Source organism: Cibotium barometz, chromosome 19 (assembly GCF_041138505.1).
Source record: "Cibotium barometz isolate CiBa-2024 chromosome 19, ASM4113850v1, whole genome shotgun sequence".
NCBI lineage: Eukaryota > Viridiplantae > Streptophyta > Polypodiopsida > Cyatheales > Cibotiaceae > Cibotium > Cibotium barometz.
The window spans coordinates 11,645,470-11,717,558 of NC_141064.1; positions in this window are offsets into that span (position 1 = coordinate 11,645,470).

The window sequence follows — 72,089 nt, forward strand, 5'->3', positions numbered from 1 at the left end:
CCAAGGCATGAGATACATTAAAAAATAATGCAAAAGAAAATACTTCAAAATATCCTAAGAATTATGGTTGGATTATAGCTTTCCAGTAAACTCACCCCACAATTCAAGCACAACTTTATCCACAAAGAGAACACAATCTCATGACCCTCGAGTTATGGGATTCGTTAGGTCAACCAACACTCACGGCTCATCCTGAAAGAATTCCATTCACACAAGACTTGAACATGCCATGTTTGGGGTAGTACTTTGAACATACAATGTATATTGAAACTAACCCCCTTACTTGTAAGTTTCTTGTGGTTGAGTATGGGTTGGAAAAGTAGATTTGACCTTAGGGAATAAATGGAGTATTCGTACCCAAGCACCACTGTGCTTTGCTAGCAATAGGGTCATCATGATGGTCAGTGACACAAAGTTGACAATACCATACTGTGAGGAAGAGGATCACACCCTAATGGATTTCTATGATGTTGAACGCAAAAAGCTATAAGCCTCTTCCACGGAAGACCCTCTACACAAAGACCTACCATCTGCATCAATGATTGACTTCACAAATAAAGCACATGCTTCTCCGATTCCATCTTCACCAACAAGAGAAAGAGATTCTATTTCCAATGTCAAAACCACAGAAAAAATAGCTATTCCTGAAAATGTTTCCCAAGTGTAACCATCTATCTCTAATAAGAAACTCACATGAAAAGCCCCGGATCCCATGCCTCTTCAACCACCACCCTCACCACAGGAGAAGGCTGCATGCTCAAAGGCATCAACATCATGAGCTAGCACCACTCCACAAGAGACTCTAGCTTCATCATCAACAACGCCCATGAGTCTCAAAACCGTAACCTCAACACCCATGAGTCTCAAAACCGTAACCTCAACGCCAACAAACGTTAAGGAGGGCCCAAAACCTTCCACTTCATCCACAAAGACAAGTCCACCAACAGAGCCAAGGTCAATATATCTTAATGGTATCAAAATGTGGGTGGAAAATTAGTTACTTGTAGCTCAAGGCTACTACAAAGGCACCAATCCAATTTGGGCACATCGATCATCAAAGTCTCTTCCTCAACATAGCACTCAAAGGCCACCAAGGAAGAAGAAGAGTACTCCACAACACCATCCACAAAAGCCTATGCGAGTTCATCAAAGAACTCCGATAACTCAACAAGTGTGGGTAACAAAAAGATTACTGCAAGAACAAGGGTACTACCAAGGAAATATCAAAGCTTCGATTCCCAAGTGCATCAAAATGTCCCCTAAGCCTACACAAGGAAAGAAACCTCAGCACCAAAAGCATTAGCCACAAATTTATAATGTTCATCAACAATGGGTGTCTGTGCATGTGCTTCAATAACAAGGATACTATGATGGTAATCCCATTATATGGTTTGCCAAAATTGAACAAAGTGAATACAGCCTCACCACCAACTTCAACTCCAACAACTTCACCTAAGATTTAACAAGAATGGAGGCCCAAGCAAGACCAGCAAACCACTCAACCCCTCTCGTGCATTCAACACCTACACAAGAGCTCGTGTGTTCAATCAACCCCAATCAATCAACCCCAATGGCAACAAGAATGGAGGCCCAAGCAAGACCAGCAAACCACTCAATCCCTCTCGTGCACTCAACACCTACACAAGAGCTCGTGTGTTCAATCAACCCCAGTGGCAACCAACCAGAAGCCTTACCTACTGCCTCGACAATAATTAAGCCACAAATTCAAGAATCAATACCCACGTTTGCAAAACAGAGACTTATGATTGCATCAAAGACAAAATCATAATGCTCTTTTCACCCCTCTAAATGAGGAGCATGAGTGCAAAAGCTATGCGGCAAACATAAGAACCTATTCTCTCAAAAAGGAGAGTAGACACAAGAACCTATTGCTCGCAAGGTGGTAACCAAGAGAAAAGAAAAAAGAAAAAAAGGAAAAAAAGAAACACAAATTCAAGAGATTCATAGTATTGCCTACCTCAAAATAATAAAATATCACAAGAAACTCTCTTCACTAGCTAATACATTTTTATTAAGCATTGGCTTACTATTCTTTGGCTAAGTTAATGTAGCAATTGCTCCATGAGGACATTTGCACCAAGGCCTTATCATCGAAAACCTTCTAGGTACATCTCTAGATGGGGGGGGGCATTGTGGGTGACAACTTGGTCCATAGTACAACCCAACAACCCATCACCAGGAATTTTCCTTCAAATCGCAAACCTCTCCAAACATAAGTCTTCACAACACATGGATCTATAATCTATAGTGAAGTTATCTATATTAGCCTTGCAAATCGACATAATTCTTTCATACCTCACTAACAAGTGGCTACTTCAACAACAGCAGGTCAATAAGAGTCCATTTTATTCATTTATTGTACTTCATGTATCTCTTCTTTATAGAGAACTTAAATATACATAAAAGAATAAAAAGCACATGGAAAAAAGCAATATACATAAAAGAATAAAAAGCACATGGAAAAAAGCATGCAAGAATAGGTCCTCCTCAAGAACATTTGCCAAGAATCCTGCCACAAAAAAGGGACTTCATCGAAGGCCAATTTATTCAAATATTTAATATCACTTCAATGAATCAAATGAGGAACTAAGAATCACAATATCGTTCTCATGATTTTATCTACACTCCTCGGACCCTTCCTTCTCTTCTTCCCCATTATTAACATCTCTTAGTTTCCCAACTAATACAAAATCCCATGTAACTCTGTTATGATTGCCAAAAACAACGTGAGCAATATATATATAAAGAAGCTCACACAACTAAAAATGCAATCACTTGCAAAAACCCCCCACCCTATTAGGAATTTTTGCTAGTTTCTAACCTTTTAATTTACTAACTAGCCTTTTATATTCCTTCTAGAGGAACGAAGACCATTAAACATGCACACCCAAGTGGTGTATAGGTGACATGGCATTCTAGGCATTCAAGCATTAATCCAACATTTACCAAGCAGTTAAATCAATGTTAACAAGCTTAGATCACAATAGTAATAGCGTGTAGCATTTTATGGGGCTATTGCAACACCTAGAGTAGTACACAAGGCATAAACATCATTTAGAACATGCATCACATAAGGTCGAGGCATGGAGAACAAGCCGGCGAGACAACAATTGTGTCACGTGCACACCTGTACCATGGCTTAATCTTTAGCATGAACTAACTAATCCCTGATTAGTGTAGTGTTGTCTATAGTAAAAGAATCAGCATCAGAAGCATATTCATCATCGGTATGGTCATCAACTTGATCATCATTAGTAATGTCACATCAGCATTGCACAATCATGATAAGCAGCACAATATCTTAATCATCATCATCATCATAGGGATAGTATGGGGCCTGTCGCTTGGCAGCCCATGCTCCATCGGCACAGTTGGCAACAATGCTCTATACAGTAGGTGGCTAGAGCTTTAATAGTGTCCGACTTCTATTCGGTATCAAAATTCCAGTAATTAAATGAAGAATAAAAGTTTTTGTCTAGTATTGTGGCCGACCGCATAAAAGATGGCCGATTGCAGCATTCCTTATATATATATATATATATAGCAAAGAAGTCTAATCAATTTAGTTAGCTAGTTCATAAATCATTTCATTCATATCTAGCATCAATAGACTCATGCAGAAGGGGCCAGGTCACCCCTATGGGAATGACCATAGGCTTGAATCATGTACAAGTATCAATCACCTTTTTGTACCATAGTAATACAGAAAACCTGACGCCTAATCTCTCTCTTCTTCTGTCTCCTCTATGTCTTCATCATATGATAATTAGCATCAATGTTCTTGAGTATGCTTAGGGTGCAACAACAGTCGAGGCATGGGAAACCAGTCGACAACGTGGGGCATATATGAAGTCGTGAAGATCCATGCATATAGGATGACAATGTAAACCTGGTCGACCAGCAGCATCATTCCATATATTTATAGAAAAGTGCATCATTCATTTCAATTATCTCCTTCTTCTCAATGTTTCCAAGCTAAGGAGTGAGGGAATCAGTAGCATACAGTCAACATTCAACATTCACCATTCAATTCATCTCCTGCCTCCTACATAGAGGAAAACCAATATACAAGGTGGACCTTAGCATTGGAGAAAGGAACGGTCAATCATAATCATCATTTAGCATATCTCTCTCTTCTTGAGAAGGATACTCATTTAGGACAAGCATAGATCTATTCATAGATCTCATTATAACCATCGCATTTAATATAGTTGCATTCAGGGATTTCATTCACGTGATCACGTTAACCGCGAAGTGGTAATAACACTAGTTAATAACACTCTCACACACTTGTTAATATCATAGATATTCACACAACCGGGAGAAACTTGCTATCCCGGTTTTCCCGGCGGGCTACTAGCTTGGCCCGGCGGGCCACTGTTTAGCCCGGCGGGTTACTTACCTAGCCCGGCGGGCCCCGGGGCCTTTTTTTTTTGCGCCAAAAACTTGGCTGTTTTGGAGGGACCTATATAAAGGGTTTCCCCTCACTTCCAAATGTGCTTTACCAAAGCACTTGGGTGGCTCACCTCAAGCTAAAAGACACAAGAGGTGAGTATAAATATTCTGGATTTTTGTTTGAAGCTTGTTAATAATATTTTGTATTTTATAAGATTTTGATTGTAAATAGTTTATCGTATTTGTTACGTGGACTAGCAATGTCTCCTCTTGGGTGGTCTACTCGAGTGCCAATTGGTCTGGGTAGGAGCTTCCCTAGAGGAGGGTATATGTGGTGAGATGTTCGGGACATCATCTCTATCTAGGGATGGATTGCCTCAAATGCATCTCACCAAACGTTTGGTTTCTTTAGGTCGACTAGCAATACCTCCTCTTGGGTGGTCTACTCGAGTGCCATTTGGTCTGGGTAGAAGCTTCTCTAGAGGAGGATATAGGTGGTGAGATGTTCGGGACATCATCTCTATTTAGGGATGGATTGTCTCAAATGCATCTCACCAAACGTTTGGTTTCTTTAGGTCGACTAGCAATACCTCCTCTTGGGTGGTCTACTCGAGTGCCATTTGGTCTGGGTAGGAGCTTCTCTAGAGGAGGATATAGGTGGTGAGATGTTCGGGACATCATCTCTATTTAGGGATGGATTGCCTCAAATGCATCTCACCAAACGTTCGGTTGCATTGGCAAGAAGTGGGTTTTAGACTTTATAATTGCATATTTTAGTTTTACTCAGGCTGTTTTGGATCTCAAATCTTGCATGATTGTTGTTTAGGTGTTACAATGGTTGCTTCTAATTGCGGCACATCAACCCAACGAAGCAACAGACCATTAGAAACTAGTGGAGTTTCCTTGCAACGAGATATGACAGCACAAACTTTGAATGTTGCGTCTCAAAGTGGCAAGAGGAGGAGCGGAGGAAAATCACCGGGACCTGAATGGCAATTTGCTTCCAATCTTTCTAGATTTGTCGAATGGAAGTGTAATTTTTGTGGCTTGGTAAAATCTGGGGGTGCTCCCAGAATAAGGGAGCATTTGCTTGGCACTAGCACAAAAAATCCCGGAGGTAAATGCAAGGGTGCAGGAGCTGATGATGCTGCAAAGCGCCTTAGAGCTTTGATAAGTAAACAAGCATCACAAAACAAGAGGCCCAATCTCTGTGCAAGAAATCACCAATCGCCGAATTTGGCAGCATCAAGTGGAGGGATCTCCAACCAAGGAGTGACTCCAACACATACTACTTGCCAAAATGACACCCAAGGTCCAGATGTCTCAATACCGATGGATGCATCTCCTGAGTTTCAGGTGGGTATGTCTCGTACCAGACAAACTAATCTAGTTGACAGCTTTCGTGCCACTGCTTTAGAGGATGCTCAACTTGCTTTAGCGAAAGCGATCTTCTTTACTGGTTCTTCATTGTCTATGGTCACGAAAGATTCATGGAAGATGGCTTGGAGGAAGATTGGAGAATATGGACCTGGGTTTTGTCCACCAACTTATCACCACATGCGAAATCAATTACTTGACAAGTGCTATGACAACACACGGGAAAGCGTTCAAAGACTCATAATTGACACCACAAATCAGTCTGGATGCACAATTGTCAGTGATGGTTGGTCGAATGCCCAAAGACGTCCATTGATAAATGTAATGTTGGTATGTCCTCGTGGGGAATGCTTTATCAAAGCTGTTGATAGCTCCGGGGAAATTAAATCTGGTCAATTTATCGCCGATATCATTGGTGATGCTATCGACCAAGTTGGGTCTGAAAATGTGCTTCAAGTGATTATGGATAATGCAGCTAATTGTCAAGCAGCAGGTCGTATGTTGGAATCTCGATTTTCCAATATCTATACATTTGGTTGTAACACTCATAGCCTTAACTTGGTGTTACAAGATTGGTACAAAAATGCTGATACAGAGTGGTTCAAGGAGATTATCGATAGTGCAAGTAAGATTGTCAAATTTGTGCTCAAACGGCAACGTGTTTTAGATATGTATCGTCAACGCATGGAAACTATGCTAAAGTTGCCTTGTGAAACCAGATTTTGCACTAATTTTTATATGCTTCAATCTCTCCTAAGAAATAGGAATGCAGTCATGGAAACCTTTGTGTGTGCTGGCTTCTCTGAGTGGGAGGCTGACCAGTCCGAAAAGGTTAAAGAAAAGGTGAGGTACATGCGATCTTTGATATCGGATCGTAGTTTATGGGAGGAAGCAGCAGATTGTTATCATGTTATGATGCCAGTTATGCTTGCTTTGCGCCAGTTGGATTCTAGATTGCCAAATATCGGGAAGGTTTGGATGGCGTGGTGGTCCATTCAAGAAAGCCTCGCAAACCCAGAGGAGCCCACTAAAACTGTTGTCAAGCATTGGAGTCCTCCATTCACCAGAGCAAGGAGAAATATCTTGGCCAAGTATGTAAGCGCTCGGTGGGTAGGAGCACATAGTCCATTGCATAGTGTTGCATATTGTCTTGACCCAGAATACTGGCATATGGACGTGAATGCCCTAGATGAGAAGGTAATCGATGATTTCTATGATGTTGTGGAGCGATTTTATGAAGATCCAGATGAGCAAGCAACAGCGGTAATTGAGCTAACCAAGTATAAATTGAAAGAAGGTAGATTTGCCTTGGAGTTTGTGCAAAAGCTTGCTAAGGAACAGCCTGCTTGGAAATGGTGGATGTTGAATGGGGGAAGTGTTCCAACTTTGCGACGCTTAGCTGTGAGAGTGCTTGCGCAATGTGCTTCAAATTCTAGTTCTGAACGTAATTGGAGCAGTTACAAGTATGTGCATTCTATTAGCAGAAATCGTTTATTGAGTGATAGAGCTGAGAAGTTGGTGTATATGTATTGTAATGATAAATTGGTGAAGTCAATTGAGTCAGATGATTACAACGAAGAGATGCCTAAGTGGACATATGAAATTACTCAGGATGAGTATGATGCAGAAGAGAATGGAGATGTAGAGCCTAATGTCCCACATACGAGCGATAACTTGTGCTTTATTGAAGAGATAGAAGAAAACTTGCAACCCGATTTTGGTGTTAGTAAAGCCACCCGCAGACGCTCCTCACGTTTGATGTAATCATGTTAGTTTTGACACACTCCAATGTAATCCGTCTTGCAACAACTGGATATCAAACATGTTGGTGAACATTTTAGAGAGAATGGTTTTTAGTCATGTCATGTTAAACTTAGAATACGAAATCATGTTAGTTTTGACACACTCCAATGTAATCCGTCTTGCAACAACTGGATATCAAACATGTTGGTGAACATTTTAGAGAGAATGGTTTTTAGTCATGTCATGTTAAACTTAGAATACGAAATCATGTTAGTTTTGACACACTCCAATGTAATCCGTCTTGCAACAACTGGATATCAAACATGTTGGTGATCAATTTAGAGAGTATGGTTTTTAGTCATGTCATGTTAAACTTAGAATACGAAATCATGTTAGTTTTGAGACACTCCAAAGTAATCCGTCTTGCAACAACTGGATATCAAACATGTTAGTGTCAATTTAGAGAGAATGGTTTTTAGTCATGTCATGTTAAACTTAGAATACGAAATCATGTTAGTTTTGACACACTCCAATGTAATCCGTCTTGCAACAACTGGATATCAAACATGTTGGTGATCAATTTAGAGAGTATGGTTTTTAGTCATGTCATGTTAAACTTAGAATACGAAATCATGTTAGTTTTGAGACACTCCAAAGTAATCCGTCTTGCAACAACTGGATATCAAACATGTTAGTGTCAATTTAGAGAGTATGGTTTTTAGTCATGTCATGTTAAACTTAGAATACGAAATCATGTTAGTTTTGACACACTCCAAAGTAATCTGTGTGCATGTGTTTGTGTGTGTGCGAGAGAGAGAGAGAGAGAGAGAGAGAGATAGAGAGAGAGCATTGGAAATCTTTTGAACAAAGTTGCCGAATCTTGTTAAATTCCAGGGTTGCATTTAAGAGAGATAAGTTTAAATGCGGCTCTAACTCGTCCATGTGTCGTGCATTGGTCAACCGATCATAGTCGGCACCCAATTTAAAACATATATACAAATTTTTGTGAAATTCTTTGCCGCACAAAGCACACGTAGTACTGTTGACCATGTGTTGCAAAAGACAGGTCAAGTGGTACATGTGCCCACATGGGACAGTGTAGTGGCCAGACCATGAGTGAAAGAAACTATAACAAATAGGGCATGGTCCGCCACTTTCGTGCCCATGTAGAGGTGGTTGCTCCAAACTATTCGGGTGTTCAAATGCCGTCATAGGAGAGTTTGCATGGCCTTGCTCCTCCATTTGCGTTATGCGTCTCTTCAAGAGCTTGTTCTCTCTTAGTATATCTCTAGCACTTGAACTTTCAGGTGCTTGCCCGCGCTCTGGTGCTGCTTCCGTCTGTTGAGGGCCTTGGGTGCCTCTAATTTGGTTGATTTGAGTTTGAAGCTCATCAACCGTGTGATGAACTTCCATTGAGGCTCCAAGAATGGCCAGTTTGCAACTCATCTCGAGGCATAGTGATTGACTCACTCCGAATGTCTTCCACATGTAGATGAGGAGGTCGAGAGCTAAAGTCTACAACTGAATTCTGCACAAATTGTGCATATAGCATTTTAGTAAACCAGAGGGGTTAGTCACCGTGATGCATGGGTTGGGCCATGACATCCACAAAAATGCGCTCCGCATGCTCGATAATTAAAGGAACACTACATTGTGTTAGCTTCAAGCGCCCTTTTTTTATGGCATCATTGGAGACGTCAGGCCAGATGCTCTTGACCATCTCTTTGGACACATTCTTATTTACTTGGGCATACTGTAATCCATGGGCCGGTGCCCATTTGTTGGAGGTGCGTCCGGCAATACGTGCCGCATCATTCACAGTGCCAGTGCCCGAGATTTGCTTTAAGCATTCAAATGCCTTCTTTGCGGCTTCATTATTATCAGCCATCTGAGAAAAAGTATGTATACACTTTAAGTTTATAGAATCAATGTTAATTTAGGAATAGCTTTAAAGTTATTTTCAGATGTTAGGTATAAGTTTATAAAATCAATGTTTATTTACTGCAAACTTGTTATTTTCAAATACTCAGAGAGAGAGAGAGAGAGAGAGAGAGAGAGAGAGAGAGAGAGAGAGAGAGAGAGAGAGAGAGAGAATTGGGATCAAAATAATATTTAACAATTGGGACCAAAATAGTGTCAGTCGATTAAAGGCAGGTCATGGAATAGATAGCCAACCAAAACATATCATTTACAAGAGGCTTTAAAATAAGTGTGGTGTCATCTCAGATAGTGGACGTAAGCATGCAGCAGGTGACACTTCCAAATTCTTCAATTGCTCCTCAAAATCTGCCATGGTCTTCCTATCTTCCTTTGATGGCGTCATATAGGCAGCCGTCCATTCCTTAATCAAATTTGTGTGGATGGCAGTTTTACCCACCCACGGCACTTTGGTCATTTCTGCAAACTCAGCACAAAATAATGTAAACTTTTCAATCACCCAAGCCAAGCAGAAGACATCTGATGCATTGCTCCATGGACAAGGGGACCTTACATCTGCGAGCTCAGGGGCTCTCCAGGGGCATTGATCGTGCTCTGCTTTGTTGGCGATATTTGTGGGTTTGAACTCAATCCCATCCCTCAATGCAAGACCCCAGTCAATGATGCCTACCCGTGGCACCCCTTCTTTGGTGAAATCTATCATTATATTCCAGGGGTGGCAATCATTGTGGATGATCCCTTCAGCATGTGCAAAGGCCATGGTATTCACAAGGGCACAGATAAGCTCGGGAGCATGAAAAATCAAAGACTTGTATCGCTCCATTTCATGAGGAGCCACTTGTTTTTTCTTGTATATCTGTTGCCTTTGCCTGCAGCAAGCATGGAACTGAGGGTCCCCTTAGGAGGCGGAACACACTCCATTATATCTCCAAGACTTCCCCCATTAAAGAGGGGGAAGAGCAGTATCCATGGCTCCTTCCTTGTGTGCCCAATGGCGCGCACTATGCCCCTGTGGGTTAGGTCGATTGAAGCCTCCTGAGCAAAAGACTTCAATTGAGCCCTTCGACTACCAAGGAATTGCTTTGCACAATAAGAAATGCCTTCTGGAAACCAGGAGACACCTTGAATATGGCATTTATGTACAACGCCGTACGATCCAGAGCCCATCTTCTTTTCTGTGATGATGGCCTCTGCAGGCAACCCAATTGTCATGCTGCAGTTAGTATTATGCTTTGTGCGCTGCAAGTGGGTGCCTTTAGAGACCTCACGTGCACCAGATGATAAATCTTCTTGTTCATCAGCAGGCCGGTCCAGCTCTTTGCGAGCTCTCTTGCTCAGGATAGCTTGGGTGTCTATGGCCTTTGCACACTTGGACCTCTCTTTCTCTACCTTCCATTTTGTGTGGAAGTGCTCCAGCTTGGATTCATTTGTTTCCGCTGGTCTGTCGTCACCTAGGTCAACAGCGCATCTAGGCATGTTGCCCATAATGCTAGTAACAAAATGCTTGATGGCTGCTCCATCAGCACCCACATGGATATTTTTCACTGCGCGGACAACCTCACCTAATATTTGCTCAAATCGATTCCTATCAGACACAATACCCTCGATGTGATTAGGTGACAAGCAACTAATGAAGGTAACGAGTTTGATACGAATTGATTTCTTGATTTCAGGAGTAAGTGCAAGCGTCGCCATCAATCTGCACAATATAATTGACAAATAGTTGCAACATTTATAACCACAAAAAATGCTATTTGTAAGCTAACTAAGAGATTTCTACATCCAACACACTTATGACTCATGTCATGCAAACTAAATAATCACATTCATCGTCAAAAACAAACACAAAACACAAGTTTACGACTTAACTTGATGTCAGCAGACCTAGTCAGTATACCGACCATCTGCAGATATCGCATTAAGATGAAAACTATGGCACAAGTTAAATGCTTTGACACATCGTCAGCAGACCTAGTCAGTATACCGACCATCTGCAGATGACTATCAAACCAAATAACAAAAACAAACTTCACCACATAGCTTGGTGTCAGCAGACCTAGTCAGTAAACCGACCATCTGCAGATACCGTACTAAGTAGCAAAGCATCACACATGTCAAATGCTACGAGCGCACATCAGCAGACCTAGCCAGTAAACCGGCCATCTGCAGCGGGCTCTCAAAGCATTTAACAAAAACAAAGCCGCATTGTAACTTGGTAACTGCAAACCTAGTCAGTAAACCGACCATTTGCAGATACCGTGCCACAACGAAAACTTCTACATAAGTTAAATATTAAGAGTGCACATCAGCAGACCTAGCCAATCGCTCGGCCATCTGCAGCGGGCCTCTTAACATTTAACGACACATGCACATGCATCACAAACAACGTTAAACTTAAGCGTATGCAAAAAATTAAATGACACCAACACTTTCAACTTAAAAATTACCTCAAATTGATCACACTAGCACCACTGACACCAAGTACAAGGAAGATTCTGTGAACAGTGACCCCCTGGACCACCCTTTTATACTACAATATAGCCCGCCGGGTCGGGAGGCGGGCCCGGCGGGCTTCTGCGCGCCCGGCCGGCCCGGCGGTCCAGACTTGTAGCCCGGCGGGCCAATTGTGGGTTACCAGGTCATCCCACCCTCTAGGATTTGAGAACTGTGAATTTTGTGAACATTGAGATTTGTGAACAATAGCTGTGATCACAAGAAAAAAGGCTGTGATCACGTGAATATGAAATCTCTGGTTGCATTGCATTTAGGACAAGCATATATCTATTCATAGATCTCGTTATAACCATCGCATTTAATATAGTTGCATTGCATTTACATTGAAACCATTCTCTTTCTCTTAAGTGTTTCTAAGTAAAGTTTAGTTAAGACCAAGGTGTTTTTACTATAATCAATCCCTTGCATGTCACATAGCGTTATAGAGTAACAAACCTTAGTTTATCCCTTATGTCATTCAGTAAAGCATCATGACAGTCGCTTCCGCTCAGTTAAATCAATTTCTCAAGATTTTGCGGGCCATCCTTAGGGTTTTTCCCTTAAGCATGCATCAATAACCCATTCATTTACATTCTTGCATAGCATATAGGGTAGCACATGGCTTGCATAAGCATAGTAGTCATCCTAGCAGTCCACTAAAAAGATAGTCAGTCTAAGCATCTTGTTTCTACAAGGTATATATGATTTACCCATGAGTTTTTTGGGGAAGAATGACATCCATCATCAAAGGAGTAAATGGAGTTTTGGGCTTCAACTAGCATTAGCAGGGGTTCTCTTCCACATAAGAAGACGGAAGTGGCTCCAACATTGCCTTGGGAGATTTAGAGGTTCATGAACAATGGAGATGGTGTGTGAAAGGATTTGACAGAATAGTCATTGGTCATTCAAGTTTTTCGAAGAAGATTTATCAACATTTGCCATGTAGTTCCCATAGAAAATCAGTCTTTGGTGCTCAAAGGATTCAACTCCTATAGTCGACCTCAAGCCTTATAGAAAAATATAAAGTGGGGCAATTGTTAAAACCCTAAGATCTCTCTAGATAATTGTTATGCATGAACATGCATAAATCAAGCATAAACTCAACCACCCAACCACCCCCAAGCCCAAGGGATGCACACATGAATTATATATGAAATACATCATGCCTCTACCTTGATGTCCCATACCATCAAGAGGTATAACTCCAATCCAATAGCACGAAGCTATAGTGTGAAATGGTAGGTGAGTAGATATGACCCTCTACACAAGAGAGCATAACATAACCTAGCCTCAATCCCTCAAGCCCCCCTTGACTGTGCCCCATGCCCCTATTATATAGGAGGGCCCTCAAGGGACTCTTGACTCTCCATTTCCCATTTGTGACCCTTGGATGCCTGACCCTAACCTAACCCTAACCTTAACCCTTAAGGTTAGTCCTAACCCATGCTCCACTAGAGCTTGTTCCCATGCTCCCATGCTCACAAGCCTAGCCTCCTGGTATATGCACACATAATGTGCATATAACATACTTCCCCTCTCTCAAAACATTGCACTCTTGCAATGAAAAGAAGAAGAACTGTGTTGAACAATCTCAACTGACTCCCAAGTCGAAACCTCTATTTCCCTATCTTTCCACCTAATGTTAACCTTAGGGGTTAGTCAACTAGAATGTTTCCTTTCCCTGAATTCAAGTACCTTATCAAGTTCACGTGGAACATAGGATAAATCTTTGACTTCAACGAGTTCTAAAGAAGTAACTATGTTATCCTCACCTCCAAGTTTCCCTTTCAATCTATAATATGTCAATATTAGATAAAATGGGAAAAATCCCTCAAAATGGGAATGTATTTAAAAAAAAAATTTGGCCATAACTTGAACATGCAAACTCCAAATTTGTCGGACAAAGTAGATCTAGATTCTACTTTTCAAGCTCTTCCTAACGATATGTCACATGAATATGTTTTGACAAACTTTTGGATGAGTTTACGATACCCCCACTTTTTTCATGGGAATGGGATTTTTCCCGCTTTATCTAATAATTGATATGAAAGACTAGATGAACTCTAACATGTGGAGGTAGTTTTAAGTTCAAACGCAACCATGCCAATCCGATGTATAACTCAAAATTGACCACAATATCTAGGAGATAAATTCGAGCATTTTTCTTTTGACAAAGTCTGAAAATCTTAAGGAAATTTTAAATAAACCAGCGCTCTTGGTTCAAAAGACTGACATGAGCGTCCCCCATCAGCATAAAACCATGCCTTATCTTGAGCACTCCTGATATAGAATCCCGAGCTTCGGTCAGCATTTCCTACATATCACGCAAGAAATCCCTCGATGCATCAAGCTCAATGTCCTTAAGACTGACATCAATAGGTGCCTTTGGTTGATACCCATACATAAGTATGCACGGACTAAAACCAATAATCGTATATTTAAAACTGTTATATGCAAATTCCATCATTGGAAGATATTTTTTTCAATATGATGATTTTCTAGAGACATGCACGAAGCATATACTCTACAATCTGATTCATATGCTCTATTTTCCCATCAGATTGTGGACGATCAGAGCAATTCACATTCAAAGTAACTTCCTCGTTATTATAAACCATTCGGAATAAAGTAGGAAAACATGGCATTATAATAGCAAAAAACAGGGACTCATCGGCGCCCCGACATACCTACATCTGCATATGGAATAATTGACGTCCCGAGTTACCCATATCAACATCATAGAGAGTTATCAGCGTCTCGATGAGTCACATATTCCATCCGTAAAACAATCAGGTTGACTATATAAATCACCTAAAGTTTGGAACTAGAGAAAGAAATGCCAACAAAGGAAGAATCCAAATTTTCTTATGCACCAAACATAACAACATAAACTTGTTTGAAATCTAAAGAAAGAGATTTCAACAAGTGAAAATGCCAATGAGATTACCCTTATCAAAACATGCAGGCTATAGATAAAAGAAGTTTATCTAGAGAATGTCCACAGTATAGCTTCTAGTGAATTTAGAAAATGAGATTGTCTTTGAATGTTGAGGTCAACATGCTAAGTGATGTAAGCAAAGCAACAATCTTGAGCCCAAATTATCCCATAAGATAATATATGTGAGGGATCACTAGCGTCCCATATCACCATGATACCACCCATACTTACCTTAACAATTTGAAAACTCCCTAGTATGCCATCTAGGAAAATATGAATAAAATCCTGTACAAAAGGAATAAGATGGCCTTATCCAAACTTTCACATACTAAAACCTGTCTATATACCTGAGACCACATCAAGGAATAACTTTTTTCGAGTGTATCATTTAGAAAAGAAATTGAATTATTGGTGCCTTTCTAATGATAACTACCCAATAAACAATAAAGTTAGGGTAGACAAATAACTCACCTAGATACATAAGCAACTAGGTATCCAAGTTGGAATATGCATAAGAGTACAAGCAATATACTCCAAAATTAAGTGCAAAAAACGAAGACAAATGCTACCTTCAAAGCACATGAAATTATCCAAAAGATCAAAAGATCCTTAAAAAACCATGCATAAAAGCATAGAAGCTCCTCAAATCCATAAAAACCATAGTTGATCATAAAAAAACAATGCATACCATCTAATGGACATTAATCATGCCAAAAGAAGCATTAAAATTGGTGGCCAACACATCAATCTAGAGTATATGAACATTGTGTTGTTCAAATAAAACTCCAAAGTAAGAAAGTGAAACACATGTGTGTAACACTTAGTAAAAAACCCCTAGACACAAGTGATCTAGGTAAAACCTGATGAGTCCATATAAAACTTGGAAAACATCCAATAAAAATCCACCAAAATAAACCGATCAACTAACCCATGATAGAATTCGTCTTAGGCTTAAGAAATTAAGCACAAACCACACTTAAACAAGTGCAAAATAAATTATCATGAAAAAGTGTTAAAGGTGAAACACACTTTGAACTTAGATTATAGCCATTAAAAGTATGGAACATGTCCAAAAAGAATGGCTAAAAAATGGTTAAAAATCATGAAAACATCATTTAGAATTAATCCAAATAGATATAACTACTAATACGAGGTATAATCGTATTAATAATATGTGAATAGCTCGCATCTATCTAATGTCAGCACACGAGAAAATGTACTTCAACATTAAATAACCCTCAAAAATATTAAATTCTCAAGAAAAAGAATTATCATGATTTTTTCCTAATTTTTCCTAATTTTCTAAGGATCTGTGTCAACGATCGACTCCGATAAAACATCAACTCCTTCGACCCCGTCCTCACCTATGAGGTGATGCCAAGTAAAACAATCCCATGATCTGTTTTCTTCACATAGAGTGAAGAATCTGCTGTAGAAATCTGAAATCTAGACGGTCCAAAATGCTTCCCCAGCATTTTTGACATAAAATAGTCATTTAAAAACAAGTCATAAATACAATTTCTATAACAAATTCTCGTCTTTCCACATTGTTCCACATCAATCGTCATTTATTTCATATGTGTTCTCATTCACATCACATATTTTTCCATCTCATCACATCTTTTCTCATTTATCCACATCAATTCTCATCACTCGCATCTACCCATATCCACATCTCATCACATCATATTCATTCACATCACATATCACATCTATCCCAATTTACATCACATATCTTCTCACTTACATCTCGATTCACATGACATCACATCTCGATTCACATCACATCATATCTATTCACATCTATCACATTCATTTACATCACATCCATTTACATCTCGATTCACATCACATCACATCACATCTATTCACATCTATCACATTCATTTACATCACATCCATTTACATCCATCACATCTCATTCATTCATATCCATCACATTCATTCATTCATCTCCACCACATTCATTCTCATAACCATACCATCACATGTATTCTATCCACATTATATCACATCACTTCTATCCACACCATATCTCATTTATACACCTCATCTCATTCATCCACATCCATTCAATCATTCGCATGTAGTATGACTACTCACATCTATCCATACATTCATATCCACATATATTCATGTCACATCACATTCTTTCACATATACATCCACATCCATTCTTCACATATACATCCATATCTATCGCTTCACATCCACATATTTTTATGTCACATCACATTCTTTCACATATCCATTCTTCACATAGACATCCACATCCATTCTTCACATATACATCCATATCTATTCTTTCACATACTCATCCACATCGATTCTTCACATACACATTCACATCCATTCTTCACATACACATTCACATCCATTCTTCACACACATATTCACATCCATTCTTCACATACACATTCACATCCATTCTTCACATATACATTCACATCCATTCTTCATATACACATTCACATCCATTCTTCACATACACATTCACATCCATTTTCATCACATATCATCCACTCACATCCCATATTATTCATTTACAAATCCATTCTTCACATACACATTCACATCTATTCTTCACATATACATTCACATCCATTCTTCATATACACATTCACATCCATTCTTCACATACACATTCACATCCATTTTCATCACATATCATCCACTCACATCCCATATCATTCATTTACATCCTGATTCACATGACATCTATTCACATCCATTTTTATCACATATCATCCACTCACATCCCATATCATTCATTTACATTTTGATTCACATGACATCTCATCACATCTATTCACATCACATCTCATTCCTCCATTCTGGCGTAAGACGGTGCTTTAAGAAAATAGGGTTTCTAAGCAAGTTTTCAGTTTGAATTTCCTTTGAATACAAGAGTATTTCTTGAATCAGTATCCCCAAAACTCCTTGATCGGAATTCTGAATTTCATACCAAAATTCCTCGAATTCTATAACCTTGATCCACAAATCAATTCAAAGGGTCTCAAGCTTAGTTTCAGATTTGGCGGAGTCTTGAGTGTATTTTTCTAAAGTGGTCATACCTTCTTTCTCCTCGAAACTGATAAAAGAGTTTGGTCTTGGTCATAGTCTGATTTAAGGTTCGAGTCAGATAAAATTTTTCTTAAACTATCTTTCTCAAAAAGGTTTGATAATTCAGTTACTATTTTACTCAATTTCTTTTTTTGAATATTCACTTAACTGATTTCTAAATTAATTACAAATTTCAATGAGGAATAAATTAATCATTTATCTGCATATTTCGATCTCCCTAGATTTTGTGAATTTTCTTTTTATAATCCGGGTGAATATAAAACGATAGAAATTTCTCTCTTAGAGTATTTAATTATTTATTTTTTAAATACTCATAGAATTTAAACATAAAATTTAAGAGAATTCTATTTTTGATATAAAAATTCTTTATGCATCTAATTATGCATAAAAATGAATTTTTATAAAAATAACGCTTTTATAATAAAAAAATTCTTTATGCATCTTTCTATCTTCTTTTGAAAGAGAACGGGCGCACCCCAAGGTGAGACACTGGGTCTAACGAATCCCTGCGCTCTAACAGTTGTCTTCACTACTCCTTAAGTTCTATGGCTTTGGAGACTGGCATTTTGTATGCATGCTAGGCTACTGGTTGAGCTCTGCGATCTCATGATCTACTTCAGGAGACGGGGGCAACTCAGTTAGCTCTTAAGAAAACACATCTGCATACTCACTTAACCATTCTGGTTCTTTAGCCTTGCATTTTATGTCTACTGGATTCATTTATGATATATTATTAAATTTTTATTTTGATATCGTCCACGAGATCCTAATACTTAAGAGGTTTGGAAAATAATTTCTTAAACAAGATAAGTGATCTTATTGGAAATCTATGACATGTGGAAATGGATGTATGGAATGTGGATGTGGATGTATGAATGTGGATGTAGAAATGGATGTATGCATGTGGATGTGGATGTGGAAATGGATGTATGGATGTGGATGTGGATGTGGATATAGATGTATGAATGTGGATGTGGATGTATGGATGTGGATATGGATATGTATGTATGAATGCGGTTGTGGAATTTGATGTATGATGTGGATGTACGAATGTGGATGTGTATTTGGAATAACAAGGCAGATAAGGATGAATATATAGGGCCCCGAGTAATCACTCGCACCCCCATTGTTTAAATTGACAAACTCGAGCCATACGCAAAAGGAGACAAACTCAATGCAACACTACCCATAACCTTCGATGGTGGCCTTCAGGTCACTGCCATTCTGGATGGAGGGGCGAGAGTGAGCATTGTTACTAAACAATGCTAGGAAAAATGAGGAGCACCTGCTATGGATGACATGGCAGTGCTCGTGAAACTTGCTGATGGAGCCACCATAAGGCCCATAAGCCTCTTGAGGTCAAGATCCTTGGGACCAACTTCCAACACACCTTCGTGGTGTTGAACTTTGACCAATACCCTGTTTCGTATAATTGCATCCTAAGACATCCATTTATAAGAGAAACAAAAATGATCCATGACTATTAACCTAAACATACTACCTTCTTGCACAAGAGAGGGAAAGAAGAAGATAAAAGAACCATGCAAGGGTCGATTCAGAGAATAGCACGTATAGCCAACCCTAATGAGGGTTAACTCCCCTATGTGAGGCCACTAGGGGCTCACATAGGGCGTAATGAGGGTTAACTCCCCTATGTGAGGCCACTAGGGGCTCACTCCACCACCACTTGTGTCACTCAAGTGGAGATCCACAAGCTAGGTGAAGAGAAAAGAAGAAAGGAGCTATGGAAAGATCTACCTTCATTCCATACCAAAATGTAAGCAAGAGGAATCTTGATAGAAAGAGAAGAGAAGGGAGAGAAGAAGAGAAGCTAGATTAACACCATCCCTACCATATGCATACACAATAATCAAGCAAGCAAGCATACACAACACAAGCATGCAGCCCTAAGCTCAAAAGAGTGTGTGAGAGAGAGAGAGCAAGACTCAATTGAGACAAATAGGATTGTCCCTTTTCATATTCCATAAAATTTCTTACATACATGAGCTCACTTTTTACAATGGCTGGCCGCCCATTTAAAATTGGGGGCCCAAAACAGCTTTCTAGCTCTATGTACATCTAGCTCATTCCTATGACTAACATTACACAAGCCACAAGCTTGGTCATCCCATATCTCTTTTATCAATAAGTGTTTTACATGGTTACAAAAGGATAAGTTACAAGAAGCGTGACCACGCTTGAAAAATGATGTTAACCAGAGTGGTTAACATACCCCCTCCCTAATTCAAGGTTGTCCTCAAAGCTGACAAACAGATCTAACGGTAGTAGATCTAGTAGGTCCAAACAAAGTCGCGGTTGTGAGGTACACTATGGGGGGCTCGATGGGAGATTTGGTAGCTTGTCTAGAAGATTGTATCCATCATATCCTGGAAGGTTTGGAGGCACCATGCAAGCACCCACTCGATGCACTTGCAGTAGCCAAAGAGTTGCTCTTCTCAGTGTTGGCCCCTTGTTGATGTGGAAGGCCAAGCCTTGAGTGCATTCATGGTAATGGCTCTAATCTGGGAAGGTCTCCAATAGTGTGATAGTAATATTGAAGAATATGATTGTGGCGTGACCAGAATGGGATCTAGCACCACTTAATCGTATCCCGATGAACTCATGTAGGCACTTGAGCATGCTGGCTTAGTGGGGATTTGATTTTTTTGCGAGCTTTATTTGGCGAGCTTTTTGGAGATAAGATAGTTTTATGTGAGCTTGTAAGAAAAATGATACATTTTGGTGAGCTTTTATATAGTAAGTATTTATAAAAGAGAAATAAATACATTCACATACATACATACATATATACATGTATATTCTCAAACACACCTACCTACCTACGTGTATATTCTCAAACACACCTACCTACCTACCTACCTACGTGCCTGCCTACCTACCTACCTTCCTACATATATACATACATATATGCACACCTACCTACCTGCCTGCCTGCCTGCCTACCTACCTACCTACCTAGGTCTACCGGCCTGCCTGCCTACCTACCTACCTACATATATACAGACATATATACACACATTTGTACAATACATACATACATACATGCATCCATACATACATACATACCTACATACCTACCTTCCTACATATATACACACATTTGTACAATACATACATACATATATACACACCTGCCTACCTACCTTCCTACATATATACATACATATATACACACATTTGTACAATACATATATACATACATGCATCCATACATACATACATACATACATACCTACATACCTATATACACACATTTGTACAATACATATATACATACAATACATCCATACATACATGCATCCAAACATACATACATACCTACATACCTACCTTCCTACATATAAACACACATTTTATGTCCAAGAAACTTAAATATAGGCACAAAAATACCTATCTATGTACCTTTCTTCCAATGTTTATTTCAACACAAGTAAAAACAAGTATACCCGACTCATATTTTCTTACAAAAAGATTGAGTTCACATTTCCTTACAAGAAGATATATGGTCGGTACAACTCCTTTACCATAGCATCGCAAGCTACCTACAATAAGACTTTAGAGTACGTGACAGTATACTCCATCCCAAAGCAAGACAAAAATAATATTGGTTCAAATTTTCTTACAAAAAGATTGACTTCACATTTCCTTACAAGCTTAAGTAAGCATAAACATGGAAGGCTTGATTAAAGCTTAAGTAGGCACAAACATGAGAGGTTTGATTAAAGCTTAAGTATAGGCACAAACAGGCTTGATTAAAGCTTAAGTATAGGCACAAACATCCTTGCTTCGAGGACGTGATAGTATATTGTCCACTTCCTCTGATGATAGTGTCGGTTGATACATTACCATATCCTCATTCTTATGTAATCCCAAAACTCGCAAGAAGACAAAATAGATATGCTTACATGCAACGTAAGACTTTCCTCTAGATTCTCTTTGCATGAAATCAGGACATGTACACCAAGGTTGTACCTTGATGTGTATAAAATAGTCCTCTCCACTCTCACATGCCAAATGAAAAATAGAGTAGGGGGATGGCTGCATTGCACTCTCATTAAGGACTGTCACTGTCATGGCCTCGGCACTACCAATCCTCTTTTCTGCTTCTTTGGAAATCCAATGCCTCCACTTGGTTGATCTCTTTGTATTCTGTGTAGCATCATGTGGTGGCTGGCCTCTTGTCACTTTCTTTGTTGCCCGTTGCTTGTGTGGACGTTTCTCCCACCCCCGACACAAAAGGTCCTTCATGAGTAACATCTAACTTGAACCCTGCCTTTACTAATTTCTCTACCTCTTGGCTGGTTATGTTGGTCCCAACATCCACTTTCCACATATCTGGGTAGATGGCTTGTATATTATGTTTGGATCTACATGCCATGTGTGTGAAACATCTGAAGGACAAAACCACAACATTTGAGCCTTTGGTCCTCCTCCCGGATCAGGATGTCATCACTCTGAGTAGAAGCTAGGGGCAACAACTCCAATAGAGCTTCCCTGTATGTATGACTTGCACTTAAGTCTTCCATCAATACCTCCCAAACATTTGACTTTTGAGTTCAATGGGGTTCGTCTAATGGCCCACATTCTGCGTCCAACGGCCTCTTCCTTTACATGCATTTGTCCTCCGCTCATTGTGCCATAATGTTGTTTAGGCTCTTCATGTCCGACATCTTTGTTTCCTCCAATCATTGGACTTTTTGGTCCTCCCCTTGAAGCGGGACTTGCTGCACTCTTTGTTCTAGATCTATCTCCAAAAATTACTCTTTTTGTTGTTCGCCGATTTTGACGATGTTTGCTCTGCATGACATAACCTGGACGATGTGAGCATTGGTCTACTTCCGTTGTCCTCACCCTCTTCCGTGGATAGTCTCCTTATCTCCATGTAGAGGCCTTGATTCCTCATATACATAGGAGTATTAGCTACTGTTTCATGGACCATGCGAGCCACTTGTGGTGGTGTCAGTCTTGACCTTGCTGCCACCCTGTCCAGAAACTTGCTCAAGCTTGGTCCCTCACCTTTGTGCTTCCCCATCTGATATGCATATTGCTTTGCACTTTAAAGCGTTTGCCATATCTAAAATGCAGGCATCATACAAGCTAACCTTTTCCTTGTATCCTTCACCAGCAAGCCAACTCCCATGTACACTTTCAGATAAGTTTGTTCGAGGGGTTTGTGCTAAATCCACCGAGCTTAAGACCACCTGCACACAAGAGGTTTCATACAAGAATTCACAAAATTGACTCCAATGCAAATACATCCATACAACATATCATTTCTCCATAAAATTTCTCACCCTTGACATGAGGTTGCCCCAATGTGCTATTCGTACTTCCCACCAACTCATCCACGTATCCATCACTGATAGTTTTCCCTCATGAACATGTCCATTTCTCCACCACTCATGAATCTCTTTACTTTTTAAGAAAGCTGACTCCTTATTGGTTGCCAATCTCCATTCTTTACATAAGTCAATATGGTGTTGTTGACTTTCTGCCTTCACGCATTGTTTAGCATGCTTCATCAAACTTTGTTTCCAATAATGGAATAAGCACGTTCGCTCCGTGTCCTCCATAATGTTGTGCCCCCATTGAAAACGGTCCTAACTGCACACCAATTGGACCCTGCTTCATCAGCCCCATAAACCCATAGAAGTGTGCAGGTGCATAACCGCATTGCTCCATTGTGCTATTCAGCATTTCCCAAAATAGTACTTGGCTTTTTGTATCCTCCTCCTCCATTTCGCATGTGGCAATTGTCAATAGCTCTTAAACACTATAAGATTTTGGAGAGAATTTTTTTCAATTAGCTATCATTCAAGGTAAATGAAAGAAAGAAAAAAATTGAAGTACGTCTCACCTTGGGTCGTAAACATGACAAGCCATTGTTGACCAACCAAAAACTCGATGAGTGTGATCAAACAAAACCCAAGACTTTGACAAGTCACCTCCACTATCACACCGCATGCGATTCACCAAGTCCTGATGCTGGTCCTCGCAAAGACATCTTAAAGACATAACATTTGTCCATCAGGGCCACCTTGTCCTAGGAAACGGCTACCTTGTAGCGAGATCTTCTCTATATAAGAAGGATGCTATCAAAGCCCTCTCCTGGCATCAATTTTCTTTTCTCCTGGGATACAATGTGTCTAAATCTAAAAAACATAATTTAACAATAAAGAGAGGACCGAATGTAGAAAAATACTTCCAAATATAATTAAGTTACAGAATGAATACTCACCTCTAGTTTTCCACAAGAGGACTCAACTCCTCCAAAAAATTGCAGAGCTCATGATCCCCAATACTTGGAGGTAGCTCATCATTTTGATTCATCATGGAGGAAAATAGCATATCCTTCACAATATCCATCTGTATTTTTCGAGGACCTGCACTTCTCTGGGCTTTCAACACTTGAGAAACAAACATTCACGTGCTCCAACATTGACCTTGAAGTTCCTGGCTGAACTGGATGTTCATACAGCCCAATGTGGAGCATCATTCTTGTAATAGTTGTGTCACGAGGCATTACGTAATACACAATACATCTACACACTTGCACACAGTGTCCAGTTTTGCAACAAAAGTGACAAACTATTTTAGATTTCTCATCCTCTGTCAGAAGTCCAATTGCAATCTTTTTTGTCAGATGTCCATGAAAGAAGGTGTTGTTATACCTTTTATTGTTCAAGTAAAAAGGACAGCTGAGCCTATGGCACTCCAAAGTACCAACACAATAGCTAATATGCACGGTACAACTTACAGACATGTTTGATGTTACTGGACGTGTCCATAGGTGACCATCATATTTTTGCTCCATTCCATCCATATTTCCTATTTCGCCATATGTTGGTGGAAACTCTAGGATGGAATCACCATCATAATGTCTTGGCACCTCCTGGACTTGGATGACTCGAGTAACTTTTTCCAACAATGAATGTAGAAGAGAAGGTTGCTCCTTCTTACGAAGAACTGAAAGTATACTCTCTGAAGCAATACATTCATCTTCAGAGATCTTGTGCTTTGAACCTTTTGGATTGCTTGTGCCTTCACCTGGTTGCAAAACAGTTGCTGAGCCATTCAAGTCACTCTCAGAGGAGGAGCTCGAGATATGAACATGGGTGTTTTGTGTCCCTAATTCTTTATCCACTGAACTCTCCAAATGTCGGACATCTTGGGCAATGTCATTAGCACTAGAATCAAGACTATCAGCAGCACAAAGAGGACTACATTGTAGCATATATGTTTTACTTCGAGTAATATCTACGAGGTAGTTTTTATTGCCCTCCATATCATAATGAGCGATGATTTCCTGTAGGCTTCCATCGGTCCTAGTAGCTTTCACTCCAGAAAGGGCGTGTGAAGAAGGCAAAAACCCTTGTAGATATCCGTTGACTGACAAGCGTGGTCTGGTGGAAAAGTATTAAAGTTTGAGATTTTTTGCTACAGCCATCAAGCTCCCACTCAAGCTCCCACTCAAAGGTGACAGTGTGCTCCATAGAGAAGGCAATACGAAGATGCAGAAAGGACAGGAGAGACGAAAATGTGAAATGAAAATATAAAAATGAAGGAACAGGTGGAGCAATCATGATTGAGAATGAAGGAGGTTGAAATGATAAAACAAGGTGGAGCAATCACAATTGAGAATGTAGGCGGTTGAAATGATAAAACAAGGTGGAGCAAGCACGATTGAGAATGTAGGCGGTTGAAATGATAAAACAAGGTGGAGCAATCACGATTGAGAATGATCATGACAAATTTTTTTTTATAAAAAATATACAAATATATATGTATCTACAAATATATAAAAAAATACACAAATATATACATTTATTGGTTCTAAGTATTATTTTTATAAAAGGCTTGTCCCTTTGTAAATACACACACACATGTCTATATTTATATTATTATATTGTATATATTTTAGGCTAAGAATCCACCGACAGGGATATATGTATTTTAGTGTGTGTGTGTGTGTATTTACAAAGAGACTAGTCTTTTACTTATTTTAGGATATATAGATATATTAGACTATATATCTATTAGGCTACACACACACAAACCACACACATTTATTAACATCAATATATATATGTACATATTTACATAGCCTAAACTATAAAATGTATGTGTGTGCAATAAAATACATATAGCTTAATACATTTTTAGACATATATACGTGTGTGTATATATGTATCTATCTTTAGGCTATGTATATTTTAGGCCACACACATATATGGTACATATTTAAGGGTACATGAAGGAAAAGAGGTATTTAGGGTACACTCAGCAACTTGGCGAACGCATGCAAGAAAAGAGGTAAGTTTTTTTTCATTTCTTTTCTCTCTGCTCTTCTTTTTTGTGAGAGAGCCGGCGGCGGCGGCTTCGTTGGAGGTAATAGTTGTGGCGGCGGCTTCGTTGGAGGCAGAGTCGGTGGAGGAGGTGGAAGAGGTGTTGAAGGAGCCGTTTGAGGAGGTGGAGGAGGTGGAGAAGGTGGAGGCGGAGCCGATAGAGGAGGTGGACGAGGTGGACCCGATGGAGGAGGTGGAGGAGTTGGAGTTGGAGTTGGAGTTGGACGAGGTGGAGGTGGTGCAGGAGGTGGAGGTGGAGACGGTGGACGAGGTGGACGAGGTGGACGAGGTGGAGGCAGAGTCGGTGGAGACGGTGGCGGTGCTGGAGAAGACGCCTCCATTGCCATAGCTTCGGCATATCCACCCCCCCCGGGCAGGGATGGTCTGTGCTCTGCCGGGGGGGTGGATATGCCGGAGCTACGACAATGGAGGCATGGCGGCGCTCCAGGAGGTGGAGCCAGTGTAGCCAAAGGAGCCGGATTCAGTGGAGGAGGTGCAGGAGGTGGAGGCAGAGCCAGAGCAGGAGCCGGAGCCGGTGGAGGTGGTGCAGGAGCCGGAGCCGGAGCCGGAGCCGGTGAAGGAGGTGGACGAGGTGGACCGAGGCGGAGCCGGTGAAGGAGGTGGACGAGGTGGACCGAGGCGGAGCGGTGGAGGAGGTGGAGGTGGTGGACGAGGTGGAGGCGGAGCCGGTGGAGATGGTGGCGGCGCTGGAGAAGATGCCTCCATTGCCATAGCTTCGGCATATCCACCCCTCGGCGGCTCTGCTGAGGGGGTTGATATGCCAGAGCTATGGTAATGGAGGCATGGCGGCGCTCGAGGAGGCAGAGCTAGTGGAGCCAAAGGAGCCAAATTCGGTGGAGGAGGTGCAGGAGAGGTGGAGGTGGTGTAGGAGCAGGAGCCGCGGAGCTGGAGCCGGTGGAGGTGGTGTAGGAGCCGGACGAGGTGGACGAGGCGGAGCCGGTGGAGGAGGTGGAGTTTGAGGAGGTGGAGGTGGTGCAGGAGGTGGAGGCAGAGACGGTGGAGGAGGTGGACGAGGTGGAGGCGGAGCCGGTGGAGACGGTGGCGGCGCTAGAGAAGACGCCTCCATTACTGTAGCTCCGGCATATCCACTCCCCCGGCTCTATCGGGGGAGTGGATATGTCAGAGCTACGGCAATGGAGGCATGGCGGCGCTCGAGGAGGCAGAGCCAGTGGATCTAGTGGAGCCGGATTTGGTGGAGGAGGTGCAAGAGGTGGAGGCGGAGCCGGAGCAAATGTGGCTACGTTACAAAAACATGTTTGGTAGACTTCCCATTCAAGATCTAGCCTTGTGGTGGACAATGGAGCTCATTGTTGGGGGTTACTAGAAGGAGATGTTAGTGGTGGTGCAACCTTGGTTCATATATGTGTTAAATGTGGCTAGCTTACAAAAGCATGTTTAGTAGACTTCTAATTCAATATATATCATTAGGGATGAAGATATACATTGTTGGGGCAAGGGTTAATTAAAAACATGAAACAAATTCACAAAGAGAAGATGGCAGGCGCTCAGATCCCCGTCCACCACTCGGAAGGTGAGGTTGAGGGCCACACCATCAGAGACGTTCCACCTCACATTGGCCCTTGCGTCTTGGTGGGTGCAATTCTTCGTAAGCTCTCCAGTCAATGGAGCAGCTGGCATACACAAGTTTATATCCACACAGTAGGAGGTGGAGGAGGTGGCTGCGGTGGAGAAGATTGCTGCGTTGGAGAAGATGGCTTTGCAATCAGTGGTTTGCACTAAAGATGGCCCTGTGTAGAGCATGCCTGGCCCTCGGCAGAGTCGGGGGAACCATTAAATCTTTTCACTTTTCTCCATTGGGGCTGGTTTGGGCATGGTGGATCCAACACAGTGGGTCCCATTAGTTGACGAAGGGTGAAGTTGTGTGCTAGCCTCTAGAGCTTTCACCATCCTGAATGTTTTCTTAAACATGTAGTAAGGTTTGTGTGTGATGTTGATGTTTTCCTATAGACATGAAGTAGGGTTTATGTGTGAGGTTGATCATCTCTATGTGTCATTCAGCTCAAACTTTTTGCTACTCATATTCAGGGCAAAAGAAAGGGAGATGGCTCCAAGAAAAGCAAGAAAACAACAGGCAAAGACTAAGAAATGTATATGATGTGAATAGCCAAGATTCTACTGAGATTGTGTCTTAATGTTTTAGATATGCTTACTTGGGCTTGGTGTGTGTGTCTTACAGACAACAGGGGATACTCACTTAGATCTGGGCTGTTTGTTTGACTCTTAGCGAGACGAGGAAGCTCAATCACGGACACCTGTGTCCTCACATGTATCTCCTGTTAGACAAGAAACAGAAGCGCATAATTCTCTTGGTCATGAGGAAGAAGCGCTTGTGTTGGAGAACGAAATGACCTCCTCCAACTCACACGAAGATTCCTGAATCTAGTACTGGTCAAGGGGAGACCCATAGAAGGCTTCTTGAAAAATCTATTGAATTGGGATTGCTTGGTGATGTATTCACTAAGTTTTTTGTGCAACGCAATTCCTCTACCCCATTGGTCCCTTTATACAGGCTGATTCCAAATGAATCCATCCGTATAGTTTCTAGCCAACTTGAGGTGTTTCGTGATTCTTTTGACTGCCATGGTTATGTCGAAGCATCTCCTCCTTTTTTAGTTTCACTTACACGTCCACGAAGCTCTATGTATTTCGCGGTCACACAAATAGACTTGCAAGAATGGGGACCAAACTGGGTGGTACAACATGATAGATTTGAGGATGAAATCAGAGGAACTGAGTGGGAGGATCTCAGTGGGGTAAGAAGTTTCTTGTTTGGGATGGCAATCATCATGTGAAGGCATGGATGTCTCGAGTGCACGAAGGTATGTTCTTTTGAATGCCATAGAGTGATTTTATGCAACATTAAAAGTAATATATTGTAATATCTTTATTTTGTTTTCTCTAGCTTGGTCTCATAGCCCCTCATGCCATGTCCGGGTCAAATGTCAATTTTTGGTTGTGGACAAGAAGCAAGGAGGAGAATTGCTATTGGCTTTGTGATCTCAAAATGAGTAAGTGATCTCCCTCTACTTAATTACGGACATTGTGAAGTCATAGTTAAGTTCTTGGCTCATTGTGACTCTTTACAACACAGATTGGTGCGCACTAGTGTTACACCCACATTGTCAGATGAGATCTTCATGTTTCAACGATTTGGAATGGCAGACAAATCATCCATATTGGACTACCTTGGTGAAGACGTAAGGAGGTGGGCTTTAATGGAGCTTAGTTTGGAGCGACGAAGTGGAGAGCAATGGTACAATGCTCCAGCTACAATCTTGGCACAGCTTGTGTGGAAGGTAGTGTTTGCATTTCCCATCTTTTATTAATAAATGGATTATCAATGTTTTTTAATCGTGTGAGTGATTATGAGTCCTTTTCATTATACGTAGACACCGTTTGAAAATGCGGTGAAGCAAGCTATATCATGCATTGATAGACATGCCATGGGGTTGCAAGAATATGAGACAAAGTGTGAGAAAGCCAGACGTGGTGTAGAGCAAACATTTTGAGATAGAGCGTACAAGATGCTCATAATTGCAAACCCATCCAATGGTGATGCATTCTTTCAACTCGTATATAACTATGATTGGTCCAAGAAGGGATTGGTCCAACTCGTATATAACTATGATTGGTCCAAGAAGGGATTGGTTGCTCTGACCAAAGAAAAGCTCTACACAGTTGCCATATCTCGGATTTCAACTCAAAGGTATGTCACATGTCAATAAACCTCCCTTAACATAAACTAACCTTAACATCTAATCTCTTATGGCTTTGGTATGATGCTAAAATAGGAAGACGGAATTGCTTCAAATGCTTATGACCGGGAGGGCAAAGGACAAGGTAATTTCAGAGATGTTTGGGGATAACAAAAAGATGTTGCTACATATGAAGAAAGAGTTGTATTGGGAAGAGCTAATAGAGGAGGCGGACTCTATTTTGGAGGGTTTATTGGTATATGATGATGTTATCTACATCCCACCATTTATGCAATGGGTGCAAGAGGAGCGATCGAAACACATACCATGGGCCTTCCATGAGGTGTGGGCAAAGATTGGAAAAGTGAAGGAAGGCCAAAAGCAACCTGAGGTGGAGAATGCCGCAAAGAGGGTTGTCTACAGGTATATATCTTCTAATGCCATTCTATTTTTGTAGAAAATACATATACGCATTAAAAAAGATATTTTAGTGCTGTTTGTTTTATTTTGGATATGTAGGTGGGTGCAGCTATTCATTGGCCAAGGACAAATGGACGAAGAGATAGAAGCAATCAAATTCCTCGAAAACAATGTACCCCAAGGAATGGGTTGAGAGAGGGGTTTCTGATTGGGAATATAAGAGGATTGCATGAAGTTCGAGCAAGCCATCCAAATCTTGCTCAGTCGACAACTCTAGACGGCACCCATCACCAAAGTCACAGATCGCATGGACCTCCACATCCTACGTCCCTATCTCGATGCCAAGCATTTACGGTTGGAAGTGCGAGAACCCACCTCGACAATGTGATGACTACCACAAGCCACCTGCCAATACTTGTCCCATCATGTTTGATCTCATGGGTGAGCAGCCAGCATGGCGACAACCATTCTTGCTCAAGCCTTATGTTTGGAACCAATACTATAAGGTGTCGCCAACTCAGGATCAACCCCGAATATCTATAGATTCGTCGTCGATGTGGGCATGGAGTATTTTCCATGAGAATAAGGCCAAGAACCCCAAACTCCTCTATAATTTCCCATGGTTTGCTTCTCCGATGCCACAAAATCTGTGCACCACTAAGCGAGGGATTTTTTTGCGAGCTTTTTTTTGCCGAGCTTTTTGGAGAAATGAACAATTAGTGCGAGCTTTGCAAAGGACCATGAACTTACTATGAGCTTTGTAAAGGACCAAGAACTTACATATAAATAACAAGCTTTGAAAGATAAACAATATAAATTTTAGTCTTTTAAAGATCGTCCATAAAAATATTAATTACAGTCTTTTGATCCACATCATACTTATTGATATAATTACATATATTCATATACCTATCTAAACTCATGCACCTCATACATATACACATACAAAATATACATATACATACATACATGCAAGAGCTACCTACATACTAACATATATATATACATGCAAGAGCTACCTACATACTAACATATATACATACATACATACGTACATACTTTCTTACTTACTTAAATATAAAAAACAATCCTTTAAAGATAAAAAATGTATATATCGATCTTTAAAGTTCCAAACCATGAAAATCTCGATTACAAAGTCTTTTGATCCACATCATACTTATTGATATAATTACATATATTCATATACCTATCTAAATTCATGCACCTCGTACATATACATATATACATACATTACATACATACTTTCTTACTTAAATATATAACACAATCTTTTAAAGATCAAAATTGTATATATCGATCTTTAAACTTACAAACCATGACAATCTCGATTACAAAGTCTTTTAATCCACAAATTATAGCATTCTTCTACGTGTCATTCCGACCTAATGAGAAATCTCCCAGACATGCTTTGGCTACCTCCATGTCATTCTCTATCCCCATATAGTGCCTTTTTAACTCTTGGCATGCATGTCCCAAGCCTCCACATCCCACAAAAACATCTAAGACACCATCTCCTTCACTTGAGAAGGTCTCCACTAGCCACCTACAATGAAATACAATCATAAACGTGCATCTAAGTATTTTGAAAAAGTAGCTATGAAAATGAACAGAAAGAAAATTGTCTCACCTAAAGAACATAAGAGATCTTTCTGCACCACCTCGAATGTAGCGCTCCAAGACCATCGTGCATTGGAATGGATGCTTCTTATTCTTCTCAAAAATGAAATTTTGTTGAGCGTTGAATAACTTCTTTGAAACATTTTGCCCAGCCTCACGATCAATAATAGGGACATGGCAATTTACTCGATAGAACATACTAAGCGCCAATGTATCCACCTACCATAACGAGAAAACATTATGTTTGCATATCCATACCACATAACATGTATACATAAAGGGAAATATTTGAGAGATTATGACTTACCCGTTCTCCATTCTCATACAAATAACTTGATTCCATATGAACACACATTGTTCGATGCATAACCAATCCAACTTTCTTTCCCATGGAATATATTTTAGAAAGTTGAGACTCAAACACACAAACCAACCCTCATCAGCCACCACAAACAAACTAACAAAACTGAGTGTGGCACGTATCAATGATGAAGAAACTTGATTCCATCTGTATCTACATCAACAACCTGTAAACCTGTAGGAAAGTCAGCCCATACAAGGCGAGCCACTGTATCTAAGGGAGCACCTCTATGAGATAGAGCCTTGGGAATCTTCATCAAGAATTCTTCCACACTACATAAAAGATTTATGATGTTTGGTTTTGGTAAGTATAACTTGGAAAACTAATTATATGGTGAAATTATTCTTTTTACCTATCTGAGCCCTCCGAAAGAGTGTGGACATCTACCAGCAATATGTGTGAAGAACATCTCTCACCTGCAAGTAAACAAGACAAAAAATGAGATGCATTTCGAAAGCACACACTTCTCAAAATAAATTTGCGATGGAAAGTACTCTTACTAGTCATGTCCATGATCTCACGTTTCCTGACACCTCCCCCTCTTGAAGATGCTCTGGAGGGTCTCTCTCTTGATCTTCATTTGTGGGGTCTCCCTCTTGAACATCATGCATAATGTCAAGACGTCTCTTTGTTCGCCTCTCACGTTGCACTTGAGACGATGTAGATGTATGCTCTTGGTGTGATTGTGGCACTCGTGATAGTGGTGTGGATGGTTTTGGGGCCACATGTGAGGATCCAACTACTGGAGACTGGGTCAAGTTTGTTGGTTGTGGGGAAGGTATTCTTGAGTCTTCTTGAGTTGGGGGCTCTCTTTCAAGCTCATATTGGCAATTCTTAAATTCTTCAAGAAATAGATCAAGATAATTTAGTAAAAAAGTAGAAATCTCCAGACCTTTTTGTATATGTATATGTATGTAGATGTATATGTATCTATGTATATGTATATGTATATGTATATGTATGTAGTTAATTCATCTTGCCATACATGCCCAATTACAAAGAAGTTATGCTTTTTTAAAGAACCTTGGTGACTCTTCCTATGATAACTAAGTGACCTTTCCCATGCCGATTAAGTGGCTATCCACATCTCGACTAAAGTAACACATAGACTAACATCATAAATGACACTTCTGTGCACCCTTATACACTGGCACGCACGAGGGAACATTTGCATAGCAATTGAGAACCCACAAATTCCTTTGAGAGAGGTCAAATGCCTTATCCCAGGGTTTACATTGAATTTTGAGACAATAATTGAAAATCTCTCATTGATTCACCAAAAGACTCCTCCATCAGCTTTTCCAAGATTTGTGCTTCTTGCCGGCTTCGCGTCTCCAGGTGGTACATCCGGTCTCTTGCCTGGTATGTCCCCTTCGGATCACTCCATCCGTGCAAAAGTCACTTGCTTGAATCCGCTTCCAAAAGCTCCTCTTGATGTCAACACTTTGAAAGACTCCATCCCCCATCGGCTTTGCTTAATAGCTTAACTCCATTAGACAGATGCGTTTTTGTGCATGAACACCCTTCTACACATAAAGTCATTAAAATAAACATAATAGAATGAGTAATATATCTGCACTTCGAATTACTGCCTGAACTGCGAATTTCAATAGCTCTCGATTTCGCTTCTGCAAATGTCGATTCAATAACTCCGTATTCCGATTTAGCAATCAACTACAACTTCTGCACCATTTGCTTCTCATTCAGATTCCTAGGCTCGGATTTCCTCCTATCTGCCCTTCGTTGGCAAGAAATGCTCCTGCTCTGCTGCCGCAAATGCTCAACACCTGCTTCACTCCTGCTGCACACCTTCTTCTAAAAACAACACGCTCTTCTGCCTCTACATACACGTTCCCCTTGGCACCTCCACAGCATGTTTGAATGACAAGTGAGGCTCTGTAGGTAGTTCCGAACAGGAATAGGTTAAGTACTTCTTTGAAGAGCACCTTCGATTGCATTGTAGAACTCGCCAGCAAATAGGAGAAAGGGATCACCACCGTCAATCTTCGTGAAGTGTTGAGGGCCACAGCCCTCAATAGGGAAAATGCACACACACGACTCTCAAAATAGCATGGCACAGAGACAGAATGAAAAAGATTGAGAGAGAGAGAGAGAGAGAGAGAGAGAAGATTGAGAGAGAGAGAGAGAGAGAGAGAGAGAGAGAGACGACTCGTAACTGCTTCTTGGTAGTTAATTCATCTTGCCATACATGCCCGATTACAAAGAAGTTATGCTTTTTTAAAGAACCTTGGTGACTCTTCCTATGATAACTAAGTGACCTTTCCCATGCCGATTAAGTGGCTCTTCACATCCCGACTAAAGTAACACATAGACTAACATCATAAATGACACTTCTGTGCACCCTTATACACATTTTCTAAAAAATCCCAAAATAAACTTCAAAACTTAATAATGTTTCTTTAAAATCTAACATGCCAAATCTTAAATGTAACATGAACTTTGTATGTATGTAGGAATTTATTATATAATTTAGTGTATGTATGTAGGTATATATTTATGTATGCATATATATATGTACATATATGTTTACATATGTATTTGTATATGTATATATTTGTATGTATATGTATCTAATATGTATATGCATATGGATAGTTTATATATATTTATATGTATGTATAGGTATGTATTTGTATAGGTATGTATTTGTATAGGTAGGAAGGTTTACATATACATATACATATACATTTATATGCATATGCATATAATTCATTAGAAGGAAAAAAAGTACCTTTTTCTAGGAGCTCCTCACATGGAGGCACATGATTTAGAGGATAGTCCAACCATGGGGGTGGGGGTGGGGGTGGCTATGTGCTAGTGCTGGGGTGAGAGGAGCTAGGAGGAGGAGGTTGATGTCGGGGAGATAAGGGTGGTGGTTGTACAATTCGGTGCACCTCCTTCGCCATTGTCGTTGTCATCCTCTTCTAAGTAGTTGAGGTCGTGGGAGGAGAAGAATGCTTTGGCCTCCACGGATTCGTCGGGGGTGAACTCCATGGGGAAGGCCACACGTGACTCGTTGAATTGTATGATGCCTATTGCCTCCATCTATAGATGGCATCATCTATAGAGTATGAGGAGGCCTGCTCTGCAGACTACGGTGGGAGTTCCTCACATTGGAGGGATCTATAGGCAGCATGCACAATCTCTTAGCCTATACGGTGCAGGTAGTGGAGGGCATTGACTATTCGTTGGGGTGGGTAAGGGTAACGGTAACGGTAAGGGTAAGGGTAAGGGTAGAGCCCATCCGGGGACGGAGAGTTTAACGGAGTCATTTTGGTCAGTGGGCTGCCCAAAGCGGAGGAGATGGGACCAGTTGATGAGGTTATCTTGGAGGGGATGGGAAAGGAAGTCGAAGAAGATGGTGGCATGGGTGAGGGAAATCTAACCCTGAAAAAAGAAGAAAGCTAGGAGGGCGATCCTATATGAAGTGGTATCTTGGTTAAGATATAGGAGTAGGTGGTGCGGGAGAGGGGTTTGTCAAGGAAAATCAAAGCATATGATTGTGAGCTAATCCCCACTTTATCACAAATACCTTGAGCATAATTGGGTGTGAAAGACTTGCTCACCTCATGCAAACAATTTATGACTACGTCCTTAGAGACTAATTTAAATTTGGAAGATTGGAGTGCAGACTTTACCATGCCTTTTGTGAGTACTTTTAAAATTTCCATATTGACTTCATCATTTGGATTCATAAACATTTGTACGATGTTCTTGCATGCTCTGATTTGACAATTCCATTTACCACCTCCAATAACTAATTTATTCATTGATTTTAGTTGTTTCACATGCTCATGTGGCTCTAATGGAGTCAACTTCTTTAACATAGTTTGTATCTTCCTATTCCTTTGTTCTAAACATTGCACATTAATAGACAGCTGAGCATTTTCTATTTGAACAACATGCACTGCATCTTGCAATTTATCACATAGTTACCATTACATTAAACATTAATTGAAAAGAAAACTATATTATAAAATCATAAGAAGATATCAAAACATAAAAAAGACCAAACCTCCATAGCTTTCTTCTCCTAATTTGAGGTTCTAGCATAATGGATATCTCTAAACATAAAGATTAATGAAGGGAAAGCTGAGTTTTTGGTTCCAACCAAATGGCACCCAAAAATCAACACACCCTTCATCATCATCAATCTTGATCTCTACACCATATTTTCTAACTGGTCTCATGATTGACAAGATCAGTGCCATTAATGTGGGAATGGAGGGAAAGGAAGAAATGATCAAAAAAATAGAGGCAAGCTACACAATTTGAAGGCCATACATAGAGATTCAAATTTCTCCTCTGCAAAGGAGGGAAACTTGAAACAAGAATCCCTCGAACCAATTGGGGAATCCCTCATAACCCTACAAAAAAAGAATCTTAAAAACATAACATGTAAACTAAATAAAAATTGGGAAAAATGTATAGAAGACAAGCTCTTTAGGCCCTTATCTAGGCGTGGATTAAAAAAAATTCAAAATTTGAAGTCTACATGTAGATTTATTAAATTTCTTAATTGAAATTTAAAAAGAGCTTAAATCCATCCAATTTGATGGAAATTGAAAGGAAAAAGCTAGGAGGTTAAGCAAGAGAGTCACATCAACAATCTGCACATTTTGAGTTCAAATAAAATATACTTTTTGAAAGGAAAAATCTAGGAGGTTAATCAAGAGTGTCACATCAACAAGATGCACGTTTTGAGTTCGAATAAAAAATACTTTTTGTTTTCTTTAAAATCTGGTCCCAATCTTAGACAAAGATATTGTCAGAATAAAAAATGGAGTGAATCTATTATAATATAGCCAAAACGTGATCTTTTAGATCCTAAAAGAAGAGAGAGAGAGAGAGAGAGAGAGAGCTAATATTTTATAGTTAATTTTTGCACTTTTCCTTGATTCATGGAAGAGAGAGAGAGCCCTTACAAGGGTCCTTTTTGAGTCCATATTTTTCCTAATGAAAAGCTTCACTAAACAAACAATAGAGCCACGTTGACTACTAAATTTGGATTCTTGAATCCCAAAAAACAAGGTAAAGAATTCTAAACCTAGAAACTAGAATAACAAATGAGGACCAAAAACACAAAACACTTGTTGTTGAAGAAGACATTTTGGATTTAGGAATTCAATTTGACAAGATTTTGAGCTCACAAAAGAGATTCTAAAATCCAAAATGCCAAAAGACAAAGTAGAAGGTTTATAATTACTCACCGCTTTTGAGAATAAAGGTAAATTCTCTCCAACTATGATGCATTACTTGTTTTCTGGATGTAAGCTTCTCACTTCATCCCAATTTGCACAGTTCAACTTTTCAATCATGATCCATTGCATGTGTAAGTATGTTTTTTGCCTAGAAAAAAAGTGCAACAAGTAAATCAAAAAGTTAAAAACTTGAAATGCATTTAAAAAGTAAAACATTTCAAATAAAAGTACCTTTCAAATTCTATACCCATCTCTTCAAGGGAAATACTTCTAGCGTCCTTCTCTTGCTCCTTCTCCTCCTTATTCTTCCCTACACCCTACTCCTCTTTCTTCTCTTCTGTTTCTTGTCTTTTCTTCTTCTTCTTCTCTTTCCTTGCTTCAAAACAAGACTCAAAGAGAGGATACAGGGTAGCAACCAAGACTTAAGCTGAATTTTCAGCTTCTAAACCCTAGCTCTATTGGTAGTTCTGACTGCATGGTTAGCTCCAAGATGGGGGTGAAAAAATGTGCGTGCACAGAAACAAAAAAAACGAAACCTACAGAGGAACATAAAATCTTTGCTTTTATACCACTATTTTGTGTGTGTGTGTTTCTCTTCTTCTTCTCTTTCCTCCCTTCCCTTTGTTGGGTAGGGTGTTGGATAAAGAAAAGCTTCAAAATAAGACTAAAAGAGACGATGTTAGGTAGCAACCAAGACTTGGACTAAATTTCAGCTTCTAAACCATAGCTCCATTGGCAATTCTAACCGCACGGGTTGGCTCCAAGATGGGGGTAAAACTTCAAGACACCTACTGAAACTACTCTCGCGCCGCTGAATATCACTATGTGATGTTCTCAAAGAAACTTGCAACCTGAAAAATGTGTGCACAGAAAAACAAAAAAATGAAACCTGAAGAGAAAGCTAAAATCCTTGCTTTCACTACTACAAGATGACCCATTTCCAACACCTAGTTTCAACGGTGGCTGCGCCGTCGAAATACCCGTCAATATAAATGTTGCAACAAACATCAAAATGACTATCAAAATAATAGGCAAAAATGGACATCAAAATGGACGTTGAAATATTCTTCTTCAAATTCTCAATTAGTTGTTATGTTTTCTTCTAGTTCAAGTGCTAGTTGTTGAATTACTATACCTTCATTTGATCCTTCTTCTAGTTATTCAACTAGATCAATATTTGTTTCTTGTGCTTCTTGAGTAGGTTCCTCAACCTCTACTTCATGTGATATTTCCATATATTCAAATATTTGTTTACTGCATGGATCAATTTGGATTACAAACAACCACCTATGATCTCTCGGGTCCACCTTGATCTCTCGGCCTCCTCACAATGTTGTGGTAGTACCAAGGTGTCCCTTTGGTTTGTCCATATCTTTGTGGAGTCTACTTGAACAACTCCGCTCTTATCTCTGAGTATGATTGCTTGTGGTCCTTGAGTCACTACCTTGAACCACTTCACATAAAAAATGAACATAGAAAACTTCCTAAACCCAACCTTGATAATGTCTTGTATCATTCCATAGTAATCAACAAGCATGCCAACTTCACTACTTAGGTCACTTGCACTTGAACGACTTTCTTGCATGAAATTTGCTTTGACATTGTAATCAAATGTTGTTCGCTTCTTCTTATCTATTTGCTCCACTCGAAAGTGATGACCACGTGACCAAAGTGTGCCAAATTTGCAAGCAAAAGAAGATCATGAAATTGTATCAAGAAAAAAAACTTATACAAGACTATGTCTTACGGTTTCTTATGTACATATAGAAACTTGCTTACAAGGTAATCACAACCATATGCAAGATCCTCCTCCTCATCGCTTGTTGTGAGACCCCTCTGCCCCCTCCGCGCACTGGATTCCCGGTGGTTACTAGCAGCGAAAGTAGCTTCTTCTTGCACGGGGCAAGGTTTCCCACTCGGGGCCTCGCCCTCGAATGTCCGGACACGAGACTAATCTAGTGGTAATTCCGAAACCGAAACCTGGAAAATTTTCCTTGCCCGACTCATCGCTTTGTGAGACCCCTCTGCCCCTCCGCGCACCGGATTCCCGGCGGTTACTAGCAGCGAAAGTAGCTTCTTCTTGCACGGGGCAAGGTTTCCCACTCGGGGCCTCGCCCTCGAATGTCCGGGCACGAGACTAATCTAGTGGTAATTCCGAAACCGAAACCGGGAAAATTTTCCTTGCCCAAAAAACGGGGATGATTCTACCTTTTTTATTTTCTTAATGAATTTTTTAACAGGTTCAAGAGATTAAACTATCCTTCACCTTATTAAACTAGATAGAAGGAAAACTATCACTGACTTAGTTTGAAGAAATCAACGCTTTTTTCCTAACCAAAATCAGTTACAGTCGTTGATCTAATCATTTGAGGAAATCAACGCTTTTTTTCCTAACCGAAGTCAGGCACAGCCCCATTGATCTACTCATTTGAGAAATTCTTCAAGTTTTTATTAAAGTACTCGAATTCTAAGAATTATTTCAATTTAATTATTAAAACTCCACTGATTCCAGCCTAACCATCCGACCCAACCATAGGAATCAGTCGAACCAGACAATTACTCACCCACCCATAATTGAATGCCTTTCTTAACTTTTGCTTTCGAATACAGATATGCACACACTCCTCTTTAAAACTTTAACATATAAAATAATCCATTGACAAATAGTTATTCGTTACAGATGTCATAACTCAAAAATTCCATCCAGTCCCTTGTTTCTCAAAAAACAGTATCACTCTGGACTCATCGTTGAGACCAACTGGTCAGCAATATCACTCTGGACTCATCGTTGAGACCAACGAGATCCAATAATAATCATTTCGTCCATCATACATATCTTCCACGACATACGCATGGGTGTCCTAGGCACCACGAGCCCGTGCATCTCCTGGTCTAGGATCCTACTTAGGTGTCCTCGCACTTCACACAGGGACAGCTTCGTCGGCCCTCTCCTATCATACCGGAGACGCACCATTTTTCAATCATACCAAGGCTGGTCAAGACCTGGGCAGGCTTTGCCGCGTGAGCTATCCTTTGAATACTCCCCGCCACCAGCTATTGCAATAACCGAACTTCCCTTAGAAAAACATATAGCAAATGCTCCCTCTAGCATTCTAGCGTAAGAAAACAGGGTTTTTATGCAAGTTTTTAGTTTGATTTTCTTTTGAATACAAGGAGAGTTTCTTGAATCAGTATCCCCAAAACTTCTTGATCGGCATTCTAAATTTCATACCAGAATTCCTCGAATTTTATAACCTTGATCCACATATTAATTTGAAGGGTCTCAAACTTAGTTTCAAATTTGGCGAGAGTTTTGAGTGTATTTTTCTAAACTGATCACACCTTCTTTCCTCGAAACTAGCGAAAGAGTTTGGTCTTGGTTATAGTCTGATTCAAGGTTCAAGTCGGATAAGATATTTCTTGAACTATCTTTCTCGAAAAGGTTTGATAATTTATTTACTATTTTACTGAATTTCTTTCTTTGAATATTCACTTAATTGATTTCTAAATTAGTTATGAACTCCAATGAGGAATAAATTAATCATTTATCTGAATATTTTGATCTTGATAGATTTCCTGAATTTTTTTTTTCAATCCATGTGAGTATAAAATGATAGAAATTTCTCTCTTAGAGTATTTAATTATTCATTTATCAAATACTCATAGAATTTAAGAGAATTCTAATTTTGATATAAAATTCTTTATGCATCTATTTATGCATAAAAATCAACTTTAATTTTATATAAAAAATTCTTTTTATGCATAAAAATCAATTTAATAGGAATAACACTTTTAAAATAAAAAGAATTTTTTTATGCATCTATTTATGCATAAAAATATATTTTTATAAGAATAACACTTCTATAATTTTTAAAAAAAATCCTTTATACATCTTTCTATGCATAAAAATCAAATATAATAAGAATAACACTTTTGTAATTAAAAAAATTCCTTTATGCATCTTTCTATGCATAAAAATAAAATTTAATAAGAATAACACTTTTGTAATTTAAAAAAATTCCTTTATTCATCTTTCTATGCATAAAAATTAAATTTAATAAGAATAGCACTTTTGTAATAAAAAAATTCCTTTATACATCTTTCTTTGCATAAAAATCAAATTTAATAAAAAATAACACTTTTGTAATAAAAAAATTTCTTTATGCATCTTTCTATGCATAAAAATCAAATTTAATAAGAATAACACTTTTGTAATTAAAAAAATTCCATTATACATCTTTCTATGCATAAAAATCAAATTTAATAAGAATAACACTTTTGTAATAAAAAATTTTCATTATGCATCTTTCTATGCATAGAAATCAATTTTAATAAGAATAACACTTTTATTATAAAAAATTTCAGTATGCATCTTTCTATGCATAGAAATCAATTTTAATAAGAATAACACTTTTATAATAATAAAAATTCCATTATGCATCTTTCTATGCATAGAAATCAATTTTAATAATTAATATCAGTGATATCCATGCATATTCATAGGTGAATATGTACATGGAGTAATTAGAATATTTCCTTTAGATGCAAAAATGGTGGGAATTACTCTTTTGGAATAACATAAAAACCAACTTTCTTTTTCACAAAATTTTAAAAAATTTTACCATAACATCCTTTGTATGGCTGACCATTCTCATTTTTATCTATCTACACTTAACTTAATCAACCCAATTTTGAATTATAGAACTCTAATCTACACAATTTTCTAAATTCAAGAGAGTAAACAATAAGAAGAGTTTAATTAATCTCTTAGTTAATCTTTCTAAGATTAAGAAAGGCTAGAATGTAAAGAAGAGAAGGAGGGTGGACTTTTCATCAAAAGGCATAGCATTTGAATTTAATTCAATCAATCGCAAAACATAAAAATCAAGAAAACCATAGATTTTTCATTAAAATTTGTAAACAAAGTAAGAAAATTAGCTTACATGGAGCTTGTAAGCTCTCCTTTGGCTTGAGAGATTGAGGATTCTACTATTGTTTGAAGCAATAGTGGCCACCAATTCACTTTGGAGAGGATTAGACCAAAAACAATTGAATTATTAAAAAATTCAATGTAGACGGCTCAGGAGAGGAGTAGAGTAACAGTGCATAAACACCATTAAGATTTTACAAAGGGGGAGGCTTCTATTTATAGGAAAAAGTGAGCCTCTAACCAAGCAAACTGATTCTAGAATTTTCAATATCAATTTGGTCAATTTTTGACCATTTTTAGCTCAGTTTAGCTTACTTTTTGGATCTAGTTTTGAAACAGGAAAGAGGAGAGATGAAAATATCTCATTTTATTGATTAAGAATTGGGGGTAATGATGAGAAAAAGGTGCCTACTTCATGAGGGGAGATCCCCACTCTGAGGTTTCAAAATTTAATTTTTTAATTCTTTTCTTTCGTCCTTAACCCATTCTTCATCTTATGTGAGCATTTACTCATTTTTGCGGGGGTTTTCTTATATTCTTGAATTTATCTCCTCCCTACATTTGGATTAATCTTATTGGTCCATAGGAACTTTAATTGGACCATAATCCAAAATTTTTAGAAAATCTTGACCTGTAGGCTAAGGTCTTTTATGCACATTATAATTTATTTCTAATGCACCTCAGGAATTTTTTTAAAACTTCTGTTTCGGAGGAATCTATTTTAATAAGAAGGGATATTTTTCCATCCAAAGATATCTAAAAATTGAATTATCTCTCTCTAAAATATTTTCTCTCTCTAGGCCAAAACAGGTAGAAACAAGATCTTTTATTATTCTGAAAAGCGAATTGATTATAGGGGAAAAAACTGGACATCTTGAGGGGCTGGGGAGGAATCTTACATCCTCTCTCACTTGAAAAACGCGAGATGTCCTCATCTGGCAAAAACTGGGGGTAATCCCACAGCATCAATTCGACTTCTTTCTCCCAGGTGGCGTCTTCAAAAGGATAGAACTTCCATTTGACTAATAATTCTTTTATAATTCTATTCCCTCGAACATTTGACTGAGAACCTTCCCTCGAACATCAAGGATTTCTTCTGGTTGGAGTTCCATCTACCCTTGGGTTGAAGAAGTTAAGAGTTCATCATTAAGCACATGATTCGAGCTCGGTACATACTTCTTAAGTAGGCTGACATGAAATACATTATGTACTTTGAGATGAGGAGGCCGAAGAAGTTCATAGGCTAAGTCACCAACTTTCTTTGTAATCAGATATGGCCCACAGTATCTGAGAGATAACTTCTTGTACTTCCCAAGAGATAGAGAACTTCTTTTGGGGCGTACTCGAATGAAGACCATATCTGCTTCTTTGAATTTTCTGTCTGACCTCTTCGTATCTGCATACTGCTTCTGTCTATCCTAGTGGGTAACTTTTATATCCTTGTGGATTGACTGCATCTGCTGCTCCATGTCATCAAGCATCTGTCTGGACATCTCGACCACCTGATCAATGGGTCGGACCAAGTTAATGGTGTTAGGCAGTCTTGTCCATACAGGGCTTTGAAAGGGCTCATCTCGATACTTCGGTGATAAGAAGCATTGTAGGCGAATTCGACTAGGTGCAGATAGCTTAGTCACTTCTTGGGTTCCCTACCACAGCATGACGGAAGTATATCTTCGATTACTTGGTTCACCCTTTCTGTTTGACCATCAGTCTCGGGGTGGTAAGCTGTGCTGAGATCCAAGAAAGTTCCTACTGCTTCAAAGAATGCAGTAGTCCAGAATCTTGACGTGAATTTGGGATCTCGATCACCTACTATTCTCCTAGGTATGCCATGCAATCTGAGGATTTCCTTGGAACACCCTGGCCACATCCACTGTAGTGTAGGTTTCTCTTACTGGAATCAGATGGGCAACTTTGGTTAGTCTGTCAACTACCACGAAGATGGAGTTATAACCTGATCGCATTGAAGGTAGTCCAATAATAAAATCCATACTGATCGCATTTAAGGTAGTCCAATAATAAAATCCATACTGATACATTCCCACTTCATTTGGGGGATGTCTAATGGATGTAACTTCCCAGGCATTTTTACTCTCTCGGCTTTGATTTTCTGACATATCAGGCATTGACATACATGATTAAGTACATCCTTTTTTTAGTCCAGGCCAAAAGAAGCTTTTGTTTATAGACATGTAGGTCTTGATGAAACTTGGATGTCCTGCTATAAGGCTATCGTGGGCTTCATTCAAAATTTGACCCTTATTTCCCTCATCATTAGGAATGCATGGCTTGCTATTATAATACATAATTCCTTCATCCAGACTGTACCCTTGAAACTCAGTTCAACTCCTGAGGAGTTTTGCTTTCCTGCATAAGTAGGGTAGCAATAGGGCCAAAGAATCTATCCTGCATGATCTTCTTTCTTGCTTTATTAATCAATGGATTTGACACCGCTGTGATTGCAAGCAAGGAGGCTTTTCTCCTGAGGGCATCTGCTACCACATTTTCTTTGCCTGGGCGGTACTTGATTTTAAAATCAAATTCCTATAGGATCTGCATCCACCTTCTTTTTCACATGTTGAGATCCTTCTGAGTGAAGATCCACTTTAAGCTCTAATGGTCTGATCAAAGTGAATCTTTGACCCAGTAGGTAATGTCTCCACAACTTCAGGGCATAGACTACTGAAAGTAGCTCCAAGTCATGGACAGCATAATTTCTCTCATGTGTTCTGAGTTTTCGGGATTCATAGGCCACTGCATGACCTTCCTACATGAGCACACCTCCTACGGCAAAACCATTGGCATCAGTTACTACCTCAAAGGGTAGAGAGAAATTTGGCAACTTCATAATGGGATTGGTTACCAAGGTGGTCTTCAGCTTATCAAAAGTGCTCTGACACCTGGCAGACCATTGAAACGGGGTATTCTTCTTGAGAAGATTAGTCAAGGGGGAAGCTATGAGAGCATACTTAGGTATAAAAATTCTATACCAACCAGTTAATCCTAAGAATCCCCTGACTTCTTTCACTCTCTTTGGTTTAGGCCAATCTATGACTGCCTGGACTTTTGCAGAATCTGGAGAAATTCCATCTTTGGATACGAGAAAATCCAAGTATTCAACATGGTCGACAAAGAAAGTTCATTTGCTCTTTTTTACAAAGAGTTGGTGCTTCCTTAGTGAAAGATCCATGTCCCCACCGCACAACGAATTTAGGGGTGCTAGTAGAGCGGAAGTAGCACTTCTTGCGCGGGAAGGGTCCCTCACTCGGGGCCTCGCCCATGGCTATCCGGACAAGAGACTAATCCATCGGTTCTTCCAAAACCGAACTCGGAAAAACTTCCCTTGCTCGAAAAGCACGGGCGATTCCACCAAGATAATTTTACTCTAACGTAGTCAAAAGCCTTAACTAACTGAACTAATCTAACTGAACTCGTAAGTCCCAAAGTTAGATCAAGGAAAAGATTGCACTTGGATCATAGAGACCAACGTGCTTTTTTCCTCATTGAGAGGCACAATCGTTGATTCTTTTCCATAGAACAATTTTTGTCGAGATTTACTTCATCTATCGTACACCATAACAGAATTAAGTCTCAATTTAGAGATCCATCAGTCCAGCCTAACCCCATCCATTCCCGTGGGTTAGCCAATCGTCCAACCACTGTAGTGATGGGATCCATTTAAGAATTTGATTAGGTTTTGTCCTGGGAACCAGGGAAAAGAGTTCTGAGGCCCCCTATGTTGGAATTAGGGTTGCAGGAAAGCACACAAAGCACACAAAGCTTGGAGAAGAAGAAGCAAGAATGTACACAACACATAGTGTATTAGATTGTGTCAATGTACAAAAGATAAGTTAGCCCTAGAATAATGGGTGTATATACAAGCCGGGGGAAAAAACCTCCTAAAGAGGAAAAAAGTACCCCGGCGGTCCTAAGTGTGTTCACACACATCACTGCCTATATATATGGCAACAAATCCCCCCTGTGAGTGATGGTGTGAACGAGAGATGGCACTCATGTATAGGGAAGTGCCATGCCTGAAGTAGATCAGTCCACAAAGGGGAGCAAGCCCAAAGCTTAGAGGAAAGCTTCGAACTTCTCACGAGGAAGCTCCTTTGTGAAAAGATCGACGAGGTTGTCCTGTGTTGGCACATAGGCCAAGCTGATCTCTCCTGCTCTGAGAGTCTCTCCCTGACATACTGATAATGCACCTCAATGTGCTTTGTGCGAGCATGAAAAACTGGGTTTCTCATAACTGCCAATGCGCTCCTCTGACTGTCAGTGTAGAGATAGAGGTGGCAGACTCCTGTCCAACACCCAAGTCAGCCACATAAGCCATCTGAGCCACACACACTCAACCATAGAGCTGTGAAAGCTGCCTTGTACTCAGCTTCACAACTAGAAGTGGCCATAGTAGGTTGCTTCTTGCTCAACCAAGATATGCATGAGCTACCGAGCATGCAACAAAAACCACTTGTGGACACTCTTGTGTCATAGTAACCAGCCCAATCTGAGTCCAAAAAAGCATGTAAATTTGGCGGCAATGATTCCCCTTGGGATAAAACAACCCAAGATATATGGTGCCACTCAAGTAGCGAAAGATGCGTTTAACTACCTTCCAATGCTAAGACCCTGGGCTATGCATAAACCTGCTCACCTGTGAGACTGCAAACTGAATGTTCGGCCTCGTAATGCATACATAAATGAGGCAACCAACAGCTATTTGATAGAGTGTGTCATCAAAGTGATCTCCAACATCATGAAGACTCAACTTCAAACCTGTCTCCATTGGAGTAGCAATAGGCTTGCAGTCTTCAAGTCCAAATCTCCGCAACAATGTCTCAATATACTTTGTCTGACACAAAGCAATACCTCCATCACACTGTTTAAATTGTATCCCCAAATAATGATGCAAATGCCCCAAATCCGACATCTCAAAAGAGGCATTCAAATCAGCCTTAAAATCAGCAATATGACTCTCATTTGGTCTAGTGAGCACATAGAGAGCAATGATTAGATGTACATCATCCACACGTTTAACATACAAAGTGCTTTCTATTGGACTATTCTGAAAACCATGTGCAGTCAAATATGCATGTATCTTTTCATACCAAGCTCGTGGAGCTTGCTTTAAACCGTATAAAGCCTTTTTCAACCTGCACACTTTGTTTTCCTGCCCTCTTTGAACAAAACCACGAGACTGCGATACATACACCTCCTCATGCAAATCTCCATTCAAGAACGTAGTCTTTATGTCCAACTGATGTACATTCCAACCATTATGAGCTGCCAATGCACAAATGCTACGAATGGTAGTCATACAACAAGTGGGAGCAAAGGTCTCATCAAAATCAATGCCCTTTTCTTGAGCATAACCCTTTGCAACAAGTCTAGCCTTATAGCGATCAACACTGCCATCTGGCTTTCGTTTCAACTTAAAAACCCACTTGCATCCAATGACCTTTTTACCAATAGGCAAATCACACAAAAACCATGTACCATTCTTCATTATAGCATCATATTCACTTTGCATTGCAGCCAACCAATTTTTTGATTTTTGTGCCTCATCAAATGAAAGAGGTTCTTCCTCTTCACACATACTAGACACAGCCAAAGCATAACAATTTGATGCATAAGAGGCATGCTGAAAACCTGAACAAGTACGGCTAGAAATAGGTGCATCAATTTTACTATCACACAAGGTTTGCACCAGCCATTTAGGCATACCTCTAGCCTGCTCATTTTAAGCTCTATCCTCATAAATTACATCTTGTAAATCTGCATCAGAAATAGGCTGATCTATGATGTCGTTTGAAATCTGCATAAGCTGAATATTTACCTCATTAGGACTTACATTTGAATTCCCACCTGTAAACAGAGGCAACAACGTATCAAATACATCCCGTGAGCTCACACCTATCTCTTTGGTACATGATAACAAAGGCTGCACAGCATCTTCCACCAAAACAACATCTCGACTAATCAAGATACGCTTTGACTGCGGATGATACAATCTGTAACCCTTGCTCTCAGCACTGTAACCAACAAAGATGCATTTGACAGCCTTATCATCCAATTTTCTACGTTGTTGCACAGGCACTAAAGCATAGGCCAAGCAACCAAAGACACGCAAGTGACCAATAGAAGGCTTCCTGCCATGCCAAGCTTCGTATGGAGTAACAGACTGCAAGGCCTTAGTGGGACACCTGTTGAGTACATATGTAGCACACATGACAGCCTCAAGCTAAAACGTATGTGGCAAAGCTTGGCTCTTGACCATACATCGTGCCATCTCCATAAGTGACCTGTTTTTCCTCTCAGCAACACCATTTTGCTGAGGGGTATACGGCACTGTACATTGGTGTTTTATCCCACGACTAGCCAGAAATGCATCAAACTCTTTAGACATGTACTCCCCCCCTCGATCAGAACGAAGGGTGCCCACAGTACAATTGGATACATTTTCAACCATAAGCAAAAACTGTTTGAAGCACAAAAACACTTCGGACTTTGCCTTCAGTGGATATACCCATGCATGCCTTGAGTAATCATCAATGAAAGTCACGAAGTACAAGTGTTTACCAAATGACGGAGTTTGCATAGGCCCACATACATCACTATGTACAAGTTGTAATTTGCAAGTGGCCCACACAAAACCATCCTTTGGAAACGCAGAACGCTGCATTTTACCCAAAATACAGCCTTCACAAACATGTTTTAAATGGTGCCTCAAGAGGGGGCAATGAAGCAACCATATCAAATTTCTGCAAACGCAGCAAACTAGCAAAGTTTAGATGACCAAAACAAGCATGCCATAGTTTTGCATCTGAAACTGCCTTTTCATCAGAAACTGCATTTGCTGAATCTTCCACACACTTGTCATAAGAATTGATCCTATACAGCCCACAAAACAAGGTGCCAGATATAATAATCGTATCACCAGAAGTCAAATCATGAATAGTACATCTGTCATCCACAAATTTGACTACAAGTCCAAGTCTAGCAAGCGCAGAGATAGACAATAGATTCTTCTTTATCCCTGGCACATACAAAGCATCTGAAAGTGTGAAAGCGCTGCCATTTGCAGTAGTAAGCATAATTTTACCAAAGCCCTTCACTGGGTAAGAAGCATTATTGGCACATGTGATAGTATTCCCATTAGGGACAGCCTCAAGACAAGTGAACATATCACGATACAAGGTAATGTGCTTTTTTGTAGCACCACTGTCAAAATACCATACATCAGAGTCAACAGAAACTACCAAACACGCATCATGTACATATGGGTCAAACTGGCAATACACGCTAAACGCCCATTCTATATCCTGCACAACATTTACAGAATCTGCATTTGTAGAAGCATCCGCTATTGTGGCTGCATTTGACTCTTTCTTCTTTGTCTCTTTAGACTTTAGCTTAGGGCAATTCTTAATGACATGATTAGTTGCTTTACAATAGTTGCACCTGATCTTTTTCTTGCCTTTATCAAGAGCCTTCTCAGACCTATTGTTGCTACCTGTGGAAGGAGAAGAAGTTGCAGACCTATTAATAGGAGAAGAAATAGTGGAAGGGGTTGCCTTACCACTTCTTCTCTGCTGGGTTGGGCAGCAACAAATCCCTGATCAACTGTACACTGCCTAGCCCTATTTTGCCTGGGTTGCGCTTGCAAGAGCTTGTTGGCTAAAGTATCATACTTGACAACATCAGGTCTGTCCTCTCAGTAACAAGTCTCCATGTGGAAGCAAAAGTCCGATATGACTCAGGTAAAGCATCAAGAACAGTCTGCACAAGAGAATGATCAGGAATAATCTCACCTGCAGAAAACAACTGTTCCTTGAGATCTTTAATCTCAGCAAGAAAAACATTCATGTCATCATCTTCCTGCATAATCTTTGATTCTAGCTCTTTACGTAGGTAAGAGATTTTTACCTCGTTTACGACCTGCATACAAACTAGCTAGAATATCCCAAACCTGTTTTGCTGTTTTAGCTGAACGAATATGTGGAGTGATGTTACGTTTGACAGAAAGTGCAATCAAGGCATGAGCTTGCATATCTTTACCATCCCAACGAGCTTGTTTAGCAGTGGTGGGTAAAACAGCAGTAATAGTAGAGCTACTAGAACCTACAACATCCTTATTAACAGATCCTACATCCACAGAACCTGGATGTACATCCATACCCTGCATAATGTTCCACACTCCTTTTGCAACCAAAACATGCTGCATCATGTATGCCCAAAGTGGGTAGTTGATGTCTCCATCCTCAGCAGCAGCAGTAGACAACATGCGAAATACATCATTGCTGTTTATCAGCCATGGCCACTAACTGAAGCTGATGCAAAAGCTACCTGTAATGAAGCAAAGACTGAACAGAAAACAACTCGTGCTATGTAGCACAGTCCACAATAGAATACGTATGCCTGTTCAGAACATGTAATGCAAAATGGGTACAAAATGACGAACACCTGTTCAGAACATGTAATGCAAAAACGGAGCCCGAAACGACCTCAGATGCAATTTCTGAGAACGCAAAGCCCTTTGGCCTTATCTACAGAGTATAGGGACCTACAAGCGCTCGCAAAAGCTCACCTCAATCGAAGAACGTGAGTCGGAGGGTGCTAGTAGCGACGTAGCCCTGGGAGCCGATGCCTGCTCTCATACCAATTGTTGGAATTAGGGTTGCAGGAAAGCACACAAAGCTTGGAGAAGAAGAAGCAAGAATGCACACAACACACAGTGTATTAGATTGTGTCAATGTACAAAAGATAAGTTAGCCCTAGAATAATGGGCGTATATACAAACCGGGGGAAAAAACCTCCTAAAGAGGAAAAAAGTACCTCGGCGGTCCTAAGTGTGTTCACACACATCACTGCCTATATATATGGCAACACCCTAGCCAGATATTCATGCAAACTTAAAACTAGTCACACCACTTACACACCCAATATGAAATTGCCTTTTTCATAGAATCAGAACAATCATTTAATGAAACCATAGTGTCATTGATCATAAACCTCCAAATTATTTAGTTGAATCCTAATTTCTAATTTTTCCTTCATCGGTGAACCTATGGCATCATTGGCAACCAAAACGCTCACCACTTGTCCACTCTAGCTCATGTGGTGTTGGAGGACCATCAAGGTCAATCAACCAGATCCATGCCTGAATTCAGAAAACAACTCTTACTCCTTGTTCCAATATCTTCCACGATGCACGTGTGGGTATCTTCGGCGACCCAGAGCCCGAGCACCATATGGTCAGCACCCTCTAGGATCCTTCGCGCAGGTGACCTAGCGCTTCACTCATAGGCCGCTTCCTTGGTCCCTCATCCATCGTACCAGAAGCTCACCATTTTAATCGAACTGAGGGTGGTCAAGACCTCGGCCCACCTTGCTATGCGAGACGTCCTCCATTGACTCTCCGTCAGCTATTACAACTTTCTCAAATTAGGTCTCCATGACCTCATTCACAAGACGGTCAAAATGCTTCCCCAGCAGTCTTGACATAAAATAATCATTTTAAAAACAGGTCATAAATACAGTTTCTATAGCGAACTCTCGTCCTTCCACATTGTTCCACATCAATCTTAAATCACATCCATTTCATATGTATTCCCACTCTCATCCAATCACATCATTTTCATCTCATCCAATCACATCATTTTCATATGTATTCCCAATCTCATCCAATCACATCATTTTCATCTCATCAGATCATTTTCATCTCATCATTTTCATCTCATCGTTTTTCAATCACATCATTTTCATCTCATCACATCTTTCCTCATTTATCCTCATGAGATCTCTTCCACTCGCATCTATCCATCTCCACATCTCATCACATCACATTCATTCACATCTCATCCATTCATAACTACCCCAATCCACATCACATCTATTTTACCTCACATCTCAATCATTCACATCTATCCTGATTCACATGACATCACATCTCATTTATTCACATCCTGATTCACATCACATTCACTCATATCCATCACATTCATTCTTATCACCATCCCATCACATACATAACATCACATCACATCTATCCACATGATATCTCATTCATACACATCTCATCTTATTCATCCACATCCATCCAATCTTTCACAAGTACGATTACCCATATCTATTCATACATTCATTTCTATCATTTCACATCCACATATATTCATGTCACATCACATCTCTTTACATCACTTCACATTCTTTCACATACACATCCACATCACATTCTTTCACATACACATCCACATCCATTCTTTCACATACATCCACATCCATTCTTCACTACATATCCACATCCATTCTTTCACATACATCCACATCCATTCTTCACATACATATCCACATCCATTCTTTCACATACATCCACATCCATTCTTCACATACATAACCACATCCATTATTCACATACATAACCACATCCATTCTTTCACATACACATTCGCATCCATTCTTCACATATACATTCAAATCCATTTTCATCACATATCATCCACTCATATCCCATATCATTCATTTACATCCTGATTTACATGACATCACATCTCATCCATTCATTCACATCTATCTAATTCACATCACATCTCATCACATCTATTCACCTCATATATCATCACCTCTATTCACATCACATCCACCCATCCATTCATTCACACTTATCTGATTCTCATCACATCTCATTACATCTATTCACCTCACGTCTCATCACCTCTATTCACATCACATCCACCCATCCATTCATTCACACCTATGTGATTCTCATCACATCTCACTACATCTATTCACCTCACATCTCATCACCTCTATTCACATCACATCCATCCATCCATTCATTCGCATCTATCTGATTCACATCACATCTATTCATAGAATTGAAGAGAATTCTAATTTTTGATATAAAGATTCTTTACGCATCTATTTATGCATAATCAACTTCAGTGGGAATAACTCTTGTCTAAAATCCTTTCATGCATCTATTTATGCATAAAAATCAACTTTAATGAGAATAACACTTTTGAGATAAAAATAAATCCTTTATGCATCTTTCTATGCACAAAATCAATTTTAATGAGAATAACACCTGAATTAAAAACAGTTTTAATGAGAATAACACCTGAATTAAAAACAATTCCTTTATGCATCTTTCTATGCATAAAATCAATTTTAATGAGAATGACACTTTTGAAATAAAAACAATTCCTTTATGCATCTTTCTACGCATAAAATCAATTTTAATGAGAATAACACTTTTGAAATAGAATCAATTCCTTTATGCATCTTTCTATGCATAAAATCAATTTTAATGAGAATAACACTTTTAAAATAGAATCAATTCCTTTATGCATCTTTCTATGCATAAAATCAATTTTAATGAGAATAACACTTTTGAAATAGAAACAAATCCTTTATGCATCTTTCTATGCATAAAATCAATTTTAATGAGAATAACACTTTTGAAATAAAAACAAATCCTTTATGCATCTTTCTATGCATAAAATTAAATTCAATGAAAACAACACTTTTAAAATAAAAATTTTCATTAAGCATCTTTCTATGCATCAAAATTAAATTCAATGAAAACAACACTTTTATAATAAAAATTTCCATTATGCATCTTTCTATGCATAGAAATTAAATTCAATGAAAACAACACTTTTATAATAAAAATTTTCATTATCCATCTTTCTATGCATAGAAATTAATTTTAATAATAAATATCAGTGACATCCATGCATATTCATAGGTGAATATATACATGGAGTAAATTAGAATATTTCTTTTAGAATGCACAAACGGTGGGAATTACTCTTTTGGAATAATAAAAAAATAAACTTTCTTTTCCATAAAATTCTAGAAAATTTTACCATAACCTCCTTTATATGGCTGACCATTTCTCATTTTTAACATTCTATTTTCTATTTAAATTAACCCCAATTAGATGTAAAGGACTCTAATTACTTTCCAAGAGAGTAAACAATAAGAAAAGTTTAATTAATCTTTTTGTTAAACATTCTAGGATAAAGGCTGAATTGTAAAGAAGAGAAGGGTGAGGCCTTTTCATCAAGGCATAGCATCAAAATTTTCTTTAATCAACTAAAATAAACAAGAAAATCAAGAAAATCAAGAAAACCATAGATTTAAATTAAAAGTAAGAAGAATTTAGCTTACATGAAGTTTGTAAGATTTCCTTTGGCTTGAGGGATTGAGGGTTCTACTCTTGTTTGGATCAAGAGTGGCCACCAATTATTTTGGAGAGGATTAAGTCAAAAATAATTGAGTTATCAAGGGTAGGAGTAGAGTAACAGTGCATAAAAACTATTAACCTTTTACAAAGGGGGAGGCTTCTATTTATAGAAAAAAATGAGCCTCTAACCAAGCAAACTAATTCTAGAATTTTCCATACCAGTTTGGTCAATTTTTGACCATTTTTAGGTCAGTTTAGCTTACTTTTTGGATCTAGTTGAAACGGGAGGAGAGAGGAGAGATGAAAATATCTCATTATTTTTTAGTTTAAAACTCCTCCATACATGTGAAATAGGCACCTCCTTCATGAGGGGAGATCCCCACACTGAGGTGTCAAAAATGCATCATTTCTTCTAAATATCTCTTCTTTTTTAACTAATAAACCTTGTCCTTAGTCAACTCTTCATTTTATGTGAGCATTTACTTGGGGGATTTTCTTTTATTCTTCAATTTATCTCCTCCCTACATTTGGATTAATCGTATTGGTCCATAGGAACCTTAATTGGACCATAATTCAAAATTTTTTAAAAATCTGGACCCTTAGGCTACTAAGGTCCTTTATACCTATTTTTAATTAATTCCAGTTGTACATTGGAAAGTTCTTTTTGAAATTTTGTTTCAAGGGAAACCATTTTAGACACTAGGAGGATTTTTGTATCCAAAAATAGCTCAATTTTGAATTACCTCCCTCTAGACATTTTCTCTCTCCAAGCCAAAACAGGGTAAAACAAGATCTTTCTTTTATTTCAGAGAGGGGAATTTAATTATAAGATCGGAAGGGGAGGTTCTTACACCTGCACACCTTCAAAACTGGAGGAAGGAATCTTACACTTAGAATCTCAAGAACTTTAGGGACGTGAGCTTCATGGTCAGCTACATTCTTTGAGTAAATCAAAATATCATCAAAGAAAACAAGAACAAAATCATTGAAGTATTCTCTATTAGGTGATTGTAGCTGGGGCATTTGTCAATCCAAACGGCATGATAGTAAATTCATAGTGTCCATAGCGAGTAGTGATGGCTGTCTTTGGGATATCTTGATCATTAATCCTAATCTGGTAATACCCTTATTTGAGATCTATCTTTGTGAAGATCTGGGCTCCATTTAGGGGTGGTTGCAAGATGAGGTTATCTAGTTTCATGTCGTGGGCGCCCTTGGCTTTAGCTGAAAAACAGGCATTTTTTCAAGAAGAATAGCCAATCTCTCATAGTTAGCCAAGGAGTTTCACTTCAAGGTCTTCTAATGAAACATCATATGCAAAGTTGGGCACCTAAAACTATAATCTGATTGAATATCCAATAATTGCAAATCCCCTTTTCTTTGGGAACCAAGTTTGTATACAGGCCCTGTCCTAGGTTTGTGAGTAAATTGCCTATAACTTTTACATTATTACTCATACGATGTTCCCACTTTGCATATCACAAATACAAATAACATAGAGCTTAACTTGATTTATCGAGTAATTTTTGATGTGTTCTACTATTTTCTATATTATTTAAAAGATATTAGAATTGTTAAAAAACATACTATTTTATCCTCCCACCACATCTACCATTTAAAATGCTCAAATTGTATGGATCTAGTGATGATTAGATTGGGAAAGATTAGTATAATGTGGGTATAAGATAAAATTACAAATCTAACGGTTTGATTTTTGTAGATTTACTTTAGAAAATTTATTATGACTGTCAGAGGCCCATTAAATCAATAGTAATTTAATTCTAGAAAATTAAATATTGAATCTTTCAATCTAAAAACTCAAGGGATCAATACTCTTGTTGCCATGAATTTATCAAAAAAAATTTGGCTTGATTTGAGTATGGGAAGGTCCATTTTCAATCCTCCCAAGTGAAAATTCCCATATTGTGTCCACTCTCCCCTTTTCAAGTCTAAAACCAATCCTAGTTAGGTTTGGAAATCTAGGCTTGGTAAACTTCACAGCTTAGGTTTCATTCCATGTGTGAGGCTTGGGTAGGCCCAAACCTTATACATGCATGCCACTTTATGTCCACGTGAGCATCGAGAGGATCCACATAAGCAGCTTGCCACCTCAGCTTGCCACCTCCACCCTCCATGTCAACATGGTCAACCTAGTTGACTCCCCACCTCATCATCCTAGTCATCATTAATGCCATATCATCTTGCCACCTTTGCATGCCACCTCGCACATGGTGACATGGCATGCCACATCATGGAATTGCCACATCAACCATAATAGTGCCACATGTCAAGAGAATGCCACGTGTCATGCACGCTTGTGACACGTGGCATCTCCTTCCCACCTCCCCTCTTTTTTCAAAAACATATTTTTGGAAAAGTTAATTTAGTAATTTAGAGAAATAGAATATAGAAATTTAAATAATAAAATATATGTAACTTATTAAATAAAAGAATTTAAAATCACTAATTTAAAAGGATTATATTTTGGGATTAGATCAATAAAAATATTATTAAAGATCATATTATTAATTTTAAAAAAAATAAATTTTTTATTTTTATATTTCTTGAAAATTTTTTATGTAGAATAAACCTTTGAATAAAATATGAAAAAAATACTTTATTTAAAAAAAGCAGTTATATAATTATAAAATAAAAGATTTCTTTAAAGATATATTTATATATCTAGTAATGATAAATATTTAGATTTGTTAATAAATATTATAAATAATATTAATTTTTAAGTGGATAATAGTTTATCTTTAAATATCTTTATGTTTATCTTAGTTATCCAATCAATCTTAGATAGGAAATCCAGTGAGATTTGAAGTGGATAACCTATTTTTCCTATATAATCACACATCTCTAGTACTATCCCACACTTATCTGTAGTACTATCCCATCATTGAGCCCTTATAATATTTTCTCTCTTAGCTTCCTTGAGAATGGGAACGCATACCAACTCGAAACTCCGAACCATATCCTCCTCAGTTACCCTGTTTAGCTCCATCTCCTTTATATAATTGCGCAGATACTTTGTAATGTCCTTCCCATCAAATTGATCTACCTTTTTCACAATTGATTGTAAGGCTTTGGTCATGGAAATCTGTCCCCTCTCAGCAGCTTGTTGCTGTTGCATGTACATGGAAAACATTTGGAACATCTGCATAACTCCGGGGTCAAAATGAACCCCCTGGCCCTCAGAATTCTCAGCCATAGCTTCCCTGTATATTTCACCACACTCTCACCCCAGCAGTTTCACGTCGGGTTCACCAAAGCTGTCGTGAAGTGTGCGGAGTAGCCAGGAAAGTACGAAACTTCTAGCTGTGAGAGTTGGTGTCGAACCCAACAAGGAATTTCACTCACAAGATTTCCCAAGGAGTATTGAACATCATTATTTCAAAAGTCAAATACATGTGTCAACTTGCCTCAATACATCCTTGAAATCATCCAGATGATTGCACAGAATTGCATGAAATCCTTTGAACCATTTACTTGTGAGCATAGCAAGGCTTTCTAATTTTTCCAATATACATGTGGCCAGTTACATCCATTACATCCAGTGCCCTCAAAACCATTGAATCATGATGCTCTTTTTCACCTGAAAACCTGCCTTAATATTCTAACATTTCACAAGCAAAAGATAGAATACGGCATAGCTATTTCATGTACATAATTTCCAAAACTCAGTCAAGCAATCACAAGGCCATCTTCCGTGATTTTACAAACTTCAGTTCTTCCAAAATTTATATCTTGTTCATCAACCTTTGCCCATATAATCCAAAACCCTTAAGGGCTTATTTGCCATGCCCTTTTTCTAAAGTAACAAGGTTAATTTAAAATTAAGCTTATCTGAAATAAGCGAAAGGTGAAAACGTCGATTTTTCCTTTGTTTTTATTAATCAAGATGGCCGCTTCAGCGCCGGTACACGGAGGAGGAGAAAATGGCGGAATAGGACCCTCTGCTGTTGACAGTGAGCTTGAATTTTCCAGAAGCACATCATTGAATAGCACTCATTATCCTCTATAATTCTAACTCCTACACGACATAAACAGAAGCACTCTCTTGAATTTTTTTTAACTCTGGTTGGATGGACGCTGTTCCTCCAACGCTGCAGAATAAAATCTCCACACTGGTTCCCGCCGTGAAGCTCCGGCGTTTTTTCTCTTTCCCGCGGTGATTTCGGTGCCCATACTCGCCAGCTTTTGCCAGCTGTATATACCATTAAAAGCTGCGCTCTTTCCAGAAATTCCCCAATGCTTTGTTAACCTTAGCACTAAGGTTATAAAACATAACCTTAGCATTAAGGTTAAAATCCTCAATGCACCTATTGTTTCCCTTTCTTCCATTGTTATGGAGTGTTGACCCTATATATATATATATATATATATATATATAATCAACTCTTTTTCACCTTTATACCATAACCTTTCTAAAGGTTTTTCTCACGCCTTAGCTCCATTTAGCATCCTTATTGTGCATATGATTTTGCCATTTAAAGCATACGATCAAGATCCCGACCAATATGCACCATTAAGTTCTCTGTCTCAGTGCTAATATCACAAGCAAAGTCCAGTCCTATCAAGGCATAAGATATCTGCTAGCTCCAAAATTCTCCATAAGCATAAAAAAAATCCTCCACAATTCACACCACACTGTCAAAGGCTTCAAAACCTGGCTCAGCCTCAGCTCATCTTATTGAACCTTATCTACAATATGAACATATATACTCAGGCATCATATAATGATTCGTCATGGCACATAACCTCATGCATCTGGATGTGTATTTGACGGCCTCACATGCACGGTTTCACATCATAGACGTGCCATGGCACGACATCCGCCCCCTCTAAACCTGCACATCCTCTGGTATGTGCCAAATCATCATCGAGGTCTACATATAACTGGATGTCGTCTTCATCTTCTGCAGTTCCAGGAAGATCATCTTCTTCCTCTTCAATCATATCCATACTTCCACTGTCAAGCCTCTCATCCTGAATTTCTTGTGAATCAAAAGGATCACCATCATGCCTTCTTTTAAATATCTTGATTCTTTTGCCAGCCACAAGATTCTTTACTTCTGTTCCATCAAACTCACACAGAGTATATGTGGCATTCCCATGCACATGCCTGACAATGTAAGGGCCAAACCATCTTTTTGCAAATTTTCTTTGAACAGTGAATTGGTTGTCAAGGCTACTATCATACATTAGAACCCAATCACCTTCTTCAATAGGTTTTGGCCGGAGTCTGTGTCTACTATCAAATCTTTCTTTATTTTTCAGCCTTGCATCTTTCAGGCGAGCTTTAGCAAGCTCTACATCTTCAGGCCTCCTCTCCAACTGTCTTATTCTCAATGCAAGGAGGTCATCTCTGCTCAATCCTTCCACCCAGGGCAATACATTCCAAGTTAGAATTACTTCTTCAACTGGCATCTCTGGCTTCTGACCATACATTAATTCAGCAGGCATGTATCCTGTCACTGAGCTATGAGTTGTACGGTCAGCCCACAAGGCATATGGTAGCAGCTTTGGCCACACTCTCATCCTTTCTCTGCATGCCTTAGCCAAAGCTTTAATGATTGGAGGATGTCCTCGCTCGCTTTTCCCATTACCCTCAGGATTGTAAGCACATGTTAGAGACAGTTTGATACCAATTCTAGAGAAGAATTCCCTTGCTTCTTCAACATCTAGCTCTCCCCTATCAGCTGTTATTTTCCCAACACAACCATATCGACAGATCACATCTTCCAAGAGAAATTTGCATACTGTTTCCGTACTCTTTGTTCTAAGGGCACGCCCTTCTACCTGATTTGTCAAATCTTCTCTTGCAAGTGCTATATACCGCATCTGCCAAATTCCCAAAGGCATTGTAACTAGATCCACTACCCATTTGTAGTGCATGGCAGGTGGGTAGGTTGGTTGCAAGCCATCACGATGCCTCACATTTGAGTACATTTGGCATACCATGCATGTTTCCACATATTGGGAAATATCCTTGTACATTCCTCTCCACCAATATTTTTCCTTTATTTTGGTAAAAGTGGCCCACACACTTCTATGCCCAGCCCAGAGACTCTCATGGAATTCTTTCACAAGCTTCTCTTGAGTCTCTTTATCACATATGACTCTCTGTGGCATAGCATTCCTCTGTTTAGGATGTTTCCAGAGATACCCATCCTTTAGAAAGTAACCATATGCTTTTCTGCGGATCCTCTTAAATTCTGAGTCAGACCAATTTTCTTGCCTTGTTAGAGTGCTCAAATATTGACCAATGAGCAACCAATCTCCTTCATATATTTCCTCAATAAAAGACTCAAGTGCATTTGATAAGCAAATATGATCCCCCTTTGCATATGCTGTAGTATAGAACTTTGTACCCACATCATCAATGTCACTAACCATCTCTTTCTCATCTTCATACCTGGCTCTTGATAGCATATCTGCAACTGGATTATCTTTTCCCGCAATATGCTCAAACTCAGGATTTAGTGACTTGATATAAGCAATCCACCTAAGCATAGCAATATCTGGAGTGGTACAACTTGCTATCATCCCAAGAAGTGGCAAGCAATCAGTCTCCACAAGTACAGATGCCCCAATAAGATATTCTTTTTCACATTTTAGAGCAGTGACTATCCCCCATAATTCTCTCTTGATCTGTGGATACTTTCGCTGTCGAAAGCTTAATACCTTTGCTCCAAATCTAATTACATACCTATGATCATCCTCATCATCTTGCCCTACTGCCCATCCAATCCCAGTTGGACTAGTATCAACTGTAACAATCACAGGCCTGCCACAGGCCTGCCACACTCATAATCTGCCTTTCTCAAAATGGGTGATGATTGGAGCAAATATTTCAGCTTCCGCATAGCTTTAATATGTACTGCACTCCACAAAATTTTTTGATTTTTCCTCAAAAGCTGATAAAGAGGATCTGCTACATGTGCATAATGTGGGATCCAAATAACATAAAAGACGCATGCTCCAAGAAATCTCCTCAGCTCTGTAACATTAATGCATATTTCCTTCATTCTTTGTATTGCATCTATCTTGGCTGGACAAGGACGGCGTCCACTAGTACTACAAAGATGTCCCACTATTAGCACTTCACCAACCCCAAACACTGATTTCTGCCCAGATAAAGTAAGATTCACTTCTTCAAGCCTGGATAGAATCATGTCACAATCCTTTATATGATCTGCCACAAACTTGCGGCACCCTTTTGAATTCAAATTCCCATCTTTGTCTTTCTCATCACAGCCCTTTATTGGCACATCGTCCAAAAATGGCATAGTTTTTTGTGGTATGAAGTCCCGTAAGACTTTATTCATTCCATTCATCATATGTGCCACTGAGTTAGTGGCTCCCTGTGGTAAGGTACACATCCTTACTAATCCCAAAGGAGTTCTCATTGTGGTCAAGTCCCTGCTTTGAATATCCAGCTGGAACTGATCATATCCCGAATACAGATCACCCATAGAGTATATAGCTTTCCCTGCAAATGCTTCTGCAAACTCATCCACAATTGGACCTGCTCCCACATTCCTGATTGTGACTTTGTTTACAGGTTGCATGTCTTGAATAAAGCGCAGTGTCCCATTTTTCTTTGGTACAGTAAACCATCTGTTGGAATATGGGGCACATGAAGGCTCCAAGATTCCCATCTTGATCTTTTCCTTTAGTAATTCCATCAACTTTGGCAAGAGAGCCTTTGGTACTGGAATTGGCCGCAGGTTCCAGGGCACATGTGGAACAGTAAAGATCACCATTGGTGCTGTTACACATGGATCAACACAACCAATCTCATGCGGCTGAAAGGCAAAAGCTTTCCCATGTTTTACAAGCATTTCCTTTCAACTGGCAACAGAAAATCTCTCTCACCAATCTTCAACTCTTTCAGAGTTTCTTGAGTAAATTTATGCCCAATTTTCTTCGGATCTCTAAGATTTGGCTGCATAGAAGCTTCATCTATCTTCTCCTTGCTTCCTGGTGGCAAGGGCAAGGCAACTGGCTTCACCTTCTTTGCAACCGTTTTGTACTTTGTATCAACATGAGCATCCATCTCACAATTCATGTTTTTACATTCCACCCCCTCAAATTCCTGGATTATATCATACATCTCCACAGATGACACCTTTATCATTTCATTTCCACCCTGTAAGCATGCTCTTCTCATATCAAAAAGTACATCCATAGTATCTATAAATGACATCTCATCAAGCACCCCTGAAATAAACTCATTCTTCTCCAAAAGACCACACTGCTCAAAACTTTTTTGTTCATTTTGTATATGTTTTTGCATGCCACGCTTTAAATCCTTGCTTTTTACAAAAACCAGTGACCCATAGCTGGAGAATCCCTGAAAATTTGCTGAAAAACTATTTACATTGATTGAGTCCTGCGAGAACTCATTTCCCCTTGTACCATTGGAATCCCGCTTTACAATGGCACCTGGCCAAAATCCCTCATCTCCCTGTAATTCATAAACTCTCTGTTTATCTTTGGGAGTGACTGTGCCCTAAGAGATTCACGATTCCTTTCATGATTAATGCTAACTGTCAAAAACTGAACAGCCTTTTTGCCATCTTTACTCCTTATTCTTGCATAAGCTGAACCATCATCCAAAACCTTTGTTTCCATCCTTACAGCTGTAATGTAGGGTTGCCCAAGAATGAGGGGATACGATGACATCTCCTGAACAAAGAAATTCTGATCATCCTTCACATCCCCTATAGTTACCCTTACATTTGGACATGCTGCATAAAGCTCTCCAGATGAATTATTAGCTGCTTTAATCATCCACCCATGATCCACATCCATTGGCCACTTACATTTGTTGTAGAGATTTTTAGCCATAAGATTTATTTCAGACCCATGATCAATTAGAGCAACATATGGCTCTTCCAAATCACCTATCTTAACAAGGGTTTCAGTGGTGGCTCTTGCCCAATGGCTCCTGGAGTAATGACTCTTTGTAAGAACTTCTTTTTCATCATCCTCTTCCACAAAACGCACTTGTCGTGCCCCATCAGCAGAGTGATTACATTCCACCACATTTTCTCTCTCTTCCTTCTTCTGTACCTGTACACCATGAGTCTTGGAAGTGCTTGCTTCCCCTTGTGATGGAATAGATTCAATTATGGACTGCCTTTTTCTTCGTATAATATCAATTATCTCATCATGAAATTCTTTCTTTGCAATCCCCAAGACTTCCCCTAATGTGAATTCCACCCTGCTGTTTAGAATTCTCTCTTCAAGCACCTTTTTGAGATCTGTTGCAACTTCAATATCAGATTGAAGCTTGTAGAGTGGACTTTTCCCTTTACCCTTCTCCTTCATTTTTGCTGGCATTTCTTCCATTGAAACATCATGTGGAGGTCTGCTATGCTGTGGAGGCATATGTGATGGCCCAGGATCCTTCTTTTCACTTCCACGTGTAACTCTTTTTGATGGCCCTCCTTCCTCATTTTCCCTTTTACGTTTCTCCTCTACCTGTGCCTCATTATTTTGGCATTTGGCAATATAGGCATGAATGGATAAAGAATCCACAGGCTCCTCCCAGCCAGTCTCAAGGCGTATACAATCACCTGCCTCATGCAAAGCTTGCTTTGACACTTTCTTTGATGCAATTAATTCCATTGTTGACGGCCAAAAATTCTCATTCTCATAATCCTCATCATTCTCAAATCCCTGCCTTTGTTGACCAACCTTTAATCCATAAGTTGCTGCCTCAACCATAGAAATGGCATGACTAGCAACCATATCTTCTACCAGCTTTTTCATCCCTCCTTTCCCAAAGTTTGTACTCAATGGAAGACCAGTCTCTGTAAGATGGATTTTCCCATCTTTGAAGAACACAAGTTGATTTTTAAGAGCTTCTTTATAGCTGGTACAATCCTTCTTTGCATGCTCTGGGTCATCACACCATATGCATCTATATGTAAACCCTTCTCTGATTTGAGGCCTTTGCATAGAAACCTGTCCCAATGGTAGACCTTTTTCTTCGATTCTGGACATCTTCAATTTTAAATCACGCATACCCTTGATAAGCTCATCCATCGGCCCATCTATCTTAGGAATTGTAGCTACTGGCTTGGATAAATTCTCAGGGGTAACAGCAGCTATGGGGGTTGCAGAGCCCATCACCATTTTATCCCTCCTCCGCTGCCGCTTTGCTAACATAGTAACTGCATCCTCAACATCATTCCAATCACTCTTTAATCCTTGCTCTGTATTTTTATCCTCAAGGAGGATTTCCAATGTCTCCTGGAGATCTTTCCCAGCTGCCTGCAAGAAGAGCTCTGTCTTTTCTCTGTCCAAAGTTGCACGCTCTATTCTTGACAACTGGGCATAACGCTTCTCAAACTCCCTTAGCAATTCTGTGGCAGAAATTCCCATTTTAGGTTTTGTGACCCATTCCAAAAAAGTTTGTTTGGTCACTCGCTCAGAATCCTCCATGAAGTATTCATCCTTTAAAGCAAGTTTGAATTCTTCCCAATTTCTGCCACCCTGTGCTGTCTGCAATCCTTTTATGCGCTCTCTTATTTCAGGAACGCATACCAACTCGAAACTCCGAACCATATCCTCCTCAGTTACCCTGTTTAGCTCCATCTCCTTTATATAATTGCGCAGATACTTTGTAATGTCCTTCCCATCAAATTGATCTACCTTTTTCACAATTGATTGTAAGGCTTTGGTCATGGAAATCTGTCCCCTCTCAGCAGCTTGTTGCTGTTGCATGTACATGGAAAACATTTGGAACATCTGCATAACTCCGGGGTCAAAATGAACCCCCTGGCCCTCAGAATTCTCAGCCATAGCTTCCCTGTATATTTCACCACACTCTCACCCCAGCAGTTTCACGTCGGGTTCACCAAAGCTGTCGTGAAGTGTGCGGAGTAGCCAGGAAAGTACGAAACTTCTAGCTGTGAGAGTTGGTGTCGAACCCAACAAGGAATTTCACTCACAAGATTTCCCAAGGAGTATTGAACATCATTATTTCAAAAGTCAAATACATGTGTCAACTTGCCTCAATACATCCTTGAAATCATCCAGATGATTGCACAGAATTGCATGAAATCCTTTGAACCATTTACTTGTGAGCATAGCAAGGCTTTCTAATTTTTCCAATATACATGTGGCCAGTTACATCCATTACATCCAGTGCCCTCAAAACCATTGAATCATGATGCTCTTTTTCACCTGAAAACCTGCCTTAATATTCTAACATTTCACAAGCAAAAGATAGAATACGGCATAGCTATTTCATGTACATAATTTCCAAAACTCAGTCAAGCAATCACAAGGCCATCTTCCGTGATTTTACAAACTTCAGTTCTTCCAAAATTTATATCTTGTTCATCAACCTTTGCCCATATAATCCAAAACCCTTAAGGGCTTATTTGCCATGCCCTTTTTCTAAAGTAACAAGGTTAATTTAAAATTAAGCTTATCTGAAATAAGCGAAAGGTGAAAACGTCGATTTTTCCTTTGTTTTTATTAATCAAGATGGCCGCTTCAGCGCCGGTACACGGAGGAGGAGAAAATGGCGGAATAGGACCCTCTGCTGTTGACAGTGAGCTTGAATTTTCCAGAAGCACATCATTGAATAGCACTCATTATCCTCTATAATTCTAACTCCTACACGACATAAACAGAAGCACTCTCTTGAATTTTTTTTAACTCTGGTTGGATGGACGCTGTTCCTCCAACGCTGCAGAATAAAATCTCCACACTGGTTCCCGCCGTGAAGCTCCGGCGTTTTTTCTCTTTCCCGCGGCGATTTCGGTGCCCATACTCGCCAGCTTTTGCCAGCTGTATATACCATTAAAAGCTGCGCTCTTTCCAGAAATTCCCCAATGCTTTGTTAACCTTAGCACTAAGGTTATAAAACATAACCTTAGCATTAAGGTTAAAATCCTCAATGCACCTATTGTTTCCCTTTCTTCCATTGTTATGGAGTGTTGACCCTATATATATATATATATATATATATATATATATATATATATATATATAATCAACTCTTTTTCACCTTTATACCATAACCTTTCTAAAGGTTTTTCTCACGCCTTAGCTCCATTTAGCATCCTTATTGTGCATATGATTTTGCCATTTAAAGCATACGATCAAGATCCCGACCAATATGCACCATTAAGTTCTCTGTCTCAGTGCTAATATCACAAGCAAAGTCCAGTCCTATCAAGGCATAAGATATCTGCTAGCTCCAAAATTCTCCATAAGCATAAAAAAAATCCTCCACAATTCACACCACACTGTCAAAGGCTTCAAAACCTGGCTCAGCCTCAGCTCATCTTATTGAACCTTATCTACAATATGAACATATATACTCAGGCATCATATAATGATTCGTCATGGCACATAACCTCATGCATCTGGATGTGTATTTGACGGCCTCACATGCACGGTTTCACATCATAGACGTGCCATGGCACGACACCGCCCTTCTTGAGTCCTCTCTTCTACAAGAACCCACCCCCCCTCCTTTGGGCGCCCTTCGTGTGGATAGGAAAGAACTATCAAAGTCAGGGGCACATCGTCGTGCCCATGCAATCTTCCAATCCTATTTCAAAGACCTCACGTCTTCATCACAGGCATGTGTGCTTTATGCTTTGATTGATCTGCCCAACATGGCCAACTGCAGGGCGCTTTCCGACATTGGAGGTCGAAGAGAGAGGAGAGCTGGCATGGCGGTGCTACAAAGTGTTCGTCATTCCTATATAGTTAACAAGAAGAGGAACTCTGCGGACGCTTTGGCTACTCGACGGGCTATTGTGGCAGCCATAAGTAGCTCCCAAATGAAGGGTAAGGTTAGTGCCACATCTCGCATCCTTTCCATAGCACCACACGCACTTAGAGTTGGGTCTATTAGGCGACAAAGTTTAGATGCCAATGAGGTTGGTGCTATGTGGGCGAGTAGTGGTCGTGTAGCTAGGCATGATCGCCTACTAGATGAAACCACTAGAACCTTGATAGAAAGTTTTTGGGAGGAGAATTGTCGTGCATCGCCAGTTTTCAAGAAAGCTTTGCATAAGAGAGTGACAAGAGGAGTGTTCATTGAGCACGGTGCTTGCTTTCTTGAAATGTCCCAAACTGAGTTGTATTCTCAGTTTGTGGCTTCGTATCCAGAGCTTAAAATTGGGCAAAGGTCATTTGAGGGGTGTAAGCCTTGGTTTGTGAGGTACTCACGTCAGCGTGACACATGTTGTTGTCGCTACCATGTTGAGTTCAATCTTTTTTATGATGTGTTCCGTTCTCTTAGTGGGCATAGAGAGTTGCCTCGTAGTCCACGTGATTTCATCCACTCTCTTTTGTGTGCACGCACGGAGGATGCCCAGTTCCACAGGATGCCTTGTGTGGAGAGCAATTGCACATCATGTGGTTCACTTGCACATCTACAGATGGTAGATCTTGATGCAAGTGACCAAGAGATAGTGGCATGGCAACGTTATGAGTATGTGACACACCAGCTCCAGAGTGGTTGACAGTCCAGGAAGTTGCAGCTCGTGGACAAACATACACCACGTTGTCACTTCACAGCCACATTTAGGGAGCAGATCTACCCCTACATACGGCACAGTCATTGTGCCAAGTGGCAGGATCGTCAGTTCCGAGCATGCCTAGCAGAGTTTCCTATTGGTGTGGTCGTCTCCGTGATTGATTTTGCAGAGAACTACACTTTCACACCTTTTCAGGAGATACAATCTGAGTATTACTTCTCAGAGCAGGTAATGGTTATATTTTGTAATATTTGTTTTATGTTTGAGCTTCATTACTTAATTGATATTTTGTGTCCTAAACGTATGTATTGCTTCCCTCACCAGGTTGCTATTTTGGTCCACATTAGCTATCGACATGCAGAGGCTCATGTAGATGGGATAGCGAGTACCCCCGAGACCCGTGTCATTATTCGAGAGTATCATTTCTATATCAGTGATGATCGTTCACATGATGCACATTTTGTGCAACACTGTTTTCGTCTCCATGACGATTTTTTAGGAGATTGCGGGATCAGACATGTCCAGCAACAATGGGTTTGGTCGGATGGTTGTGGCGCACAGTTCAAGTCATCACGTCAATTCTATTGGCTCTACAGGTTGTACTTATGGCTTTCTTACATTTACAATTAAACTAAATTCACTAGAACATCTTAAAGAAAACAATAACTAAGACTATCTTTTATGGATTTATAGGTGGCATGTGCAGTCTAGTATCCCAGTGATTTGGTCATTCTTTGAGACTGGTCACGGGAAGGGTGAGCATGATGGTGCAGGCGCGTGTGTGAAACGTGCCTTGAGGCGTCATCAGCTGCGACAAGATGCTCAGCGGTTCAGAGATGCGGGCCACGTAGTCGAGTGGTGCTCCCAACATTTGTGTGGGAGTGCAGCATCATCGTACCCCAGACGTGATGCTCGGATTGTCAGGAGATTTTTTTGGCATGTGGATGGTGGCACGATTGACCGCAGAGCCTCCCATGATTGTGACACAGTACCTGGCACCTTGGGCTTACATTCCATCAGGAGCACGTGCATGGCGGCCCCCACGATTTACACACGACGGTTTGCATGCTTCTGTGGAGCATGTATGGATGGCGATTGGTCACATTGTGCCTCGAGAGGATGGGCAGATGCATGGATACAGACATTCCTCTCCCCCGAGCATCCTTCACATCCAGTGGTGTCTGATGAGCACACAGGTCCTGCGTTCATGGTCAGTTATGATGACCTGACAGATTTACTACAGGAGGGTGATGTATTTGCTGTTATTGCCAGTGAGGGAAATAGCGAGGGAGTAGACTACTATCTGATGAGTTGCACTAGGCCAAAGTGCATGCTTGACCAGGATACAGTGGATGATCATGGGTTTTCTTATGACGCCCATAGCATGATTGTGGCAGGCCGGTTCTACCAGCAGATTCGACTTCATCGGGGGAGTCTTGAGTTCCAGCAGTGGAAGTGGGAGTTAGAGGCATTTCAGTTCTCTCATCTAGTGGTTGCTACCAGGCTCACTCTAGTTCGAGTACAGAGCCGAAAACACAGTTCTCACCCTCGTTTTTGGCTTCGAGTGGATGACCATGAGAGCATTCTAGAGCAGTTGAGAGCTAGAGAGGGTGCTGCTGACTAGATCTCTATCTTGATAGTGACTAAACTCAGACTAGCTGGGTTAGCTCACTTACATTGTACTTAGATTTTTGGGCAGTGACTAACCTCAGACTAGCTGGGGTAGCTCATTTTCATTCTGATGTACTTATTTGATGTTTATATCATTATGAGTTTTCTCATTATTGAGTATCATTACATTTTAGTTGATGTTCTTGATTTTATTATATTTTTTAACACTTTGGCTATCATATTGTTTGTTGAAAATCTCCATGTCATCGTACCCAAACATGCTCTGATGGGGACCAAACTTTGCAAGCATGTGGGGGGGACCCACCCCCACATGCTTGCAAAGTTTGGTCCCCATCAGAGTATGTTTGGATTGACAATTAGCGCCCAGTGCGGGTTTTTCAAGTCTCTTGGTGCTTAAGAGGCCATGGAAAATCCGGGCCTTCCCCATACCATCGTACCCAAACATGCTCCGATGGGGACCAAACTTTGCAAGCATGTGGGGGTGGGTCCCCCCCACATGCTTGCAAAGTTTGGTCCCCATCAGAGCATGTTTGGATTGGCAATTGGCGCCTAGTGCGGGTTTTTCAAGTCTCTTGGTGCTTAAGAGGCCATGGAAAATCCGGGCCTTCCCCATACCATCATACCCAAACATGCTCCGATGGGGACCAAACTTTGCAAGCATGTGGGGGTGGGTCCCCCCCACATGCTTGCAAAGTTTGGTCCCCATCGGAGCATGTTTGGATTGGCAATTGGTGCCTAGTGCGGGTTTTTCAAGTCTCTTGGTGCTTAAGAGGCCATGGAAAATCCGGGCCTTCCCCATACCATCATACCCAAACATGCTCCGATGGGGACCAAACTTTGCAAGCATGTGGGGGTGGGTCCCCTCCACATGCTTGCAAAGTTTGGTCCCCATCGGAGCATGTTTGGATTGGCAATTGGCGCGGGTTTTTCAAGTCTCTTGGTGCTTAAGAGGCCATGGAAAATCCGGGCCTTCCCCATACCATCATACCCAGACATGCTCCGATGGGGACCAAACTTTGCAAGCATGTGGGGGTGGGTCCCCCCCACATGCTTGCAAAGTTTGGTCCCCATCGGAGCATGTTTGCATTGGCAATTAGCGCCCAGTGCGGGTTTTTGAAGTCTCTTGGTGCTTAAGAGGCCATGGAAAATCCGGGCCTTCCCCATACCATCGTACCCAAACATGCTCCGATGGGGACCAAACTTTGCAAGCATGTGGGGGTGGGTCCCCTCCCCATGCTTGCAAAGTTTGGTCACAATCAGAGCATGTTTGGATTGGCAATTGGCACCCAGTGCGGGTTTTTCAAGTCTCTTGGTGCTTAAGAGGCCATGGAAAATCCGGGCCTTCCCCATACCATCGTACCCAAACATGCTCCGATGGGGACCAAACTTTGCAAGCATGTGGGGGTGGGTCCCCCCCACATGCTTGCAAAGTTTGGTCCCCACCATCAGAGCATGTTTGGATTGGCAATTGGCGGCCAGTGCGGGTTTTTCAAGTCTCTTGGTGCTTAAGAGGCCATGGAAAATCCGGGCCTTCCCCATGCCATCGTACCCAAACATGCTCTGATGGGGACCAAACTTTGCAAGCATGGGGAGGGGACCCACCCCCACATGCTTGCAAAGTTTGGTCACAATCAGAACATGTTTGGATTGGTAATTGGTGCCCAATGCGGGTTTTTCAAGTCTCTTGGTGCTTAAGAGGCCATGGAAAATCCGGGCCTTCCCCATACCATCGTACCCAAACATGCTCCGATGGGGACCAAACTTTGCAAGCATGTGGGGGTGGGTCCCCCCCACATGCTTGCAAAGTTTGGTCACAAATGACCATGTTTGGATTGGCAATTGGTGCCCAGTGCGGGTTTTTCAAGTCTCTTGGTGCTTAAGAGGCCATGGAAAATCCGGGCCTTCCCCATACCATCGTACCCAAACATGCTACGATGGGGACCAAACTTTGCAAGCATTTGCGGGTGGGTCCCCCCTACATACTTGCAAAGTTTGGCCCCAACGGAGCATGTTTGGGTACGATGGTATGGGGAAGGCCCGGATTTTCCATGGCCTCTTAAGCACCAAGAGACTTGAAA